This window comes from Malus domestica, chromosome 03 (assembly GCF_042453785.1).
Source record: "Malus domestica chromosome 03, GDT2T_hap1".
NCBI classification, from domain to species: Eukaryota; Viridiplantae; Streptophyta; class Magnoliopsida; order Rosales; family Rosaceae; genus Malus; species Malus domestica.
The window spans coordinates 20132871-20204959 of NC_091663.1; the positions used below are offsets into that span (position 1 = coordinate 20132871).

The window sequence follows — 72089 nt, forward strand, 5'->3', positions numbered from 1 at the left end:
AATTAGGGAAACATGGCAAGGGGGAATTGTTGCACAAAAGGAGACAAGGAGGAAACACAAAGGGGACATGCGTCACCTTTGTAGGAGGTGCTGAAATTGTGTCTTTTATTGTCTTCTAAGCTTCCAAACTGACTTCTCTTGACTTCTAACACCCTTTTCAATTTCGTCCATCTATATTACTCCAAGCATAAGCTATTCAATTCATGCCCAAAACTGCTCCAAAATGCACCTTTTTGCATACTTTGTCCTTAGAACCTGAAATTGCACAAAAATGACTTTAAACACTAAACTAACCAAGGAAAAACAACACAAATACACGAAAACAAGCTAGCTAAGTCGCATAAATATGCTCCTATCAGTAGTACTAATTTTAGTATTTAAGAACGATTCGAAACATGTTGACCAAACTCAACTTTCGATCAACGGTAGGGTCCACAACCCACGTAATTCGATCCGGAATATCCGCTTATCAAATTTCTGATCCATAACTTCCCAAAGGTCTCATTACTCTTTTGGAACAAAATCCTAAAATATTGGAACGATCCAACGGTCGGATCTCCACCAATCCCTAAAATTAAGTGGGGGACAACAATTAGTTTTACAAACTTAGAAATTCAATTCGGGAAGATCCACATGTCAAATTCCCGATCTACTAGTTTCTAATGTCCTCAAATATTACGTACTATAATGTACTAAAGTTTGGTGATGATCCCACGGTCAGATCGTCGATTGTTATAATGATCAAGTAGGACAACTTGGCGGTCAACTATGAAACTACATTAAAACATTAGAATTTCACTAAACAGATGCCAAATATGGAATCAAAGTATCAAATTTAGCCAAAAAAAAGGCAAAGTCGGCCCACTGGCCACGAGTCGCCGCTTGCGACGGTTCTGGTGAACCAAAACCAAAATCTTTGACCAACTTCACAAAATTGTATAACGCACCACAAGGAAGAGTTTTCATACCTGAGCCGAGGTCCAATTCGGTTGGAAAACACTTGAAATCCGATGTGGCTCACCCTAAAATGGGTGATTGTCGATTTGCCTCCACCGACGCCCTGACGCCTCAACCAATGTTTGGGCCTTGTTCCTGGGTTCAAGGAAGTCTTTTGGTGATGGTGATCAATAGTGAAGGTTGCAAGAACTGCGGATCGCCGCTGTGGCACTCTTTTTTTTTTTTTTTTAAATGGAAGAGGGAAGGTTGCTGAGATGTTTACAGGTGGTGGATGGATAGATTTCGTCAGAAAAAATTGACGATTTCACGTTGGAAATTCACGCAGGAACTGGGTCGAGGGGGTTCAGTTCTGTTGGCTCTCTCTTCCCTCATTTTTTTTCATTTTCTCCTCCCTTATTGGGCAGCTCCCTCTCTCATTTTCTCTTCTTCTTTTACTCCCCAGTCACAGCCACACATGTGGCTTTCTACACCAAATCACTACTCCAGCAAGCTGGAACCTTCTAGAAATTAATGGTCGAATAACCATTTTGCCCTTGTCTTTGCTCGTTTATAACTCTTTCATTAAAATTCCATTTCGCGAATGGTTTTCGCTTACGCGTTCGTGGCATCGAGTTTATTCAAAAACACTAATTGTGACCTCGAAAGGTTTACGGTTTTTAAATGACCAATTACGAAAATTCGAACTTTGTAACTAAGTAACTAAAATTCTAAAATTAATGAAATTAAAATAAATAAATAAATCGCGTAAGTACAAAATGCGAACTTTGTTCTTTATTTATTTTAAGATCCAACTATCCTGCATATCCTAATTAACTTCCCCACTTGAGGACATGAGTATAAAATCTCATTATTATCACATCAATCTAGAGCTAATCGTAGTTCATACAATAGTTAACACAAAAGTAATGGAATGCCATGTATAATCAAATGTACGAATATACAAATTATTATAAACTAGATAAAATACAGAAAAGGTAATCACCCAAGTCTGTAGGTGAATAGCCTCACTGCCCACCCACTCGCATGTCCTGAATGTTTCCTTGTTCTCAATATGCCTTGAGGGGTCAAAAAACAAAGTGTGAGTGGATCATATTTATCTAGTCAAAATTATTTCGAACATACTAACCCCTGTTTTGGAAAAACATATATAGTTGAAAACTACATATAGTCTCACATAAATATGAATTCCAAGATATATCAAATCATCACAATCAGAACTTCAGTCATATTGAAGAAAGTAAATCATACCAAATATCAACCAATTATATAAGTATTCACCTATAAGTATAGTAAGCAGGTGAAACATTATCTAACTGATCATTAGCTAGCATCTACTAACGCGTCTAGCCTCTACTAGAAATATTGGTACCTATATTAATCCTATGACTATAGATAGCTATCCGATGTTTATGATGACCATGTGGTGAAAATAAACACCATAGTCATAAAAATCTATAATATCATTTTTAACAATTCTAGTTAAGTCTCGTCTAAGACTAGTTAATTCAATCATGTGTCAAAAACAGTTTACTCGAAAACATTTGTTTTTGAAGGGATCCACTCATATGTATGTATACTGTAACTTCTCGTTAGGCTTATTGCATGATTCCAACTTAACCTCGCTCATACATGTGAATGTAACATTTAGCTTAAATAAGCATTTCTTGACATTTTGTAATCTCATATCGAAAACTAATATTTAGACATCGAATTTGCATAAATGATGAGGGGCCATATGATTCAACACATCGAAAAATCTAGGGATAGGTCTCTGGTTCTGTAAGCATCACCACGAGCTGCCGTGTGTCGATCATGCGTTGGCGTGGAGACGTTATGTGCTGTCATGTGTGGTCGACATCGCCACCGCCGTACTCATCATCGCAGATCGGTGAGTAAACATCGTAGTCACCGTCTTAGAGCCACACGTCGGTTGTCAGTAAACTCAAAGGAGAAAGACGGAATATACCTTTTTCAGTGGAATATGCCATTAACTAATGGTTCTGTCGTTATGGCCATTAAGTCCAACCACTACCGTCATTAACCACCGTCGAAGACGTCGCAGGAATCTGTAAAATTCTAGAACTTGGCCAACTTAGTTTTTAAGCCTAAAACCAACAAATTTTAACCCTAAACTCAACCAAAACCATTCCAAAGCTTTAAGAAACTGAACCAAACTCGGTTTAGGATGAATAAAGGTTGAATTCGTCTTGAATTCAACAAAAAATGGCCGGTGAGCCTCGTCGAAAATTGGAACCAAGAACACAACAACATGCAGGGGTTAAATCCTATGATTTCAAACCACAACTTCACAAGGTTGATTAAACAACTCACCAAAGTTCAATCCATGAAGGATTAGATCAATCCTAGACTCGGACTCAAAGGAACTTGGCCGAAGTCCATTGCCGGTTCCTGGAAAACAACATAGTTGAAGAACAAAGGTTAGACATTAAATTTTCTAGCTTAAATTCAACACAAGAAGCTAGAGAATATACCTAGCAACACATAACCATTAATTTAAGCTAACTTACATCGAATTCACCGAGTTTCACTTCGGACTTGAGTTTTCCCTTTTTCCACCACCAAACACACACATGTAAATACATATTCGAGTTTGTAACTTAACTCTTGTAACTTGGATTCAATTCCACTTTCACCCATGTTGTGTTCCTTTCAAGTGCAAAAATAAGGATAATATAGTAGCACAAGTAAGAGTGTCGAACCACAGGGAATGATTAGACCTCTACAAATTACTAGCTTTATGTGAACCCTAACTAAACAATGAAAATGCAAACTGAATTTAGATTTTTGTTTTGAAAGTTAAAGTAACTTAAAATGCAAGACAAGATAAAGATGAATGATAGATTGAGTAAGAAACAATGGGAACGGAACTAGGGATACCGATTTCACCATTACAAGTCAATTCCATGAAAATTAAGTCAAAACGCAATCAACACTCCAATATGCATTTAGGCTTCGTTTTACTTATTTATGATCATCCATTTGATGTGTAATTGTGATCAAGTACTCCTAATCTACAATGTTCAACTTAGATTACCAAATAAGAATCCATTAAGAACAAGAAAACTTCAAAGAACCAAAGAAATCACATGGCAGGATGTATGCATAGCAGTTTCTTCATTCATTCACAAGTCTACCAAAATTAAGCATAATGTGTACTATAACCTTGATCAAATAATTCATAAGCAGCCACAATGGTGATCAAACATTAAGATTAACAAACAAATTATATTATAAAATCAATGAACGAAACAAGAACACAAATTGGTAATTTGAATACTTTAACTTTAATAACATCGAATTCCCCAGCTATGAACTTAATTACACATCATGATTACAAAATATATAAATATCAAGAACAACATAAGTGAAATTAAAGTTCATAGAAGAAACCCCATTGAAGCAATTCTGATGTAGAACTTCTCCAAGAACAGTGCGGATGCGTGGTTTCTTCGATGGCAGGGGGATGATGAAGGGAAATAGGGTTTTGTTTCTAGAAGAAAGGCCAAAGAAAGAGAAGAGAGAGAGCTCTGGGCGACCCCAAGGGGGGCTTGTGTAAAAGTGATCTAAAACTTAGTATTTATATGCTAAATGGGGCTGCAGCTGATTGCAAGGTGATCCCAACCATTAAGCCAAAGTTTTGAACATTTTTCCTTATTTGGCACCTCCAAATCAGGCTAGATATCCCAATTTCTTTCCCATTTTGTTCCTGGTCTTCTAACAAGCCAGATTCGTCTTGGATTCTTTATTTGGGCTTCAAAACAGGCCATTAAACTTCTTTCCACGTTTGAATAATGGTCAACCCCAAAAATGGCATGTGTTTCACTTCTTTTGCCTTCAAATTAATCCTAAAGTACATATAATTGCGATTGACACAAAATAGGGTGAAACACAACTGGTTTTACTCCAAAACGTCACAAATAGACTTAGAATTGATGGTATAAATGCATGAAATATATGAGTTATCAACCCATGCACTCGTGAGTACAAAACTAATTTACAAAATTTATGAGAAATTGAAATTCAACCCAAGACTCAATATTTATTCAAGACACCCAACTAGGGGCATTTTGGTCATTTTACATTATTCAAGAATAAAATATATTATTTTAAGGTACGAGGTTGTATTAATTTATGAATTGTTTTCTAAATGTGATTGATTGACTTTTATTTACATATGTCGTACTATTGTCACTCACACGAGTTTCACAGCTTTTTTGAATTTTTACTTTTTTAGATGCACCATTCCAATCGTGTAGGGTTATTTCTTAAAGAGTAAATGTAGTAGTTAGAGAAGAGGATATAAAGGGTATAGTGGTGTGTGCAGTGCATTCGAGAGTACGATTTGTTCCTTTTTATTGTAATTTTGTTTCCGCTGAATATCTGATGTATATAATGTATGAGTCACAAATGACTATATTGTACCGCTACTTTCTACTGCCACGTGTTGATCCTAGGTGTATCTCGGGAACTTTTGCTGGTGTTAAAGCATTGGTCTTCGAACCTTTGCATTTCAGCGGACGCTGATACAAGAAATTTTTCATAGTGACCAGAACACGGGTGGTACACCACGTGTTTTTATATAAGTGGTGAGAAATTGTACTTTTTAAGTTATCAACTTTTTAACACACATATCTCACCATTTGTATAGTGACACGTGGTGTACTACCACATGTTCCGGTTACATTGAAAAATCTCTCCACTGATACATGTTGTGGATCCTAAAATAATCTCAAAAATTCTAGAGGCGACACGTAGACTTTTGTTCAAGAAAGACAAGATTGCCCTCAATAAATGGGCAGCCTTTTCAGATACTCCCACGCGCAGCTCACACCCTTGAAGGTCCCAGCAGCTGAATACGACTGCCCATAGCTCACGTGCCATTGGCAAGGAAAAGTCAAAGCATTAAAGATAAAGATTAATTACCTAAATCCTATCTTTAATGCATTCCCAATTGAAGATTGACTTCAATCAAGTAAGTAATCCCAATTTAAATAAATTAGGGATAATTACTTCATTATCTCAAGATATTATTTCCTATTTAATATCTTGAGAATATTTAGAGAATATTTCTCCACAAAACACTTGGCCAATAGGATGCCGCCATGTGATGGGTAAAACCCTAACACTATGGCTGGCCTTATCCCTATAAATACCCCATATTCTACCAAATTTCAGAAGCTTTGACTACCCTAAAAAAGCCCTAAAAACTTTATTCTCCTGAGAGTGACTTAGGCATTGAAGATCCATTGGCCTAACACCCCCCCCCCCACCACACCTCGTGGGTGCATGAGGCTTAGGTCTTTGATCAAATGTGTTAATTATTTTGTAGCTGCATTTTCATCAAGACTGAAGACGGTGAAAATTTGCATCGACACATGCCTTGTTGTATTAGATATGTCACGACCTAAAATTTGGACTCACGTGGCCTAGAGTGAGAGACAAGCTAATCTAGTCTATAAGAAATTACGTGTGTAGTTAAGACTTTACGCAAGCAGTTATCTTAAATTGTTTGCATTAAGTGATGAATACTACTTTTGTCATCTTCTGGTTTCTTGTGTTTTCACTAGCAAGTTGTGTGCCTTTGAAGTCGAGGCCCCTTGTGTTTTTCTCATAACCCTAATGAAAAGTTTCTTCAGTTTTGTTCCTCAGAGCAAGGAGAGAAAAACTTGTGAGAACCCGAATTTTTATTAATTATTCAGTAATGCAACTTATATGATTTAACTTGCTAAATTTATATGGTTAAATAAGTATGTAAATTGGTTTTATATGTTTGGGACTCATTAAGTATATATTATTATTCAAAATCCTTGTTGGTAAAGGTACTTGATTAGTTTGGCAGTGACATGAAGTTACGTTATATAGCTTTGGGACCAAACTAATTATAATAATAGGGAGTTTATTACTTAATAGAGTTGTAGTAAAAAAAAATAGTAATTTGACTTGGTTATCTTTAATGAATGTTTTATGGATACAAAGAACCAAATTAGTAGTGGAACATGCCAATTTCTAAGATGTAACACTAGAAAAAGAGAAACACCTGTCTCTAAAATATTTTGATTCATCATAAATTTTTATTTGTCACAACATTGCTTATTTTTTTGGACATATTGACAATCATTACTACGTGGAGGCAAGTTTCTTAAGACAAGAATCTTTTTTTACTACATGGAGGTTATTTTTATATAAAGTATCACTACAAAGAGGTTTGACTGTATTAGGTCATGGAGTTTATGTCAAGCCCCTAATGAGATTTCCAAAGTTCATATGATTCGTATTAAATATAATTTAAGACTCTATAATGTTAATTATATCCAATACCCTGCACAGAAATTCTTGAATCATCAGGTATTCTCCTTCTTACCAGAGGTAATAATAAGTATGCTTTAGGGTAGAATAATTCTCGTTGGTTTACTCTTCCCTCAAAGGTGGTTTATATACTGCTTACTGATACAAAGTCAACTTTTGGTAATAATTACGATTCCTGAATCCTATCTAATACGTTTAACATTCAACTACAAGGAATTACAATAATTACACAAATCTCTTTTAATGACACCATTATTCAAGCCAATTGAGATTTCTTGTTGTACACTCACATGCATCTATAAATAAGTCTAAGACCCTAATAATGCGTGGAACAAACCCTAGGGTTACGACACATTGTTAAATGATCAAAGACATCTTCATAAGACAAATGTGGTGCCTCAAGTCTAATGACTAATTGCATTGTTGCGACATTAGAGTTTCTTATTTGACATGTCAGTAGAAATTTCCAAATAAGAACTCTCATTAGATCACATTCAATAAACTCATTTTCTATTAAGCACATACGTACTCGTCTTGGTGTCTTTTTTCACACTAATGACTCAAGATGTCATTCTCTCAAAGAGAGAAGGCATAGTATGTATTGATCTTAACGGATCGTCAATGCCCAATTAGTAATCCTATAACCATGAACATCTAGGATATATGTATGAGAGAGAAAAGTCTCATATATCTAACTTCTTTAGATTACAATCTCTCTATTAGACATTCCTTAGACTTTATTGTGCAAACGTATAATTATTTATGAGACATTTGCATACAATATTTATTGCCATTTGACTAAACTAAATAGTTTAATATAGACAATGTGTGTAACATATCAGTCTTGTGATTGAATTTTAGGGCACTTCCAACGATATTTACCCAAAAATCATTCTTACTCCCAAAAAAATAACCTCAAAAAGCTATGGACTGTCAAATGCTCTTTTGATTCTTGGACCTAGAATTTACAATTGGACTCCCTAGAAAAGTTGAACAGTTTCAGTTTTCTTTTTATTTGAAAACTGAAATCAGTACCAGAAGAAAAACCTTCACATACCGAAGAAAAAAGATGGAAATGAAAAACAAGCATATGCATGTTGTAAACAACAATTTGGTTCCCTTAAGAGGGAAGGAAAACTGGAAGCTTTACATACACACAGATTATTAATTCTTGTGATACGTTGTACAATCTCACTATCTCTTTAAGGCAAGTATTAAAAACAAAGCGTCTCTTCTTCTGTTTTTACGACTAATCAACCTAGAAGGCACAATTGTGGTAGCTACATATATATGTCTATATATGGAGTATGAAAGTTCCTTCTACGTATGAGGAAAACAAATTTATTCCAATTTTGTATTTGAAATTGTTACGTGTGAGGATGATGGTTCAAGTGCTTGACCCCATGATCGTCTAACTTGTGTTGTTGTGTTCGTAACGTGTCCTTTGGGTGGATTCGTTCCATTGTGGCTAGAACATCAATCATGAGTGGCCTATATTTTGGGTCTGTATGGAAGCACTGTAAAGCAAGTTCAGCTGCAGCTTGGGCTGCTTTCTTCGAGTATTGACCCCCCAACCTTGTGTCCATGATTCTTAAAACTCGTCTACTATCACTTATGAATGGCTTTGCCCAATCCACCAATGTTTCCTCGACACTCCCAGCTCTCTCATCGTCCATTGCTCGTCTCCCTGATAGAAGCTCTAACAAAACAACCCCGAAGCTGTACACATCACTCTTTGGCGACAAGTGACCTGCTCATTTTTAACCATATAATGAACAAAATGTCCTTTAGTAGATGCACTAGTTTCCACACAATACATGATGTTTGAATAGTTATAAGTTAGAGGATCACTTATTTATAATGTCTTTCAGTTCCACCCGCATCCCAGACACTTATTCTCTAGTTTCCTTTTGTTTGTTCTATTTTTTGTTGTCAAAGAACCTTCTAACTATATATAAACGTTTTACTTTGCATGTAATCCGTTAGTAATTAGTGAAATAAGTCAGCGTATGATCGAGTCAATCATCAATTTTATTTACTTTTTAAAATGATGCTAAGATTACATTTTCTTTCTTCCTTCTTTTCTTTCTGTAGCTGAATTTTTGTTTGCGGGTGTTCCTTTTTCCAGGATTACCAGTAAAAATATCACAGATGCTATGCAATTGAAAGACAAGACTGACCTGTAGCAACATATTCTGGTGCAGCGTAGCCTCGAGTTCCGACCACTCTGGTTGAAACATGAGTATTATCTCCAGTAGGACCATCTCTTGCTAACCCAAAATCTGAAAGCCGAGCACTGAAATCCTGCATAAATTAGATTAAATTTCTGTTAGGCTTGTGATTACAAGTGGCGCAATCGTTCTCAAACTGGAGCTTTTGATGTGCAAGCATACCGAATCAAGTAGAATGTTGGAAGCTTTCAAGTCACGGTAGATGACATTAGCATCTAAACTATGTAAGAAAGATAACCCCCGTGCAACATCAATTGCAATATTCATCCGAACAGCCCAAGTGATGGGTTGAACACCTTCTGCAGAAGAACAAAGAACAACAAGGAAATGATTCAGGAACTTTAAAAAAATGTATATTTGATAAATGTTTCATTTTTGGCAAGTGTTGAAATATACGTTTTCATGAACAGATCAAGGAATAGACAAATTAAAGGGATCAAACCACAGTAAACATAAAGCAGAAACCACAGAGGAACGCTAATATGCGGATTATCTAACCATCCTAGATGCTAAAAGCACAGCAGTCCAATTGCCACACAAGTCCCATGACTAAGAAACCAAAAAATAGATCAAAATATCTGCATTTTCTATCACTAAGAAACCAAAAAAATGTCTCTTTACTGTGGCTACCAATCAATATGTTCAGCAAACAAGTTCCCGAGCTCTAGCCCATTACATGGTCATGGTTAAACAATGGACAGCAGGACACCTAATCAGCCTAAGAACTTCTATAAATATGTCATCAAGGTAAATAAATATGTTCCAGATGTACTATTTTCTTTACAAAGGATGCTACCCCGCTAACAAATCCAGTGAAAACTTCCACTATTTTTGTTATTAAAACTCAAGAGTTAACTGGATGGATGTTAAATCGAGATTCAGTATACATTCGTAAAAAAAAAACATTTGAAACAACATAATACCAGAGAAAGCTCAAAGTTATAAATGGAAGACCGATTCTCAAAATGCTGAGTTAGTCGACTGCAGGTTAAATTAAGATTTCAGTATTTCACAAGCATAAGCAGTGGGGCATCTAATTTAAAATAGTATAAGCTCCCTAGCAGTAGTAGCAGCCATCATCGATTGATATCGATCCAAATTCAACATCTTACAACACTAAAATTTTAGTCCTTTTCCTGGTTAATTATTGCGATCATTTGTTTGAAACAATAATTAAATTTTAAGCAGGTAACAAATTAATAAATATATCTATCTATATGTACGATTACCAAGTAACACACTTACTTGCAAATTGGTAAGAAGAAACAACATGAATAATTGAAAATTTGAAATACATAGGGAAAAGGATACTCGTACTCACTTCTAAACAAATGATTCTCCAAACTTCCCCTTGGCATGAATTCATAAACCAGAAGTCTGTTGTCAGATTCTGAGCAATACCCTATGAGTTTCACAAGATTTTCATGGCGAAGCTGACCAAGATAGTTCACTTCTGCCTAAATGGTTGAAAAAAAAAAGATTTGAGCTTCAGATGAGGAATAGCAAGATCAAAATGAAAATAATTACCAGAAAAAAGGGTCAAAATGAAAACAAGACAAAAAAAAAAAAAAAAGGTCCTGATTGTACATACAAGCCATTCCTTGTGGCCTTGAAAGCTTTCTCGCTTGAGCCTCTTGATGGCCACCACTAACCCAGTTCCAGGTTTAGTGGGAGCTAATGTGTTTGCATCAATCCATCCTTTATATACCCACCCAAACCCTCCCTCTCCGAGCAGACTCTCTGGGCGGAAGTTCCTAGTAGCATTTTTGAGATCACTGAAACTGAAGGACTTGAGGTTGGTAGGGACGGATATATCAGCTTTGGATGCTACTAAAGCTTGATTCAAATTCCCAGACGTTGACTGCTGCGAGCAAGAGCTACTATCCATCTGTTGCTTGCCATTAGACTTTGTACTTCCTAAAAGGTGAAAGAGGTAAGAAAGCTACAAAAAATATCACCTTCAAATTTCTCTGCATGAGAAATAGCGATAAACTTAAACAAATAAATAGACAAATGACCACAGTGAAGTGCACCCATATGAATATTAATAAGCTCTTCAGACTGCAGTCCAAACAAAAACAGACAATATGCAGAACAGTTAAAGATTACTGAAACTACATTTATCAAGAAAACAAATAAGTATAAGAGCTTAGACTACACATCAACACATGTCAAGGCCTTTTCAGTACTGCCATCAGAAACAGTCAGTGCTGATTAGTTGGTAATTAAGACTATGAGACCATGATTTGTAGGATCAGATGATCAGATCATATGTTCAAGATACCCAGGAAAAGTACAAAATAATCTCACATGGACATCTCATAAAGAGGAATGATTATTGGTCAGACCTGATAGGCCCAAATGGCTCGATAATAGACCCCTCCTCTCGGCCTTAGAAGAATAAAAGAATCCCAGACTCGCCTTAACTAATAGGAGATGGGACTATAACAGAAAAGAAGGAAATAAGAATAGAGAAATGTATAAAAAGATAAGGATAATATGATCAATTGAAGTCATGGCTCCCTTGAAACATTTCTTGATAGGGTGGTTAAAGCATTTATTAGTCATATGGTAATATAACAAAGAGAAATGTAGTGTCGATTACGTTTGTCATGGGTATAAATGTTTGGGGAAGGGAAGTGACTTCCACACTCCTTTTTTCTCCACCTGCACGACCTATAAACATATTAAACAAAAAAAAACAGGGGTGTGTAGAAGGAGAAAGGGTGTGCCGAAATCAGTTCTCTTTGGGGAATGCTAGCAACTTTCTCTCTAACCTCCCCATGCCATGTGTCCTTTCTTTTACAAACATGAGAAGAGGGAGAAGGGAGAAGGGAGAATGTCCAAATGACAAGGTCAGAGAATGTTTCACATTCCCCTAAATGTTTAGCAGATATAAAATAATACAAACACGGCTGTATCACATTATCTTAAATACTTCAAAAAGAAAAACACACAAAACAGTATAGGTGCTGCCTTGCTGTGCTGGTACAACCGTTAGATTCATAAGCATGGTAAAAAGATCATCTTTATACAAGAAAAGGAGGAAAGAAAATCTTTAAAAACCCATTTTATGTTATATACAAATGGTATTGAGGAGGGGTAAACTGAATACACAACGTCGAGTGTGGGGTGGGAATTATCGTAACCATTTGAGCTAAAAGTGCATTCCAACACTTGATGCGCATAGGTTTCTTGAAATTTATAGAGATGATACCTAGGATCTCTTGAAAATTGTAAACAGCAGATAATCACGCAGCATCAAATTCAGATTGGAAGGAAGAAGAGGGAAGCAAGCAAACAGAAAAACACCCAAGAAAATATGAGAGAAGTTAGCGGCATGGCATATAGATACTGTTATAGTTTGTAGCTGTAGAGTAGTAGGATACCAGAGAAGTTGATGGAAGAAGCATGAGCACACTTGGTAGATTTTCTGCAGCAGTTTCCCATCATCGATTAAGCTAGAACGATACATCAATCAATCATGTACGTCTACTTGTAGCAGCAGCAGGCATCCATCAGGTAAGGAGGAGGAGGAGGAGGGCTGGCAAATAAGGGAAAGAAAGAAACGTGCAGGCAAGAGAGAGAGAGAGAGAGAGAGAAGAAAGGTCTTCCATTGACATTTGACATTTGACATTTGACATTTGACATTTATGACACTTTGAAACTAAGCAGAAGAACAAGTATCTGCTTAGTCAATGGAAGAATTCAGAAAATATTGGCCGGATGAATCACTTGTGTGGAAAAGTATTTTTAAAGATAATAATAATAATATTGGTCCCACATCCATCTCCATATGAATCTGGTTTTGAAGATACAGAGCATGTGTTTCATGTTAAACTGCTACATCACCACAGCACACACTCACGGCACACTGGATTTAAAACTTCAAACTTAAAACTTGAACTACAAAACACATTTTAATAAACATTCTATAAACGAAACTCGACCATCACCCGTGCATTTCATTCATACGCATTGAATTGAGCAAGAAAAATGCATACTTGCACAAGAAAAATAAAAAGAACCAACTCCTCCCCCAGATTTGAAAGATGTCAATTGCCAAGCCCTCCTCCAACTCCAAGCTGCAGATTATCTGATATCAAATCAAAACCCTAATTTCTTGGACCCCTAAATCCCTAAAATTCATTAATATCAGAAATTCATAGTGTAATTGACTAGGTAAAAGAAGAGGCTCCAGAGGAATGAAGACGAGGATTGATTAACTGTGTATTTGACAAAATATGATAGTTGTATGATATTAAAAAATTACTTATTGAAATATTTTAGAGATGTTGGAGGAAGTTGTATTTGCATCCAAATCTGAGGGTGCAAATTGTAATTTACCCTTTATTAAATAGTTAAAAATTTAGGTATATTCAATTATAATTTTTTTTAAACGAAAATTATTATCTACAACAAGGGGTGGGGGAGTGGGCTATGTCTTACATTGGGTTAGCACTAATGTGATTGAAATTCGTTTTTGGCGAGAATTGAACCTAAGTTCTTTCACTTATAAGTGAAGAAGAATATCACTAGACCACAGTTCTAAATTGTTTTAATATTATGCGAGTGTGTTTGGGTTTTCATGGGTTGGGATTTTATAAACCAACGTTGGTTACACAACGTTAAGGACAATCAAAATCACATGGGTTGTTAAGGACAATGCCCACATCATGAGACCAATATTAGCAGATTAATGTTGCTTGACTTCTTTATTTTTTTTGTTTGTTGACTGACCAATGCATATTTCTTTTAATTGTCTCTTTTTGTTGACATGGTGCCACTAACCAAAGACATTTGCATTAAAAAGGATATGTGTCGTATGCAAGTTTATATAATCAGTTTTAAAAGATGTATTTGAATGCATGATGATTTGGTGTTCAAATAATTTAGTATTCGAAACCGTAAAACAGCAAGAACCAAATCGGAATCGGTGTAGACCGAACCGTACAGTTCTAGTAATAAATTTAAGCGGAACCTCACCGAACCGAATTGTTAATATTTTCCGGTTCCGGTTTCGATTTAGGGGTGGAACTGCACCGTGACCACCCTTAACAATGCTTGCTCCTCCTTTCTCTGTTCACCTTTTATCCAACTCTCTCTTTGCTCAACCATTTTTTAGGCTTTTAGAAAAATCTGCGTCTGTTATGTTGTGAGAATAAACTGTTGTAAAATAAAATTGTTAAATGTTTGGTAAACTTCTTTTGTAAAAAGGCTTTTAACAAAAAATAAAAATAAAAATTACCCTCAAGGAATACCAGAACTCCTACGCGCGAGCAGTGGACAATCATCCATCAATCAAGTTAAAGGTACCCAAAATAGGTATTTATTCACAACCTATTTCATTCATCCTCATCAAATCTTCTCCACAAGGTAACCCCCAAAACATTCTTTTCAAATTATATTAATTATCTAATTAATTGATTTATTACCTAATTAATCTATTAATTGGCTAATTAACTACAAATTACACCCAAAAATGCCACAAAGAGCCGGTCACCATCTCTCCAAAGGGGGCTGGCCATGCCTTATATACTACCCCATTTTCTTTAAAAACCGAAGCTCTACACTCTTGCAAAATTCTCAAAATTCTCTAAACATTTTTCTCTCGAAATTCTAACTTTGGCATCGGAGGTTCTTCGGCCAAAGCCCCCCCCATTCATCGTGGGCACATGAGGCTCTTGGCCTTAACCTAAGGTGTTATTTGTTTTGTATGTACAATTTTGTCCGAGAACAAGGAGGGAGAAATTTGCATCCACAAATTGGTGCTTTCAATTGCACGATTTCCAGCACAACGAAGCTACTGACAAGGCGCTCAGATGAGACATGACCAACATAAGCGGGTCATCTTTCACTGACAAGATTGAGCAGACAAGACTATCCCACATAGATTTTCGAATACAAAGATTACTTCTGTTCCAACAAATGTAGTAGCTCAGCATAATGGCGCTCTTTTGGGGCAAATGAGTACCAGAATGACACACTAGCCCAACTACCAAGAATCGGGGGCAGACTTTGTTCTCAACACTCCAGATGATTTAATACTGAAGCAGCACATCACCAGTAGCCGAGTATCACGGACCTAGTGCTCTAATTCCTCCTGCTGCGCACAACCTGGCCCAAGCCAGCCCCAACTATGCTTTTACAACCGTACCTACCTGCTCCCGACAGCCATTGATCTATCAACATGGCTCATAATTGTGCCAATCTTGCATCACGGCTCCCAGTTGTGCCGATCTTGCCATGTGGCTCCCCAACACCCATCTGGGTAAGCTCTTCAGTGCGAGATGGTAAACTAATTGCTCTCCAGTGCAAGAGGGTAAACTAATTCCCTGACACATATATGGGTCCGCTCTCCAATGCAAGAGGATAACTTAATCGCTCTTCAGTGCGAGAGGGTAAACCAATCCCCCGACACCTATATGGGTAAGCTCTTCACTACGAGAGGATAAACTAATTGCTCTCCAGTGCGAGAGGGTAAACCAATTCCCCGACACCTATGTGGGTAATCTCTTCAGTGCGAAAGGGGTAAACTAATTGCTCTCCAATGCGATAAGGTAAACCAATTATCCCACACCCATATGGCTAAGCTCTCTGGCGTGATAGGGTAAACTAATTGCTCTCCAGTGCAAGAAGGTAAACTAATTGCTCTCCAGTGTAAGAGGGTAAACTAATTGTTTTTCAGTACGAGAGGGTAAACCAATTGCTCTCCAGTGCGAGAGGGTAAACTAATTACTCTCCAGTACGAGAGGGTAAACTAATTCCTCGACACCCATCTGGATAAGCTCTTCAGTGCGAGAAGGCCATATAGCTCAAAAGATCGATGCTTGAAGACTAACTAGGCAGTGAATGGTCAGAGGGCAGCAACCACTTTGCACTCAATAGTTCACTCATCCACACTTCATCTTCAGCAGCTCCATCATTGGTTGCTCCATTTACGGCAATTGAGAAATCCAACTCAAGTAGTTTCCTCATTTTTGGGAAGCATCCCAAACATTGGCCCATGCCATGCCACTTCCTCGACCCATGCCGAGCCAGTCCTTAGCTTCAGTCAAGTCGAGCAACATAAGTAATGGCCCATGCCACACCACCTCCTTGGCTCATGCCAAGCCAACTCCTGGCCTATACCAGTTGATGTGCCGCACCACCCCGATAGCTGCCCCATGGCAGCACCACCCAAGAAGAAGACAAGGAGAATTAAGTTTTTCTTATATCGGTGCGGTGCGGAAAAGACAAAGAAATCAACTGAAGACGGTTCTTTGAAAGCAAACAAATAAGAGTGTTAGGGAAGGGGGAACAAATATCCTCTAGTTTTCTCTCTTTCTTGTAAGGATAAATAATTGCCCTCCAAAGTTGATGCTAGGGAAGGGGGAACAAATATCCTCTAGTTTTCTCTCTTTCTTGTAGGGATAAATAATTACCCTCCGAAGTTGATTTAATCCCCTACTTAAGGTAGGTTTAAATAGGTTTTGGAGGCAATTTATTTCCCTTTCCTAGAAGAATCTAAATCCAAGTCCAAGTGAGAATTTGCATCAAAGTTGGAGATGTCTACACCTGTTGCCCTTTCTTGTGAGCAGTCCAACAGGTGTGGGGGGCATTTGTGGAGCCAAAAATAATCAAGAAAAATATGGAGGCGATAAGTGGATTCTAGGGTAAAATGACAAAATTACCCTCAAGGAACATCGGAACTCCTACGCGCGAGTAATGGACAATCATTCATCAATCAAGTCAAAAGTGCCCAAAATATATATTTATTCAAAACCTATTTCATCCATCCTCATCAAATCTTCTCCACAAGGTAACCCCAAAACATTCCTTTCAAGTTATATTAATTAGCTAATTAATTGATTTATTACCTAATTAATCAATTAATTGGCTAATTAACTACAAATTACACCAAAAAATGCCATAAAGGGTCGGTCACCATCTATCCAAAGGGGGCCGGCCATGCTTTATATACACTACCCCATTTTCTCTAAAAACCGAAGTTCTACACTCTTGCAAAATTCTCCAAATACTTTTCTCTCGAAATTCTAACTTTGTCATCGAAAGTTCTTCGACCAAAGCCCCCCCTCAAAAATCATCGTGGGCGCGTTGAGGCTTTTAGCCTCTGACCTAAGGTGTTATTTGTTTTGTAAGTGCAATTTTGTCCAAGAACAAGGAGGAAGAAGTTTGCATCCACAATAGTTTTTTTGAAAGTATGGTAGACCCTATTCCTACTTTTCTATTGATATTGGGATCAGTTTTTTAAAAACTTTTTTTTTTTTGGTTTTACCAAACACATTTGGTGTTCTAGGTTTTTTAATAAGCTTCTTTTTTTATATAGAAGCACCACAACCCCAAACCAGCCTTAAGAGTTCAAAACCAAAAAACTTACAGGTTTGTCAATGCTGCTCTCAACTCCATTACTGTCGGCGATACCAGCCTAGCATAAAGAATGTTTGGAGACAGGATTAGCAATACCATACTTTTCAGGAGGTCTCGTTAAGACCACTTATCGAAGCACATAGTCCATACGAGTCTGATTTAGTTTCATTAAAGTTAGTCCTTGCTCGCACCAAACACGGACTAGTAATTCTAATTAAACCAGTTCAGTCTAGTGAAGGGCAAATAAACGAGCCCTAAAAAGAGGGTTAAGCTTCCAACCAACCAACGTTTTTTGGATTAACAAATTTTTTCTAAAGATATTATGAATGCCCAAACATTTTCGTATAAACAGTTTTTTGTTGGATTTGCAAAATGCTAATAGTATCTAGCTTATGAGCAGGGCCGTCTCTGATATTTTGGGGGCCTTGTGCGAATTTAATAAAAAGGCCCTCCTTATTTAATAAAAAAAAAAAAGTTGTTGGACAATATCCATACAAAGCTCAACAATCAATATCCAAACTTAATTAAAATCAACATCCCTCTTACTAATTGAATAATCTCCAAAATAAAGTCATGATTTTGGGTTCATCTATAAAAAAAATGGAGCACAGCTGAAATAGAGATATGAAAATACGTTTGTATTTGTGGAAGAAAGTAATACACAAATTATTTTTATTGCTTAATAGAAAAGTGGAAGAAAATAGTACACAAGTATTTTATTGTTAAAAAAAAAAAGTTAATATATTAAATTCAAGCTCCGCTTAACCAATTGTAATAATGATGATTTTTCTTTTCAGCTTAAAACTTTTTTTATTAGAAATTTATACTCATGTATAATATAAGAGATGATCAAAAAATTTGGGACTCGTAAAAATCCGGAGCCTGCACTTTTTGCACACCCCAACACCCCTCTGTCTATGAGCATTGCTACGATTATGAGCCGAATAAAAAAGAGTTAACGAAAATTCATCATTTTGGCTAGTTGCCTCTTCAAAATTTCTTTCTAAATACATTTTCAAAATCAAAAGGTACTAATTTGTCGGCATCAGAATGTTCTGACCATTGAATGGATTTCTCAATTCAACATAGAGCGATGTCCTCTTCCCCGATAATTTAGGAGTCATTTTCTATTTCGATAGGGTTTTTTTTTAATTTCAACTTTGATAGTTAACCTAACAACAAAAAAATAAAAAAAAATTAAAATCACCCATTGAAAAATCCTCTTTCTCCTCTATAATTTAGGAGTCATTTTCTATTTATTTATTTATTTAGTTTCGAAAAATCACCCATTGAATGCCCTAATGCGGAAGAACGAACCCTCTTTCTCCTCGATCTCTCTCTACTCTGCTCTGATTTCAGTCGCTCCTGAATCCTGAGCGCTTTGAAAACCCAAAATTCCATCTTGGTTCTGATCAGTCATGGCCTCCGGTATCTCTCTCTCTTTCATCGCAAAAGTCGTTCTTGTGATTAGGGATTTTAAAGAGTATTGACGGAAGTGAGTGAATGCCGCATTCTCTATGTATAATGGCATTGCGTCTTGTTTATGTGTTTGTATGCAGATGCTGATATGGAGGATTACGGATTCGAGTATTCGGATGAGGAGCCTGAGGAACAAGATGTCGACATTGAGAACCAATATTACAACTCTAAAGGTACGACTAGGTTTTCAGTTTTTACTCAGCCTTTTATATGGTTTTATTTTCCTAACTTCAACAAAAAAAATTCAGGTTTGGTTGAGACAGACCCAGAAGGAGCACTTTCGGGATTCGATGAAGTAGTTCGCATGGAGCCTGAGAAGGCCGAGTGGTGAGTAACGTGATAATTTTGTGCTCTAAAATGTCAATGAGTTTTAGCAACCCCTAGAAATTTAAATTGTCCCTTTGCTATTTGTGCTTTCCGTTTGCTGTATGTTTAGAGTGAAGGAGAAGGAGACGTTAATATGAGTTAGGATTCAGTGAGAAATCAGCATAATCTTGAGTGTCTGGGCGAGAAGGAGAAGTGAGCTCCTTATTGATTGTATCAATCCGCTGAGTGTCTTAATGATTTGTGTTTCTTGTGTTCTCTTCTGGTATTTTTTCACAATACCCTCACCATTCAATTTGTGTTTCTTGTGTCTTAATGAGTGTCTTGGCTTTCCTACTAAATTCAGTGGTTGGATTTTTGTTTTATTTGTTTAAGTTGGTGGAAGTTTGTGGGGGGTAATAGGCAGAGGGTCCGATTTCAGAGGTTACTTGGCTGGGGGTAGCTCCCTGCAGATGCTGATTCCTAGTTTACATTACTTTCTAGAAATCACCAAGAATGTTTTTGGTTTTATTGCTCCCACATCCTCATATCTACACTTGTCAGGCCAACTCTGTTTTTTGGCTGTATTGCAAGGTGTGTGGATTCTGTGTATTTTCCTTATAATTTGAAGGTTGGTGGTAATCTACAGTTTGAAGGTGAAGAGTTTTTTTTTTTTTCACTGTTAGGAGGGTTGGAGAGGGCTTGCCGGTTCCTTTCAGAACATATATAGTGAGTTGAAATTTTGATGGGTCAGGTGGTTTACATTCAAATCTTATGGTAGCTTCTTTTGCAAAAGATTGGCTTCCTTTAGTTTTGCGCTTAGTTTAGTATTAGCAATTTGTTGGTTAACTTTTTATGGTAAACAATCTGGTGGTTATTTTTTTGGAGCATAAATGGAGAATTTTTTAGGATTTCAAAAGGGTTTGTTTGGAAGATCTTTGGGATTGAGTTAGATTTGGTCAGCGTTGTTGCATCCGTTTGTATGTTCAGTTAGATTTCCTAGCTGTTATGGCATAATGTTTTTAAGTAGTTATTTATTTATTTATTTATTTATTTTAGAGGTCGCACTTGGTGCGATGGCAAGTGCCTTCGCCCATGAGCGGTAGGTCTCGGGTTCGAGACTTGGGAGCAGCCTCTCCATAAATGGAGGTAAGGCTAGCCGACATTCACCTCTCCCAGACCCTGCGTAAAGCGGGAGCCTTGTGCACTGGGTACGACCTTTTATTTATTTATTTATTTTATTTTATTTTGTGCTATCAGGCCTTTAGGGTGTTTTGGTTTTATTGTTTCTTATTGTAATTTTTATGTGAATGCGTGTTTAACGTTTATTTTACATAGCTTTTGTTATTAATGTCGTTTCTTCTTGTTGTTCTTGTTATAATTAATAATAATTGTTGTAATAATAATAATTAATATGTTACAGGGGATTTAAAGCTTTGAAGCAAACCGTGAAGCTCTATTATCGTCTGGGGAGGTATAAAGAAATGATGGATGCATACAGGGTGATGTTGACTTACATCAAATCAGCAGTAACAAGAAATTACAGTGAAAAGTGTATAAACAATATTATGGATTTTGTTTCTGGTTCAGCTAGTCAGAACTTTAGTCTACTGCAAGAGTTCTATCAGACCACTCTAAAGGCCCTTGAAGAGGCAAAGAATGAGGTCAGAATATAACCTTAGTTTTATCATAAGTTTTTTCTTTCTAATATGATACTATATTCTGTTGTCTTGGTGCAGAGACTCTGGTTTAAGACTAATCTTAAGCTTTGCAAAATTTGGTTTGATATGGGCGAATATGGGCGAATGAGCAAGGTAATATGTCTGTTTGGATGATACCTTTTAGTATCATATTATGCTGATTGTGATCCTGAGAGTAACCTGTGTTGAAATATTAGATTTTGAAGGAACTCCATAAATCTTGTCAAAAAGAAGATGGTACCGATGACCAAAAGAAGGGAAGTCAACTTCTAGAGGTTTATGCTATTGAAATTCAAATGTACACCGAGACTAAAAATAACAAAAAGCTCAAGGTAAGAATCTTCAATTAATGACATGCATGTTAAAACTCTGTAGTTTGCTCTTTACTCTCTGTCATATGCATTTTTTTGCCAATCTGTGATGTAGGACTCAGATTAATTAAAGAACAAAGATAGAAATAGTAAATAAATTATTAATTCCAACATTGGTGATACTTATCACTGATGGAGGACAAATAATAACAAACTTCAAAAGAAATTTCATTATTTACTTAAGTTTGAGTTGGTCAACTTTGGTTTTCAGGTGTTATTTCATGTACATTCAGGTGTTATTTGATATACCCTTTTTTTCCAATTTCGCAACTGTTCAAAAGTGTAATGTCGGGCCAAGCACCGCTTGCATATATAAAACAAAATTTATATAGTCAAACATTTGCATGCACAATTTTGAAAGATCGTGTTTGTATGCGTCATGATCATTAGTCAATATTATCAACAATTATGATTATAAAAGTTTATCATGATGGTGTAACAACATATACGTATTGCTTAAGGGGGATGTATCCCATTTAAAGTATAAGGGAAGAAAGCCTCACCATAAATGAATTCTAACGAGAGAATATAGTTTACCTTGTGTGCCAGATTTTGTAAAAGGCTAACAATGCCACCTTACCATTGTCCTTGTAGTGAATAATTCATCAAGAAATGTATTTTTCATTATTATCTGTGTTTCTTTGTTCCGTTATGATTTGGCAACATCTGACTCTAGATTGAATGCAGCAATTATACCAAAAAGCTCTTGCAATCAAGTCAGCCATACCTCATCCTAGGATCATGGGAATAATTCGAGAGTGTGGGGGTAAGATGCATATGGCAGAGCGTCAGTGGGCAGATGCAGCCACAGATTTTTTTGAAGCCTTTAAGAACTATGATGAAGCTGGGAACCAGAGGCGTATACAATGCTTAAAGTATGCTCTCTAGTGGACACTCTCTCTGTCTCTCTCTCATGTGTATGTGTGTATAGAGTGTTGATAGTTTTAAAGTAGAGGTCAAGCTATTAATTCTTTGCACTATAATCTACGAGGTGTGTGAAACTTAGATTGTAAGGTTTAATAATGATGAAATATATGCCAGCTCAACCATGAATCAGACTTGATGTCTTAATATGTACGAAATTTATGGAGACATGGTCCAATGTATTACTATTTGGATAATAAATACCATAATTGGGATGTAAGATGATGAATCTTTATGCCAAGGGTATGTTTGACATTGTCGACAAATAAGTGTTTTTAAGGCATAAAAATGTACTATCCAATTCGAAGCATGTTTTGATGTGTCTCAGACAGGTGCCTGGGTATGGATGTGCATATAATTTTTTAGTGTTATATGATAAGAACCTTGAATCACAAAATGATGAAAACTCCTTCGGTTAAAATCATCCTCTGTGTTTGTGTTTCTTAATTGCATGACTAAAAATCCTTAGGTTGGTATAGTGCAGCCATCCATGAGTTGATTTGAACTGGGTTATACAACAGATTTAGTTTATGGAAGTATTACGAAGGGTTTACTAAATTGTCCATATTCAATGTGCATTGCTTGACAGGTACTTGGTTCTGGCAAATATGCTGATGGAGTCGGAAGTTAATCCATTTGATGGTCAAGAAGCAAAGCCGTAAGTATGCAATATTGTTCTATTTATTTCAAGTTTTTGCATCTCCCTTTGTTCTTATAATTTCTCTTCCACGGGTATAAAAATGATCCCGAGATCTTGGCAATGACAAATCTGATTGCAGCATATCAACGGAATGAGATATTGGAGTTTGAGAAGATTCTTAAGGTATTATTCTCCAATAAACTGATGTTACGTTTATTTATCCTAGGTGTTTCTGTGTTTCTTTCAAGTTTCCGTTGTCTATTTCTTCCCTGAGTTGAGTTGGTATCTGTACACCCTCAGAGTAATAGGAGGACAATTATGGATGATCCATTCATTCGAAACTATATTGAAGATCTGCTGAAGAATGTTAGGACACAAGTGCTCCCAAACTTATGAAGCCGTACACGAGAATTCGGATTCCCTTCATATCAAAGGTGATCCATAGGTTCTGTCCTGTTGTATTTGTTTTCCATTGCATTTTTGTGCTTGTCTAATTTTTAACTCTTTGCAAATACTTGATGGGTTTTATTTTATATTTTAATTTAAATGTGCATTTCCAATATGGCCTGTAAACTTACCATTATGAATTTGTGAGCTTCCTCATATCACCTGTTGATGTTCAGGAACTTAATGTGCCGGAGAAAGATGTGGAGCAACTCTTGGTTTCACTTATATTGGATAACAGAATTGATGGACATATTGATCAGGTGAATCGGCTCTTAGAGCGTGGCGACAAGTATGTTTGCTTGACTTACACTTTTTTAGTACTTAATCCATGCATACTTGTTCACGGTAGATGTCAATGCTTTCTCTTATCGATTACCACTGATTAATCCACACACATTGTGTAGGTCAAAGGGAATGAAGAAGTATGCTGCTGTAGATAAATGGAACACTCAGCTAAGGTCTCTTTACCAGACTATCAGTAACCGAGTATATTGAGAGTCGCATATATCGCTTATGATCTCTGGACTGTGCCTTATGTAATGGCTGAGTTGAGGTCCAACTTTTACCCCTTTTGGAGGACAAAATGCTGGATGAGCTGTGAATAGACGTGATTTTTGAGCTTGATAGTTTCATGTATAAGCTGATTTATTGAGTAGTATATTCTCAAGTATTTTGGAGTAAGTAGAACCATTTTTTGACATTCAATTGTGTCACATTGTTGGTAGGCAGTGCTTAGGAGGGTTGTTTAATGGTGCTGCTGCGTCGTCACTTTGAAATCAGCTATGGGTTCTCTTTGGAGAAAATTATTCCACACTACGAAGCATTGGATGGTCTAGATTGGTTTGGATTATGGGTCCAATTGTGGTCCTCTGAATCCAGCCATCTAATGCTCGTAGCATTTAATGTTACGGGGTGGAACCACACTTTTTGGTACATGTTTGCAGCTGGTTTTTCGGTTCCAATTCTTGAAATTCATCGACAAGTTCAAAATTACTTGGAATTTGAATTAAAAATATGTAAAATTGTAGCAACGGTCTCCTATTAATTGGAAATTTTGACAAATAGTCAATTTCGGAGGCACTAATTGAATTTTAGCCAAACTTTCCAATATCTTATAATTCTAACAAAAAACTAGAGTAAAAAGTCTTAATGGCCCTTATTGCTAATCCTCTCCATTGGCTTTTTGGCAGTGCGGAAAAACCAACCAACGCGTAGAACATCCATATCTTATGTAACCCTGTAGTTCGAAACTGAGAGGTGTATGTTGAATTGCCACCGCCACCATCAACCATCCATTGAAGCCAATCCTTAGCCATCATAGCACTCACCTCCACCACATCATCATTGCTACAGCAGTTTGGTCTCACCTCTGTGCCGCTAGCATCATCTACTAGTAGTAGTATTCATGCTACTAGGTATCTTCGTTTCCTTGTTAAATATATATTCTGGTTATATCACGCCATCCACCAGCTTTACCAATTTTGTTCAGTATATTGGCCGAATACTTAACCTTGCCTCTCGGCTATTTCTTGATATGAAACGTAAACCAGCACCTCCCTTAGATTTCTAGCACTGCGGAATGGTCCAATAAAGGATGAGAAAAGGGTCGTTGCCGACCTAGGACCAATGCTTGCTGTCCTACTATCTTAACAATCGTAGCGGCTCAAGCTTGTGAGAAAGGAGAGAGCAAGAGAAAGACGGAGAGGATTCGTATTATTAAGGATAATTATAACTTTTTATCTGAGTTTTTTGTTAGAATTATAAGAAGTTAGAAAGCTTGGCTAAAATTCAATTCATGCCTCTAAAATTGGCTCATTTTCCAAATTTTCCCTATTAAATATTAATAACATGAGTTTATTTTTCGTCCTTGTACTCTAATAATAGTTTCTCACGTTCTCTAATTTTGTCATTTTTTGCACTAGTAGTCATTTTCGTTAACTCCGTCAACTTTTCTATTAAGGGATAAAATAGAAATTTCATCTACAAAATGAATTTTTAGAGATAAAACATGTCTACTCAAGGATTATGTAGAAACTCCTCTGTAAAATACGTGACCTATTTGTTTCGTGCTTATGGTAGGAACTCCTTAAGGATTGAATAAACGATCGTGGTGATTTATAATATGAACGGTGCTAATCCTAAGCACAAAATTCTATGAATTAGCCATGAAGTATTTTGAGGAGGAACTCCTTAACCTTAAGGAGCCAAGCTCTTCTCTTTTTAAAATAAATTAGATTTCTTTTATGTAAAAAGACCACTATATCCTTAAATTTGATAGAAGAAGACAGATTTGGCGGAAGGACCACTCATGCAACGCAAAGGTAAGTTGGAAGACATGAGAAACTAATATGAGAGTTTAGGAACAGAAACAAAACATGGGCTAAAGTTCAAGGACTTTAGCTACTAAACACCCTAAAAATAAAACACTTTTTCTTATTGGAATAATACACAAACTTATTATTATTTGCCACTCAGTACTATGGTCTGGTGGTATTCCTCTTCACTTGAAAGTGAGAGGTCTTAGGTTGGAATCTCGTAAACGGCGAATTCGATACCAAATTAGATTGCCCATTGTGTGGCTTAGCCAAACTCCCCTTCCCCGTAGTGTAAAAAATATCAATGCACTAAAAAAAAAAAATACACAAACTTATAAAATGAGGCAAAGATTCATACACCTATTTTTCAGTAAATGTAAGGAATTTTAAAATGATTCCATTTTTTTTTTGTTCATAAGAAAATATGTTCATATTTACTTAACTCAACAATGGGGATTATTCTCATAAAATTAAAAAAAAATTGGCTTAATATGATGCAAAATTTTGACATCTAAGCACCTAAGACCATTTTCAAAGGGTAAGATATGCCAAATAGGACTAAAATACATTCATTTGTTCTTCAATGGAGATGTCCATATACTGAGTTATTTGACTCTTTACTTTCCTAGTTGTCTTTTTATTTTCTTCTTTTATAGCAACAAAGGAGTCAAATATATTTAATTTATTTTTAATGCATGGATCCCAGTGTTAACCAATAGAATAAAAACAACAACAAACTTTAATTTTTTTAGTAGTTAATGTAGCTATGGAGCCCAATATAATAATAAAATAAAAATTTGAACCATCCATTAGACAAGAAAAAGATTTAACATTTGTATCCAATGTCACACAGTCATCAAATAAATTTTAACATATTATATTTGATATCTCATTTGGAGATACTCTAACAATTAAAGTTTATATTCCAACATTCAAACTTGCGGTTAAATAAATAAATAGAATTAATATTACAACTCCAAACCACCAAACAATGATGGCAATCTATTTTAAACTAAGGCTTTGTTGACCCTAACAACTACCAAACCTACGTGGCGCGCAGGCCGAGTAATCTATAAGCTAACTACGTCCTTCGGTGAATGCGGGGCGTGCCAACTCATCGGCCGAGCTCGGCCGAGGAGTAAATTTGTTGATGTTGCGTTGGGTGCGCGACTGACTTCTGCGTCTTGCGATTGCGACCGAGGAAGGAACACGTCTAGGCCTCTTGGGTTCTCGAACCTGAAGACAAGGCTACTATTCTTACGAAGTTCACAAATCGCCGTCGTCGGATTCTGTCACAGTGATGTTATTTGTCAGAGTAAACTCACGCCGAATCGACACCAAAGTGTAAGGGCACAAATACTCAAAGCTAATATAAGTCTTGATAGTAAACGTGGTTCGGCCGTCTGAATGCCGAACTCTAAATCCCACTTGAGAGTATCCAATCATAAAATCACTTGGCGTGCAATGCACCGAGTTCAGTAAACTGTAACACCTCACTTCGCCGAAAAGGCTAATGAGATGACTTCAGTCAATAAGGATTCGGAAATCCTTCTCGACCGAGACTTGGATAGGTAACCAACCGTCCTCGCCGCAATGCTGTTGATGCCAACGGAAGATGTTGCGAGACCGACTGATTCTACGGCAACAGAGCTATCTATGCCGACTTAAGATGTCACCGGTTGCTTTCATAGTGCTGTTGATGCCAACGGAAGATGTGTCAGCGAAAAGAGAAAATAAAAATCTCAAAGTTGTTGAGAGAGTTTGCGCAGGGCAGCTATGTGTTGAATTGGAGAGGCTTGAATGATGCACAACCTCCTCTATTTATAGCACCGGATACCTTCAAGGTTGAGTTAAAACCCTACCCGGATTAGGACTCATTCTCCTGATCAAACACCAACCCGACCAGTCCTACTTTCACCATAATTGTGAACCTATTCCTTTATTGAGCCGGATTCACTTTCGGGTTATTGATATTGCCGAGACTCCTCATTGCACCAAGATTCAACTCGTCTTGCGGCATGGCATAACCGACCTGGATTTGGAAGCCCACGACCTAACTGGTCCAGAACTAACCGATCCCTGAGAACTGAACCCTATCGTAAGGCCTTCTGGGTCGAAAATAATTCTATACTCGGCCCAAACTAATATTTTGGGCCCAAACATTGCCCCCTCGCTTCTGAGGTCCTCGGCCTGAACCCTCTAGTAGAGCTCCGGCTTTGAAGAAGCGAAACTAAAACTCAAAATTCAAATGCTCTTATTCCCGAGGCGCATTTATTGAGCACGATTGCACGATCTTGATCCTGTTAACCACCACACTACGGGGCATCCTTTTATATGTCTAATCCCTAATAATGACGTTTGAAGCGTGCGGCTCCCTGAACCGTCATATCATCATAGCCTTGTTGCTGAACACCACCATGCTGCCTCGATCTGTGAACCATTCAGCATCGTGCAGACGCCAAACCGTCTTTCACCATAAATCTCGCTGCCACACGCAGTCGTGCGTCTCCCGAAACACGAAACCCTCGGTCTTCTCAACTGGATTTTCTAAATGTTCGTAATGATTAGCGAATTTCTCGGTCGATTTTACCATTCATCTTGAATTTTGAACGATTGCCCTTCCCTCCACCGTTTTATAAATACCGAAATTCTCTCATTTGTACTTTACGCCTTCAAATTTTCTGAATTTTCTTGCCATTGCTTTCCAGTGCATCTCTTCCTTCCAGGTCTTCGTCTTTAATCTTTAACCTAGAAAGTTCTTTTCTTGTCATCCCTTCAAATCATTCACCATGGCATCCTTTATCTCCAAGCTTTCTAAGGAGTGTGACCAATGCCAGAAAATCATCGATCGGAGTTCAATCAAGACCATCCGATTTGAGAGTGACATGAGTACCCCTCATCAAATCTTGGGTCCTCTCTTTAAGGCGGCAGTACCATCAACCATCACCGGACTTTTCCAGGAGCACTACCTGTCACCTTTGCTACAAGGGTTTGAATGGCCGAAGTGGGATGTGGCGAGGCCTTAAGGTTCTTGGCCCTCGACCACTACCACCTGGGCAGCCTGGGTTGTACGAATGGAAAAGTTCATCGGCGAGCAGTGGAAAGTCTTCGGTATTTACGATGCCATTCACCTCTCGTCTATGGAGGTCATCCTGGACAAGGAGCTCATCTTTGCGGCCATATACTTCTGGTGTTTGGCCATCAACACCATGGTCATCCCTTTTAGCCCCATTGGCCCCACCATCCTTGATCTCACTGCCATCTTGGGGACTTCCCCGACTCGAATCCCAGTCAACGCTGCCCTCTCTGGGTACCCGTCGAACCTTAACTTGAGGACGCTCTTCGACAAACGGGCCCTTGAGACGCTAAGCGGTGAAGGCCAAATACCCTCGAAAGAAGAGGTTCACAAGCTTCTCAAGAACTTCTTCAACTATAACACCCTCTATCTCTATTTTACCGGCCGGGGAGAAGAGGCTCTGCGAGAAGGAGAACACGAGGCTTTCCTCTTCTATTGGTACAACAAATTTATCTGTTGTACCAAATCTAACAAGTGTCTGGTCGAGAATATGCCAGTGGCCGAGACCCTAGCTAGCGGTCACACTTTAGCCCTCAGCCTTGCCATTCTTGCCCACCTCCTACGCTGCTTGGCTGAAACAACCCTCGAAAAGGTCGATCCGCAGCAAAATGGTCCCCTTTGGATCTTCCAACTCTGGCTGCAGGTCTACTTTGCTCCTCTTCGGCCAACGATTGCTGATTTCTCGCCCAAGAAAGCGCTCGGCCCTCAGCTGGCTTTTCGGCCAATCCCCCTCACCAAGCCGAAGAAGTGTTCAGATACTTTTTTGCTCTTGACGACCTTTCTGATGACGAGTTCTTGATTTGCCGTCGTCGAGAATACCCTTCATCGATCAGACTCCCTACATCAGCGTGGGGCGCGAATGAAGATGCCGACCTTCGTCAATCCTGGGGGTCTTTCGTGCTTGTTCGCGACCTGCCTCTCGGCTGTGAGGGTCGTCGAGCGGGTTGGGAAGTTTATCATCCCAACTTCCTCGCTCAGCAACTTGGCTACTTCCAAGGTTGCCCAGTCCCCCTTCTCTCTTCCCGGTCCGTCCTAAGCCGTGGACGCGAACCTGGCTCATTCGAGAAGGAATGCAACGACGCTAAAAGAGAGTTCCAGGAGCGGTGCCAAAAATTCCGTCTTCATCCGGTCACTTCGGAACCTCTTTGCACTGACACCTTCGGAGATTGGTGGGAATAGTACACCCGACAGTTTTTTGGTGTTCCGGTCGAAACCGTTTTGAACAAAGTCTTCGGTGATCGACCTAAGAAGGATCCTGCCCCCAACCTCAAAGTAACAGTTTATTTCTACCTTTTTCTTTCAATCTTGAACTACCGATCTGCTTTGCTGATCTGCTCTTACCTTCTCAGGTAGTCGGTCGTTGAAAAAGGTGGAGGTGGTTGCTGCGGCTGCGGCCGAGAGAAAATCGGTCGTCTCAAAGAAAGCCAAGACCGATGCGCAGGCCTTGCTGAGCAAACGACCTCGTCGAGAAGCCAAGCCGATTATCGAACCTCCTCAGCCCACCAAGCGGGTCAAAAAGCTGGCGAAGAAAGGAGAACAAGAGATTCACGTTATCTCTAGTCAAACTACAGGGGTAACGACTCCCAGCGTTTCCCCTTCTCCCCCATCGCCCAAGCCTTGGTTGAGAAACGGCCAACTCCGGTCGAAGAAACAGTCCAAGCACGGCATGTTTCTGAAGTTGGTAAACCAATTGCGGTCGAGGCTACACCTGCTCTGGAAGCGACAATCTCCGTGACCGAGAAAACTCCTCTTGAAAATCCAAAACCCTCAGCCTTCGTTCTGGAAGAGAGCGATGGGAGCGACGAGTCGCCTTCAGCCACGCCGGCAATCTCCTCCTGCGTCCTAGGCGGCTGTCCAAGTTGGCCCTTTTACGGTCGATCATGGAAAACAACCTGCCGGAGAGCCAGAGGCGACAGCGGAAACGCCTGTTCGTCTGCAGGACCAGAACCTCAATATTCCTCCGCATGAAGCTACTTCGGCCTTCGTAAGTACCTTATACCGTCATTCCTTAGTTATTTTCCTGTCGTAGAACTTTAAATCGGGAAAATACTAAATGTCAGGTGCCTCCTCCTGTGTCCAATGCGGCTGTCCAAGTCGGCCCTTCTACGGCCGACCGTGGCAAACGACCTGTAGGAGAGCCAGAAGTGACGGTGGAAACGCCCATTCATCCGCAGGATCAGGACCTCAATATTCCTCGCAGGAAGCCACTTCGGCCTTTGTAAGTACCCCCTACTGCCTTTCCTTGGTTATTTCCTTGCCATAGAACTCTAAACCAGGAAAATACTAAATGTCAGGTGCCTGTACACTCTTTTCATCAAAAATTTTATGTACCGAAGGGTGTTATCTATATTTCTTGGCCGCCTCAATGTCCGTCGAACGTAGATAACCTCCATCGGCTGCGTGAATTGAGAAGCGGTCTAAGATACTAGGCTCGGCCATTAAGTTCTTTAGGTTCGCGCAACGATCCTGAAGACATGGCCGAAGTTTCCTCTCGACAGGTTTAAAAACAAAACCTTCATTCTACCTTTTTTCGTGATTTCTTTAAGCTTAAATTGATTTTTGTGTGTAGGCTTCCTGGGAAGTTGAGTTCAAGGCCCTCCTGTCAAGTACTACCGGAGCGACTGGCCCTTCAGTCCCTACAATTGACCCTGCCGATTCAACTGCTCTGGTTCGAGTGTAAGAAATTTTATCTCTCTCTGTGTCGCAAGTCCTTGAAAGCAAAGGCCTTGATTTATTGGGTGCCTGCTTAAACGACCTCGGCGTAGATGGTCATATGAGCGCCGAAGCCATCGTTCGGGCGTCGTCTGCCTTAGAGCGAGTTTGGGAGACTTTTAGTGTCCTTGAGAACGCTCTTCGGGCTGAACAGGATCTAAAAGCTGCCATGGCCGTCCAAGATGCTCTTCGTCCGAAGATTGATGCTTTAAAGGCGAAAAGGGAGGCCTTGGTCGACCTCGACCGTCAAATAGTCGAATTGGCAAAACGAAGGTTGACTATTGCTTCTGAGCTTGTGAAAGACTTCGAGTCGGGTGACAAAGATTGTCTGACCGAGTATGCGGCGGGCGCAAAACGAATCGAGCAGTTGAAGATGAACAAGAAGAACCGGCAGGCCGATGTCATAATGGGCGAGGTACGGTGGCTGGAGTTGAAGGCTCTTCTCGGCACTCTTCTTCCTTCTTCACCCTAAATGTAAACTGATCGATTAACTCAATGTGTATTTTTCCATCGACCTTAATGAAATGAATTTCTATTCCTGATCTCCCATGTGACTGGATAGTACTTCTTTAAAAACTTCCCATTGATTGGCAATTTATGAACTAAACCAGTCCGGTCTCTAAGATGATACGCGCTTTTGCCGAGAACCTTATGTATGACGAAAGGCCCTTCCCAAGTTGGCGACCATTTGCCGAACCTAGGGTTTTTAATTCTTACGGGCAACACCGTTTGCCAAACTAATTATCCTTCGCCAAATGTTTTCTGTCGGACCTTTTGATTGTATGCTTGCTCGGCAATCTGTTTTTGTGCCACCAGCAAGTTATAAGCATTGAGTCGCGCTTCTTCCAAGTCTTCTAACTCCTGTCTCATGGACTGATTATATTCGGCGCTGAACAAACTACTCTGTTCAATTATTCGTGACGAATTTATGCTTAGCTCGACTGGTAACACTGCGTCGTGTCCGTAGGTTAGTGCATACGGGGTTGTCCTAGTCGCCGATTGGAACGATGCTCGATATGCCCATAAAGCCTCGTTTAACTTTAAATGCCACATGCTAGGCCTCTCTTTTATTATTTTCTCGAGAATGCCGATCAATACTTTGTTACTTGCCTCGGCCTGCCCATTTACTTGTGGATAATACTGTGTAGACTGTTCAAGCCGAATTTTCAAACTTGCCGTATATTCTCTAAACCTCTCGGCTGTAAAGATTGTGCCATTATCAGTTATAATCGTTTTTGGTACACCGAATCTAGTCACAATGTGTTCTTCCATAAAGTCGCAAACTTCTTTAGACGTTAGCTCGGCATACGATTTAGCTTCGACCCACTTAGTGAAGTAATCGGTTGCTACCAGTATCCATGCGTGCTTGGCAGCCCCGGAAGATGGTGTGATTTTGCGGATTACGTCCATGGCCCATCCTCTAAATGGCCATGGTTTAGTGACTGAATGTAATGACTCGGCCGGGACCCGTTGTATAGGACCATGAATCTGACACTGTATGCACCTTCATGCGAACTCGATACAATCCTTCAATATTCTTGGCAAAAAATAACTATGTCGTTGAAGCAACCACCGCATTTTACGTCCGGACTGATGAGCTCCGCACACCCCTTCATGGACTTCTGTGATTGCTTGAGCACTCTCTTGGGGGCCGAGGCATAGTAGTAATAGACCATCCTCACCCTTTCGGTATAACTCGTTTTGGTACCTGACATAGTTTGTGGTGTGAACTCGTGTCTTGCGACTATGTTTGCCATTGGGATTGTCAAGGTACTGCATAATGGGCTTTCTCCAATCATCTAGCATTGCCTCGACGACACAAACCTCTATAGGGTCTTGTCGGTTTAGCAACGAAGGTAAGGACATGACTCTGGTGTGTATCACGTTGTCGTATCGGATGACTTGCTGGTTAACCAAGGCTGGGTATAGCTGTCGTAACATCGGTATTTCTCAGCCTAGCTTTGCCCCTCAGGAGTTGTGCACCGGAGGTGATTTGAGCCAACTCATCTGCGTCGGTATTATGGATACAGGAAATATGCTCGAATGTAATACCGTTGAAGGATTCGGCCAAATAGCTGGCAACCATGTGGTAGGGTGCCAGGGTACAACTCATGCAACAGAAAGACCCATTAAGTTGGTTAATCACAAGTTCGGAGTCGTCGAGGATGAGGGCACGGGTGGCCTGCAAGTCATGAAGGATGCCAAGGCCGATGATAAGGGCTTTGTATTCGGCCTGATTATTGGTGCAGTCAAAATCCAGCTTGAGCAAAAAATACCAACGATCATGGTTAGGAGATTGAATGACAATGCCAACGCTGGCCGATGATGAAGTACTTGAACCGTCAAAGTACATAGTCCAGTAGTTATCGCGCGTTTCAACCATGCCGATTTCGACGTCGGTGTCCCTAAAACCGTAGAGGGAAGGGTGTTGAGCGAGGAAGTCCGCCAATGCCTGGCCTTTGACAGCTTTCTGGGGCACGTATTGCAAGCTAAACTCGAACAAGGCCATTGTCCATTTCCTAATTCGGCCTTTTACGATTGGTTGGGTGAGCATGTATCGGATAACGTCGGTCTGGGCAATGACTTGTGTGACCGACGGAAGCATGTAATGCCGAAGCTTGGAGACGGCGAAGAACACGGCGAGACAGAGCTTTTCAACGGTGGAATAATTGATTTCCGGTTGATTAAGATTTCGATTGAGGTAAAAAATAGCTTGCTCCAGCCCGGCATCGTTATCTTGGGCGAGGAGGCAGCCGATGGACTCTTCAGCCGCCGAGATATATAGTTTGAGAGGCTTACCGCGTCGGGGTGGAACAAGGACATGCGGTGTCGTGAGGGAGACTTTGATTTGTGTAAACGCCGCCTGATGCTCGTCTGTCCACTCAAATTTATTTGAGTCCTTAAGTTTCAAAAGCGTAGATAACGCTTTCATTTTACCCGCCGAGTTAGCTATAAATCGGCGAAGAAAATTTATCTTACCGAGTAAGGACTGTAGTTGTTTCTTCGTCGTCAGGGGTGGAGCACTGATGATTGTGCGTGCTTTAATTTTCATCTACCTCAATCCCACGGTGATGCATGAGGAAGCCGAGAAAATTACCAGCCGACACACCAAAGGCACATTTGGCAGGATTCATTTTGAGGTTGTGTTGACGCATACGGATGAAAGCCTGTCGGAGATCATCCAGATGTGTCTGCCGACGTTTAGATTTAATTACAACATCGTCGATGTAGACTTCGACGATGGTTCCAATTAAATCATGAAATATGGTGTTCATTGCCCGTTGGTAAGTGGCGCCGACGTTTTTAAGGCCGAATGGCATGACAACCCATTTGTAAGCGCCGAGTGCCCCCGGGCAGCGAAAAACATGTGCATATCGACTTCGGTAATGAAAATTTGGTTGTACCCAGCATGTCCATCCATAAAGGATAAGATCGCATGATTCGCCGCGGCATCGATTAACAAATCCGAAATTGGCATTGTATACTCATCTTTGGGAGTTGCCAGGTTCAGATTTCTGAAGTCGATACAAATGCGCAATGCACCACTTTTCTTTAAAACAGGAACGATATTGGCCAACCATTCAACGTGTCGATTTGTCCTAATGAACCCTGCTTTCAAAAGCCGAACTAGTTCATCCTTGATACCGAGTTGCACTTCGTTCGAGAAGCGTCGAAGTGGTTAACGGAAAGGTTGACACCCAGGTTTAATACGCAATTCATGCTCGACGAGAGTGCGATCTAAGCCAGGCATTTCATGGTAGCTCCAAGCAAAACAATCTTTGAATTCCTCAAGCAGGGCACGAAGTTCGGCTTTCATAGGTTGAGGAAGTAAAGCACTAACAAATAAAGGCCGTGGGTCATCGGCCGTCCCAATATTAATTTCCTCCAAGGGATCTTTGACTTGGGGCCGATTGTCTTCAAGCTCGGCCGGGGCGGCTTGAATTTTGTCAAGAGATAAGACAGGACCATTTTCTCATTCGGCGAGGAACTCGACGAGGTTAACACCCGAATTTGGTTGTTTAGATATAGTATACCAATGAGCCAGCAATCGTTCCATAGTAGATGAAACCGCGGCCCGATGTTTTTTTCGATCGATGTCAAACATCGGGGTCGGGGATGAAGTTAGCTAAACCGAGTCTCGCCGAATCCTGGTGGACAGTTTCGGCGCCAACCTCGATAGCTTTTTGAACAAAAATCCGAGTCGGCCGTCCTTCATCATTGAAACCCTGTAGGGTGATATAGCCGACATGGTCATCATAATACCGTACTTGGATCATGTTAGCCTCGAAGGGTTGATTATCGGCTGGGTGAACAATGACCAATTTACCGTCCCAAAAAACAAGAACTTGATACAATGATGAAGGAATACAGCTGGTTTGATGGATCCAGTCTTGATCGAGCAGTGCATTATACTCGGTTTTGGAGTCGACGATAAAAAAAGCGGTTATGTGATTACGGCCGGCGATAGTTACCGCTAAGGGAAACACCCTTTTTGTTTGGGATTTATCTCCGACGAAGCTGCTCATTGTGATCCCAGAGGGTATAAGTTCGTCATTGGAGTGCCTTCATGACGGTTACAAGCATGATATTAACAGTGGCTCCACAGTCGACAAAGATTTTGGAGACTGGATACCCTTCGATATGGGCCGTTACATACAATGGCTTCAAATGATGAAGTTTGGCCGATGATGAGCGAGGAAACAATTCGGCTAAAGCTGCTTTGAGGTTGTCAGCTTTTGTTGTCGACTTCTCGTTAGCAGCAGTTACAAAATCAATGTGACCGGCTTCCTCAGCGATTACGTCACCATCGAGGAAATTCGGTTGAGATGTGCTTGACTGAAAATCAGCAGGTAAAACATGAACCATGCTTATTTCCATGTTATCTAGGACCGATGATAGGAGCATATTTATGCGCCTTAGTTAGCTAGTTCTTATGCATTTTTTACTATGTTTTCTAAGTTAAAGTAGTCTTTTAAGCTAGTTTCATGTGTTTTCAGGTTTTAAGGGCATATTACACAAAAAGATGCATTTTGGAGCTTTTTGGAGCAAAATGAAGCTTGGATTGAATGGCGCATGTTTGGAACAAAAGAAATGGACGAAATTGAAGATCAAAGGAGGCTAGGAATGAATAATGAATGAAGAAATGAAAATGAAGAACAAAGAGTTCAGAATTGGAAACCAAAGTTTCTAAAGTTGGAAGTTGCTATTCTTGGAGGTTTCCATTCTTGAAAGTTTCTATTCTTGGATTGGAAGTTTCCTAATCCTCTCTCACCTATGTTCTAAGCCCAAGCCGTGCCTTTCCTAAGCCAATTACATGTGGATTCTAATTTGGCTAGCCTTATTCCTTGTGGATTTGGGTTATACAAATCCTTTTCATAAACAAAGTGGGCCAAAACCCTTTCCTTGGTGGATTAAACCCTTTTACCGCAAACCCTAGGGCTTAAGCCTTTTATTTCTGCTAAGTTAAACCCTAATTTATCTCCCCTAGGGTTTGTGCCGCACCTAATGTTCTAGAAGCCTAAAAATCTGCATAAAACCCTAGTTATTTTCTCCTTTGGATGGGCCAAGCCTTTTATCTCCAAAACCCTAACCCTTTCCCATCAGATTTTGTGAAAACCCTAGCCTATAAATACAAGTTTTCAGCCATAAATTCGTCACCACCCTTCACACCATTCAAAAACACCTTGCCGCAACCCTAATCACCGTTCTACATCACAAAACACCATCCTACATCCATATACATCTCTGCCGCACCTTTTGGAGAAGAAGGAGAGCCTTGTCGTGCATTCCATTGATGAAGGAGGGCCTTGTGCGCATGCCATCTGCATCCTTGGGAGTTTTAAGAGTGCTTTCTTCCCTCGTTTCAGTTTCGATGTTTATTTTAATTTGCTTTTCAATTGCTATGAAGATGTGGAACTAAACTCTTATTAGTTAGTGGTGAATTTGAAGCCATGGACATATGTTAATATGAATTGATTCCTTTCAGTTATTGTTTCGTAAAATATGAATGCGATTTACTTATCTATTTGATTGATAACTTATTCTTGTGTGTTGATTAAGGAGGCCTACTTAGTTTGCATGCTTGAATCTGATGCTAAATTATAAGGGACTTTCACCTAATCGTTAGAAACTTATAATTACAAGTAGTGGAGATTGTTAGTCACAATCGTGTTAAGTAGATTCTTGGCAAAAGTATCATGCAGTTCATAGTTATAATTGCCTTGTCAATGCTTATGATTTCCATGGAATTTAATGATCTTTGAATGTATCTCTATCATGCTGTTCATATAGAGAACTTGAGAAGAATAATTTGGGTTGTTGCATGCATTCATCCAATTCAATGAATTTAGGGAAATCTGAGAGTTAATTTGTGCATTCACGATTAATTTGGGGCATTGTCGTTCATGGTTTAAAGAAACAATACTGGAAATCGATTTATGTTGCATATGTTCATGTGTGGAGAAGGATCCTCTAACTAGCTTTTCACCCTTGAATTCATCTTAATTTCGTTTTAGTTTACTTTGATTTGCAATTTGTTTAGTTTTAATTCAATTTCGTCATAAATCAAACCCCCTTTTCTGTTTTATGTTATTAGGTCAGAATCTGTCCTAATTAGGTTCTTTAGAGTGTTTTGAGTCAATATAGGTTAGGATTAGTCCATAAACATTGTTTGGGTCTTAGTTTAGTCTTAAATTCATCCAATTTCATCTCTAGAATCTGTTTTGAGTATAATTGTTAGTATTGTGTTGTTTTGAGTCTTTTAAGTGTTTTCTGAGTTAGTTAAGTTACAATCTGTTTTCTTTTAATCTTTTGAGTCAAAGTAAGTTTTAATTTCGTCCAAATTACTTGTTAGGTTTAGAATTGAGTCAATTTCACTTAGTTTTGCAGATTTGAGTGTCTTAGGTCAGTTTAGAGTCTATTCTTGTGTTTTTAAGTCTAGTTTAGTGTTTTAGAGTTTAATTTGAGTAGATTAGCAGCCCTAGTTAATCCCCGGTTTAGAACGATCCCTACTTACATCTTTGCTACAATTGTCATCAATAGGGTTTAATTTGTGTGTCAAGTAATTTTCACATCAAATTTTGGCGTCGTTGCCGGGGATTAGCAAACTTGCTAATCCCTTGTTTGTGTCGTGTCTTTTGTATTTTCTTTTAAAGTTTATCCGTGAGTTTGTGTGTGTGTTTTTTGTGTTTCTACCGTGCCTTAATACTTGGTTGCTGATTGTGTTTGTTTCCTTGTTTTAGGTATTAGTTTATGACTCGTAGTTCTCAACACATTGGTGCAAACATCTTGGAGTTCGACGACGATTTTGAAAGAACTTTGAGACGAAAGAGGAAGCAACCAGAACCTAATCCACCTAGTTTAAGTTCAGAGGTCGAATCTGAATTTGAAGAAGAAGAAGAAGTCATGGCAGCGGACAATCGTACAATAAAAGAACTCTCGGCCTCGGGGTTGGCCAATGCCGCACCCCTTTGCATTCAATACCCCTTGGCTGCTCAAGGCAAGACCAACGAGTTCGAATTGAAGTCAAGCTTGTTGCATCACATTCCCAAATACCATGGGCTGTCCATGGAAGATCCAAACAAGCATCTCAAGGAGTTCGAAGTTGTTTGTTCGAGCATGACACCCATCAATGTCGATGGGAACATTTTGATGATGAAGGCCTTTCCATTCTCTCTTGTGGAAAAGGCTAAAGATTGGCTTTATGAATTAGCACCTGGGACGGTCACTTCTTGGGAAAGCATGAAGAGGGCGTTTTTAGAGAAGTTCTTCCCCACTTCGAGAGTCATTCTCTTAAGGAAGAAGATTAGTGGCATTCAACAAAGCCAAGGAGAGTCCTTTCCAGCATACTATGAGCGTTTTAAGGCTCTTGTCGCCTCATGTCCTCAACACCAAATGAAAGAAGAACTTCTACTTCAATACTTTTATGAAGGACTTCTTCCAATTGAGCGACAAATGCTAGATACTTCAGCGGAAGGTGCATTGGTTGACAAAACACCAATGGCTGCAAAAACCTTAATTGCCAACCGAGCGCTAAATGCACAACAATACGAAGGGCTTGGACAAAGAGACCCCCCACGGCAGCAAGTTAATGAGGTAAGTTCTATGTCCGACATTCAATCACAATTAACTAACCTCACTTCTATTATATCTCAGATGGCCGAAGGGATGAAGATACAAGGACCAAGTGTTTGTGGCGTGTGTTCTATGCAAGGACATCTTAATGACCAATGCCCTCAATTGATTGAGAATGGAGGGTGGGAATCTGCCAATGCCGTGGGTTTTGGGAGCCAAAGTCAGCCACGAAACGATCCATACTCCAACACTTACAATCCGGGGTGGAGAGATCATCCCAATTTCAAGTGGAGAGAGCCACAACAACCTGCCCAACTAGGGGGATTTCGGCAAACACCACCTGGAGTGTTTCAAAGGCCATATGCACCACCACAAGTTCCACCACAATCTGCCCAAAAAAATTCAGGTTCAAAATTAGATAATGATACACTTCTTCAATTACTAAGTTCACTTACGCAGGGCCAACAAAATCAAGCTAAGGAAATGAGTGAAGTGAAGAAACAAATAGGGCAGATTTCTGAGTTTATGGGGCAGTTTCGTGAAGAAGGAAAACTCCCGAGTTCAACCATTGTGAATCCGAAAGGAGGTTTCGAATCCACTAAAACTATTACGTTGAGAAGCGGAAAAGAGGTGGGAATCAAGCCAAATACATCCAAACAAAGTCAAAATGAGGCTGAAAAGTTGCTGATTGAAGAGGAGGAGTTGGACAAAGCCACGGCAAGGAAAGAAGTTCCAATGCCGCAGCCATCTAGTGCACCTAAACCGTCCAATTCAGGTAAGGGTGATGTAATTGTGAACCATTCTAACCCTATTCCACCCAATGCACCTTTCCTTCGCAGATATATGCAATCAAAGAAGGAGGAGAATGAGAAGGACATTCTTGAGACGTTTAGAAAGGTGCAAGTGAATATCCCACTCCTTGATGCAATTAAACAAGTTCCAAGGTATGCAAAATTTTTGAAGGAACTGTGTACAACAAGAAAGAGGATTTCAAAAAAAGAAGTTGTAAAGGTAAGTGAGAATGTGTCTGCCGTTTTGCAAAGAAAACTACCACCAAAATGCAAAGATCTAGGTAGTTTTACAATTCCTTGTGTTATTGGAAATACCAAGTTTGAGCATGCGATGTTAGATCTAGGTGCATCCATTAACGTCATGCCCTACTTTATTTATGCATCTATGAACCTAGGAGAGCTTAAAAACGATGGTGTTATAATTCAATTAGCCGATCGTTCTAATGCATACCCGAAAGGGGTTTTGGAAGATGTTTTGGTGCAGGTTAATGACTTAGTATTTCCAGCGGACTTCTATGTGCTTGAGATGGAAGATTCGGGCCATTCCATATCATTGCCGATCCTCCTTGGAAGACCCTTCATGAAAACAGCTCGCACCAAGATAGATGTGTTTAAAGGAATACTTACAATGGAATTTGATGGGGATGTTATTGCTTTCAATATTTCTGAATCTATTAAATATCCTAAGGATGATCATTCTTGTTTCTCTATTGATGTATTTGATGCTTTGGCGCAGGACTACCTTGACTCATTGGAGAGGGATCCTCTTGAAACCACCATAGTACACGGAATGGGACTTAACAAACCAAAGGCAGCAAGTGAGCAAACTCACGGCAAGAATAATGATGCCTATGCCGTGCCTCCTAGTGCAGAAATAGAAGAGATGGTTGCTGCCCTTGAGTCATTGCCACAACATCTTGGTAAGCCTCCTAACCCAATTCCCATTCCCGTTTCTACTAACAAGTTGTTACCTTCTGTGATTCAGGCACCCGTCCTTGAGCTTAAACCGTTGCCGGACCATTTAAAGTATGTATTTTTGGGAGATGACGAGACATTGCCCGTCATTGTTTCCTCATCACTCACGACATTGGAGGAGGAGAAGTTGATTCGGGTGTTAAAAGAGCATAAAACGACAATTGGATGGACATTGGCCGACATTAAGGGAATTAGCCCTACAACTTGCATGCATCGCATACTTCTAGAGGAGGGGGCTAAACCAACTCGAGATGCTCAACGTCGACTTAACCCTCCAATGATGGAAGTTGTGAAGAAGGAGATTATCAAGCTTCTTGATTGTGGAGTCATTTACCCCATCTCAGATAGTCATTGGGTTTCACCAGTTCAAGTTGTACCAAAGAAATCAGGAGTCACCGTGGTGAAGAATGCAGAGAATGAGCTTGTGCCTACACGTATCCAAACCGGTTGGTGAGTGTGCATTGACTATAGGAAGCTAAACGCCACCACAAGGAAGGACCATTTCCCTTTACCGTTCATTGATCAAATGCTTGAAAGGTTAGCCGGTCATTCTTTTTATTGCTTTCTAGATGGTTATTCGGGATATAATCAAATTGTTATAGCTCCAGATGATCAAGAAAAGACTACTTTTACTTGTTCGTTTGGCACTTTTGCTTATCGTCGAATGCTATTCGGTTTGTGTAATGCACCAGCCACATTCCAACGATGCATGGTAAGTATATTCTCAGATTTTGTGGAAAAGATTATTGAGGTTTTCATGGATGATTTTAGTGTCTTTGGTGATTCGTTTGATGGCTGTTTAGATAATCTCACTTTAATCTTAAACCGGTGCATTGAAACTAACCTTGTTTTGAATTGGGAAAAATGTCACTTTATGGTTAAACAAGGCATAGTTTTAGGTCACATAGTTTCTGCAAAGGGAATAGAGGTTGATAAATCAAAAATAGATCTTGTACGCTACTTACCCTCTCCCACTTCAGTGAGAGAGGTTTGTTCTTTTCTTGGACATGCAGGATTCTATAGGCGATTCATCAAAGATTTTTCCAAGATTTCCCAACCCCTTTGCCGACTTCTTCAAAAGGATGTGACATTCAAGTTCGATGATGAGTGTGAGAAGGCATTCAATCGCCTAAAGGAGAAGCTAACTTCGGCCCCCATCATAGTCCCACCAGATTGGAGCCTTCCCTTTGAGCTTATGTGTGATGCTTCAGATTATGCATTAGGGGCTGTTTTAGGACAAAGGAGGGACAAGAAGCCACATGTCATCTACTATGCATCCCGGACGTTGAATGATGCACAATTGAATTATTCCACCACTGAAAAAGAACTTCTTGCTGTTGTATTTGCTTTAGATAAGTTTCGTTCATATCTTCTTGGAACTAAAGTTATTATTTACATTGATCACGCAGCTTTGAAGTATTTGCTCACAAAGAAAGAGGCCAAGCCAAGGCTTATTCGTTGGATGTTACTTCTCCAAGAGTTTGACGTGGAAATCCGGGACAAGAAAGGAAGTGAAAATGTGGTGGCTGACCATTTGAGCCGAATGGTGCATGAAGAAGATGCCAATGCCGTGCCCATCCCAGAGACATTCCCAGATGAGCAGTTGCTGTCCATTAAGGTAAGTGAGCCATGGTATGCCGATCTAGTTAATTATTTGGTCACTAAGCATGTCCCAAGCACCCTAACTAAGCACCAACGTGATAAACTCAAGAAGGATGCACAGTTTTATGTTTGGGATGACCCTTATTTGTGGAAACATTGCCCTGACCAGATTCTACGTAGGTGTGTGCATGATTCTGAATTTCATTCGATTTTAACTTTCTGTCACACTTATGCATGTGGGGGTCATTTCGGCACACAACGCACAACACATAAGGTTTTAGAATGTGGATTTTATTGGCCTACGATCTTTAGAGATGCTAGAACCTTTTGTCTAACCTGTGATCGTTGTCAAAGAATGGGTAATATAACATCAAAAGACCAAATGCCGCAACATCCTATATATTCTGTTGAGATTTTTGATGTTTGGGGTATAGATTTCATGGGTCCATTTCCGTCATCCCATGGTTTTCTTTATATATTACTTGCGGTGGATTATGCTTCGAAATGGGTGGAAGCAAAAGCCACCCGTACTAATGATTCTAAAGTGGTTGCAGATTTTATTAGAACTAACATATTTGCAAGGTTTGGAATGCCAAGAGTGCTCATTAGTGATGGAGGATCCCATTTTTGTAATCGAACCATTGAGGCGTTGCTCAAGAAGTACAATGTCACGCATAAGGTTTCCACACCTTATCATCCTCAGACAAGTGGGCAAGCCGAGGTTTCGAATAGGGAAATCAAGCAAATTTTGGAGAAAACAGTGGGACCAACTCGAAAAGATTGGAGCTTGCGTTTAAATGATGCATTGTGGGCATATAGAACGGCCTACAAAACACCAATTGGGATGTCCCCATTTCAGCTCATCTATGGGAAACCATGTCATCTTCCGGTTGAATTGGAGCATCGTGCACATTGGGCCGTCAAAACATTCAATATGGACATTGATGCCGCTGGGATCAATAGGAAATTGCAATTGAATGAGCTTGAGGAGATTAGGAATGAAGCTTATGAGAATACTCTCATCTATAAAGAGAAAGCAAAGGCCACCCATGACAAGATGATTCGTGGCAAGACATTCTCTATAGGGCAGAAAGTGTTACTCTTCAATTCCCATCTTCGGTTGTTTCCGGGTAAGTTGCGTTCTAAATGGATTGGACCTTTTGTTATTACTAATGTTTTTCCTCATGGTGCAGTCCAAATTCAAAGTTTGAAGACGGGACATGAATTCAAGGTCAATTGACACCGTTTGAAGCCCTACTATGAGACATTTGAGGTGCATGCCGTGGAGGACATACCCCTCCATGCCGTGGGCCCTATTCAAGCTTAAATGGAGGTATCGTCCGGCTGGAAGACGTTAAAGCAAGCGCTTCCTGGGAGGCAACCCATGAGTTCTAACGAGGGATTGAAGGAATTCGAGCTCCATAACCAGATTTGCGTTCTTAAACTCTGCCCTTTCTTGTTTTTACTTTGCCATGTTTGTCGTGTTTGTTAGTTGTGTTGTTTGCTTGCATATGTGTGAGTCTATGTTTGAAACATTGAGGACAATGTTTGGTCTAAGTGTGGGGGGTAAACAAGTGTTTTTATTGCAAATTCGTGGGATTTTATCACCCATAACTTCCAAAGTTGTTCCTTGCTGTTTTTAAGTGTTTTTAAGCTGTTTTGGTGCATTTTACTGTGTTTTGACATAAAAATCCGAAAACTCATAAAAATTTGAAAAATTGTTTTGAAAAACCCAAAAAGAGTTATTTTTGTGTGTTTGTTTGTGTCTTAGGGTACCTTCCAACACAATGATGAGGATTTGATTTTTAATTGCATGACTGTTAAAGAAGATTACGTCACCATCGAGGAAATTCGGTTGAGATGTGCTTGACTGAAAATCAGCAGGTAAAACATGAACCATGCTTATTTCCATGTTATCTAGGACCGACGGGCCCATTGGGTTACCATCACCCTCTTCCGTCTCTTCTCGTTCCTGGTCACCGATTGCGGCGTCTACTTACGGCAGAGTAGTACTAAGAGACTCTTCTGCTCTTTCTTCAATGGTTTGTTCCCGCAGTGTCTCTTCGGAAGCCTGGTTGTTCTGTGCAGGTGCCGCAGGTGCGTCTGAAATCGGAATTGTGTCTGGGATTGATGCCAGGATACGAGCTTGCTCTTGGTACATTATACGGGCATCCCTGGTGTCGAGATAGGCATCCAACCGTGTAACTCGTGTTATTTCATCGGCCGTGAGGTCGAAGAGAGAAACGGCCGAAAAAACTTCGAAGTGGTATCGTAAATATTGAATGTCCTCCATGGAAAAAGGAAGGTCGGCTGTATCGATATCAGTATATGGGTTGACTTCAAAGCCAAGAACACGAGCTTCTCGTATGTGCTGGAACCTAGCTTTCAATCCTAGGTCTGAGGTATTCTGAATAATTTGCTTGGCATCCGGGCAAGTGAGGACGAGATCGATTGTATCTTGACACGCTTTCGGCAAACCATATAAATTGTTGGCCGAATGTTTTTTATGAAATTCTCGCATATATTCCAAGGCCTTCATGAGAAATGGCGGATGTAAATTTCGTCGAATTTTGATCAAAGGTTTTTGTGTGGTTGGCGGGGACAGTTTGCTTTCAGCTTCTTTCTTGAAATGCTCGAAGCGTGCCTTCATTTCTCCGGGCCGAAGAAGAAGTTTGATTCGTTTATCAGCCTCTTCAAATATGGTTTCAACATCTCGATTGACTAGCCGTTTCCCTTGAACCAGCTCTGTCATAATAGTTGGAGATGGTTGTTCATCATCGTTGGCAACTGTTTCCTTTGGCCACCATTTAGGGATCGAAGCTTCTTGGGCTGCCCGTCGGCGCGCCATGCAGTCTATTCTTTGGTGCCGACGTTTCTGGGATTTGGACAATGCGGTGTATACACATTTCGAAGAGTGATACGTATACCAATACTGGTCCCGAGGTTCGGGAGGTTTGAAAGTTTTTTAGCTCTTTGATGATTCCGAATTGCTAGAATTGCGGACGTAATAATCTTTGTCATAAAACGGGGCATCAAAATCAAGGCGCCGTCTGACCAGAGATGTTTCTTCCACCTGCACTTTAGGGCGAGCCTATCAAAAACTCCTTGGTGTTGGCCTACATTGACCACCTTTTGCTGTGTTGAGGCCGTAGGTTGTTCCACTATAGTCGGAGATAACTTTTCTTTTGGCTTGGTATTGACATTTGCTTTACACTTTCTGCATAACAGCGCCGACCCACATTCTTCGTCAGTGCTGTATTTTGTCATAGGCTTAACAGTAGCAGGTCCCGTTAGAACTGTATGTGGTTTGTTTGAACAGAAATCGGCAGTGAAACGGGGCCGAGGATTCTGATTCAAAAAGTGTTGCGTTGTAACGGCTTCGGCCTTCCCTTTTCCTTTGTCCTTAGGTAAGTGTGCATCTACCATATTTACTGTTGCCATGGGAAATGGGTCAGTATCAACACTCATCTTCTTCTCCGGAAATCTAAGTTTGCCATTATCAATCCAGCTTTGGATCTTATCTCGAAACACGACGCAATTATTTGTCGTGTGTTTGCTTGAATTATGGTATTTGCAATATATCTTTCCTTTAAGCTCTTCGGCCTTGGGAATGTTATGCCCAGGCCGAAGTTTGATGATCCTCGCTGATAACAATTGATCAAAAATTGCATCGGCCTTTGTAATATCAAAAGTATAGACTTTTGACGTTTTCAGTGTTTCTTCAGTGGTCGAGCGGGTTTTGACTTCCTTAGAGTCAACTTGAGTCAGCGCTTTGCAAATGTATGGCTTATCTATCACTATCTCAGCCGCATCCACGCTAACGCATTCATCTTCGGTCGATGCATAATTGACAGTGGGATTCTTGTAAATCGTCCCTCGAGATGGAGCTTTCGAAAATTTTTCCTCGCGGAGCAAATAATCATACTGCTCAACATGTTGGGCTAGTTCATACATATCTCGAAAGTTTGCCCTTAAGAATTTCTTTTTGTATTCGACGTTAAGACCGTTTAGAGCAAGTCTGACGAATTCGACTTCAGGGAGAGGTACTCAGCACCAATTCCTGGCTGATTTAAATCTGGTAAGATTATCCATTGGTGACTCGTCGGATGCCTGAGCCATCATTGCTAGCGAGGATACTGACATTTCCATCCCCAGCCGATAAAACTGCTCATGAAATTTCTCGACCAACTCCTCCCAGCTCTGGACGGAATTCGGTGGGAGGTTGATATACCAAGCAAACGTTGAACCGGTCAGCGAAAAATTGAAAAGGCGCAGCTTGTGAAAGCCGCTATTGATGTCTCCGCATTGCGCTGTGAAACGAGCTATATGTTTTAACGAGGATAAAGATGATTCTCCGGCAAAAAGGCTAAAATCTGGGATTTTGAAACCTCTAGGGTATTCGAACTGTTCCACATAAGCTGGATACAAATGTATAAACTTAGGGAACTTCGGCCCTTTCTTCATGGCCGAATCGATTATCCGTTGGACCTCGGTCATATCGACGGGTGTTGCTTCCACTCTCTGGTCGGATCCGTCTGACCTACTATTCGATCCTCCTCCTTTCTTCAAGTTAATTGGTTTGAGCCGAGCAGGGATTGACTTGGCCAGTGCACTTGGTAGTAGATTATTTCTCGGTGGCAAATGCTGGGCAAGATCGAAAGTCCTACCGTCGCTGACCTTACTAACCAGTATTTTGAGTAATCTGGTTTGTGCCTCACTGGTATTACGTATCACGTCATGAAGTTTATCGATTCCTCGACTAAACGTCTGTTCAATCGTTCGAGATTGCTCGTCAAGCCGTTTTTGAAGAAATGACCTTGTTGGTGGATCATATCCTTCGCCTCCATCCTCGTCACAATCCTCTATTATCCCTTCATTGAGAACGCAGGTGTTCTTGTCAGGGATTTCAAGATTGCGAAACTGACCGCCGAGATTAACTTCCCTTTGTCGGCGAGTCGCGCTCGTGGACTCAGGTGTTACGGCGCTGATGGGATTCTGCGCCTGTGGCACACTGTGTCCTATATTCTGAATTGGTAAATCGGCTGTTGATTTTCCCATAGCTGTTTTCTTTTTTACCGATCGTGTTTCAATTGGCATGAACTTCGTAGTTTAGCACTGGGTCCCACCGGGCGTGCCAAAATATTGACCCTAACAACTACCAAACCTACGTGGCGTGCAGGCCGAGTAATCTATAAACTAACTACGTCCATCGGTGAATGCGGAGCATGCCAACTTGTCGGTCGAGCTCGGCCGAGGAGTAAATTTGTTGATGTTGCGTCGGGCGTGCGACTGACTTCTGCGTCTTGCGATTGCGACCGAGGAAGGAACACGTCTCGGCCTCTTGGGTTCTCGAACCTGAAGACAAGGCTACTATTCTTACGAAGTTCACGAATCGCCGTCGTCGGATTCTGTCACAGTGATGTTATTCGTCAGAGTAAACTCACGCCGAATCGACACCAAAGTGTAAGGGCACAAATACTCAAAGCGAATATAAGTCTTAATAGTAAATGTGGTTCGGCCGTCTGAATACTGAACTCTAAATCCCACTTGAGAGTATTTAATCATAAAATCACTCGGCGTGCAATGCGCCGAGTTCAGTAAATTGTAACACCTCACTTCGTCGAGAAGGCTAATGAGATGACCTCAGTCAATAACGATTCGGAAATCCTTCTCAACCGAGACTTGGATAAGTAACCAACCATCTTCGCCGCAGTGCTGTTGATGCCAACGAAAGATGCTGGGAGATCGACTGATTCTACGGCGACAGAGCTATCTATGCCGGTTTAAGATGTCACCGGTTGCTTTCACAGTGCTGTTGATGCCAACGGAAGATGTGTCAGCGAAAAGAGAAAATAAAAATCTCAAAGTTGTTGAGAGAGTTTGCGCAGGGCAGTTATGTGTTGAATTGGAGAGGCTTGAATGATGCACAACCTCCTCTATTTATAGCACCGGATACCTTCAAGGTTGAGTTAAAACCCTACTCGGATTAGGACTCCTTCTCCTGATCAAACACCAACTCGACCAGTCCTACTTTCACCATAATTGTGAACCTATTCCTTTATTGAGCCGGATTCACTTCCGGGTTATTGATCTTACCGAGACTCCTCATTGCACCAGGATTCGACTCGTCTTGCGGCTTGGCATAACCGACCCAGATTTGGAAGCCCACGACCTAACCGGTCCAGAACTAACCGATCCCTGAGAACTGAACCCTGTCGTAAGGCCTTTTGGGCCGAGAATAATTCTATACTCGGCCCAAACTAATATTTTGAGCCCAAACATGCTTATTTTTAACTACACCCTTTAGAATTTGATTTTAATCTCACTTTACCCCTATAAATCAAAAGTTGTCACTTTATTTCTTGAAACTCAAAATTCGCTTCATTTTACCATGTTTACGTTTCTTTTTTATATAGTCACTAAAGTTGCTATTTTGATTTTATTTTGCCATCTGGAACTCGATTTTGATCACACTTTGCCATTTGAAACTAAAAAATCGTCATTTTACTCCATAAACCTCAAAATTTGCTTCACATTACTTTAATTATGTTAATTTCGTTAAAAAGCCATCAATTATGCTGACGTGGATTAAGAAATGCATATGTGAAAAAAAGAGGTAACGTGGCGAACCAAAACCCACAGGATGAGAACGGCTTCCTGGCGTCTACCAACCCCATCTCGCCGGGGAGAACTCCCTCCTTTCTTCCTTACTTTCAACCCAACCTGTCCCTCTCTCTTATTCTCTAAGATTGATTTGCTATCTGGGGAATTTTAGCAAATTCCTTTATGTGGGTTTAATTTTGGCGCACCTGGCTAATCAGTTTCTTTTTATTTTTTTTTCATCTCTGCAACTCAAGCACAACAAAAAAAAAAACTCCAATTTTTCTTTTAAATTAATTTTTTTTATTATTGAATGTTAACACATAATGGAGGTTTATAATGACTCCAATTTTTCTTTTAAATTAATTTTTTTTTATTATTGAATGTTAACGCATAATTGAGATTTATAATGAAATTCATTGATACATGTGTCATAATCTTTTTGGTGGTGGGTCCCACATATGTTCAAGAGGACGACTTTTGAGTTTCAGGGAGAATAGAGAGAGAGAGAGTGCACAAGTAAAAGTGTAGCGAATATTGAATTTCAAGAAGTAACGCTTATAAACCGGAGAGTCTTTACCAATTTGAAAGATCACTTGATGTAGTTGAAATAATTGAATTTTGGGTTGTTCGATCATGTAAAGGAAATTAAATAATGTAAGTCATAACTGTCTCAATTTTTTTTTTTATTGGTTAATGACTATTTAAGAGCTAAGACTATTATGATGGTCCTTTTCGCCATGCATAAATTGAACCAACTATTAGGATAAGCACGAAAAGTAAATCTTTTATGAATACGGATACTCCCAATACATCGAAACTCATTGCCCATGGATAAAGAAAAACCGTTACAACATAAAAAACAACAAAAACTAGAGCAAACATATAATAACGGATTCTAAATGAGTTTCAAGGATAAAGTGGGATCAAAATCGAGTTTCAAGGGACAATTGTGATCAAAACATTAACTAACTGTTATTTGATTGAAGAAACAAAAACATAATAAAGTGAAACGAATTTTAAGTTTCAAGAAATAAAGTAATAATTTTTGAATTACAGAGCACAAAATAAAATTGAAATTAACTTTCAAAGAGTATTTAAAAATAAAGCCCTAAACTAATTTATACTGTTGTTGCAGATAAGAGTGGAAAAATGATTTTTTGATCATGTAGTTTTGATGAATGAAGAGTAAAGCGGTATGGAAAAAAAAAAATATCTAAAGAGAGGAAAGAAGAAACGGAACACAAGTGCATAAAAAAAAAAAAAGAAAAAAAAATGTAGCCGATGTGATGACGTAGACGTCAACTTCAACTTCAACGAAGAGAGAGAAGGGTATTTAATAGGTTTGGGTCCTGTACAAGTCTATCCTCTATTAAGAGAGAGAGCTCCACAACAAACGAAGCTTCGACCGGAAAAACAAACAAAAGCAGATTTACATCTCATCCGGATTCTAACAATGAGAATTTTTATTAAGAATCAAATTATAAATTATTTTTAGTGGGGATGCTTCCGAACTTTAACAAAAAGCATTTAGTACTGTTTACTTTAAGGAAAAATCACATTTTTACATTAAAAAGTCAATCTTGGTACTATTCAATTTACCCTTTATTTTGTCATTATCATTAAAACTTAAAATTTTCAAACCCTTTCCATTAGTTTTCCTTTCTGAAAAATAACTTAGAAAATTTTATTATAGTATGACTTATATTTAATATGATAATGAGAATGATTTTAAATGATAATGTTTTACAAAAGTTTCAATGTAATAATGAAAAGTGACAAATTGATGAGAAAATATTAAAGCATGAAAAGCAGGAGAAAAGTTTTTTAGTTTGAATGACACAACAAAAGTGCTTTTGGGGGCATATGTTTTTAGTGGGTCTTTATTGACTCTGTCCATAATTCTTATGATTCTTATATCCGTTCATTGTATATTATACGGTTATATACCATTTTGATTTTTTTTTTTACAATTAAACACGAAAAACCACATTATATATTATATACAATAGTCGATAGTCGGATAGAATGCGAAAGCAAGCTGTACTGTGGTGTACAACACCGCACAAAGCACAACGCACAACGCATGGACCTCGACCTGGTCTGGGTCCCATCCAGGACGCAATTATTCATTTTCCTCATTAAATATAATATATAATTTATTTTATAATATATACACAAAAATACAAAGATAAGTGAAAAGGAAAAAAAAAGAAGAAAAAAGAAAAGTGATAGAAGAGAGAAGGAATCGAGTCTAGTCTGGTGAGCCTACTAGTAATTGAGTTGTCTGGTAGTGAAGTGAAAAGTGAAGTGATTGCATTTCCAGGCAGCCGAGGAGGAAGGAAGGAAGGACGGACGGAAATCCAGGCGGCGGGGGCGGCGGCGGATTGATTGTGGTCATAACCTGTTCAAGTATGTATTGAATCATTGTCTCCCTCTGTCTTTCTTTTCGACTTTTTATCGCTTTTGTTTACAATAATAATATGACCATCCACGTGAACGGGAACGTGATGATTATTGTATTATATTCTTTAATAATAAAGAGAATTATTATTATTTATTTCTTCGTCTAATTCCTTTTCCTTGTATTATTAATTTATTAAATTAAATATATATTTGATGAATTGTGGTTGTTGGTTCACGTCATAGATGCATAAATAATATCATCGCTCAGTCTGTGAGCTGCTCCCGAAGAATTTGAAGATTTTATTGTCTCTGTTTGCAAGGGTTTTTGCAATTTGGGTGCCTTGTTTGTGTTTCCGGTACTGGGCTTGTGTTTCTGCTGCTGCAACTCCATGTTTGAATTGATAAATACAATTAATTTAATTAATTTTGGGTTAGTAGTGGAATTGGATGCTTCGATTGATTGTTTTCTTTGTGATTTTTGTGGACGGTATTGTTCTTGTCTGAATTCTTGTTTGCATGGTTTGGTTTTTCAATCTAAATTTACCAGAGTTCGGATCAGGATTCGGATCTCAACTGTGATGATATAATTGCAATTCCCTTGATGATATGGTTCTAGTGTTTCTGCTCCTCGCTTTGTTCATTTCATTACAGTGTCACAAAAAAAATTCACTCATCTATCTTTCACGCAAGTTCTCTCAGGAACCCGCACGTTGAATCACTAAGTCGAGAATGAATCAACCGAAAATCAAGCGTCGGGTTGGTAAATACGAGATTGGAAGGACAATCGGTGAGGGTACATTTGCAAAAGTCAAGTTTGCTAGAAATTCTGAGACTGGGGAGCCTGTGGCTCTCAAAATTCTTGACAAAGAGAAGGTTCTGAAGCACAAGATGGCAGAACAGGTCTGTTTGCTTTGCGCTTTCTCTTCGTTCTCCGTCTTGTACTTGTTTTTGTTTTTCATGTTATTTATTGGTTTATATGGATTCTTGCTTCCTATCCTCAAAACCACTCTAGACAACTCCCCAACGAAACTTTTATGTAGCTTCATCCAGGAAACGGAGTGAGTTTAAACAAGGTCCTTTTAAGTGTGTTATTTTTCATATTTGCGCAGATCAAGCGGGAAATAGAAACAATGAAGCTGATTAAGCATCCAAATGTTGTTCAGTTGTATGAGGTCTCTCTCAATCTCTATCTGTATATATGCATTTCTGCTTCTACTTGCATGAGCATGTGGTCTGTTTGCTTTCTATATTCACCTTGCAGGTTCTCTGAAGTAGGTCTTCTTGGTATATGGATGTTCACAATTTAATGTGGGAATATGGCCAACTTATTTCTGTTTTTCCCCTAAAGTTGCTACACGATCCCTTCAAGACGTGCCTTAAAGGATGCTTGCACGTTGTTAAAAATCTAATCCAATCAGATTTTATTTTGAACTGTGACATTTCAATTTCAGTGTCTTCTTTAAGTTTTTAATTCCTCTTCTGGTTCGTTGTATTTTTTGGTAGTTGATAATTTGGATTTCAATTGTTAGCCATAGGTTCTGAAGTTTATTAGGGAAGCCAATTCTTTCTTATTTATGGTTCATGATCCATAATGTTTAAAACTATATCCTCTTACATCACGTTGCGGGTACCTTTATAAGAAGTTGTTAATAATTTACAGCTGAGATTATTAACAAGACTTTAGTCACCAATTTCCGTTGCATGTATTAATCTTTAATGGGTAGAGTGTTAAATACTCTCATTTCTGTGGATTCTACCCTCCTCATGTCAATATGGAGCAAATACAAGTGTCCTGTAAGGGAAAGATGAATCCATTTACTACCAGTAAAAGTGGCGCTACATTTTGATGCAACTGTATTAATAATTTTGTGTATTTTCAGGTAATGGGGAGTAAGACAAAGATATTTATAGTTATGGAGTTCGTAACTGGAGGCGAGCTCTTTGACAAAATTGTTAGTGTCTTCATTTTCTTCCAGTTGTATTCTATAAATGGTTTATTATCAATTTACTAAAATAAATCACATACTGTAATTAATACTGCAGTCTAACATTCCCATTTAGCCTAAATTCTCTTCAATTACCAAGTTGCCTTGCTCACTAATTTGTGTACATGGATCTGTTGACCCAATCAAATTCAAGCTCCGCTGATTATTTGGGAGATAGTTCATATTTTCTCACGAGTACTTCTTTTGATATGAAGGTAAACAATGGACGAATGAAAGAAGATGAAGCACGGAGATATTTTCAACAGCTTATTAATGCAGTTGATTACTGCCATAGCAGAGGCGTCTATCATAGAGATCTCAAGGTACTTATGCTTAGTAAACGTGCATATCACAGATAAATACAGTAAAATGTTAATAAATTTTCATTTTCATTGCTTTTCTTGCAGCCAGAAAATTTGCTATTGGATGCATATGGGAACCTTAAAGTTTCTGATTTCGGATTGAGCGCACTATCCCAACAAGTCAGGGTATAAATGATATTAGGCCATCTGCAATTAACTTTCTTTCATCATTCATATATAACTATCGTTTTATCTTATTGATGTTAGTTTTGTTGTCTGGATGGTCGGCATAAATATCTTTAAGTAACTATTTGCAGAAGCAGGTGTCAAATCTCTAGAAATTATTAAAATTGTTAGAACATTTATATGATAGGAGTTATATGGAATTTAGTCTCTCCCTCATTTATCATTTACATCAACACTGTAATCTGTGATGCACATTCACATCTTGTTCTAGTAATTGGTGCATTTGGGATTGAGATGATGCATCTTAAATATTCAGAATTTATTTCTTACTGTGACGCATTGGCAGGATGATGGGTTACTTCACACCACCTGTGGAACTCCAAATTATGTTGCTCCTGAGGTATGGATAAGTATTCATTCCAATCTTCTTCCACATTATATATATTTATCTTTATACACCGTTGGTCCTTAATCATGCAAAAATGTACTCCTGTGAGCTTAGGTCCTTAACGATAGAGGCTATGATGGGGCAACTGCGGACTTGTGGTCATGTGGAGTGATACTCTTTGTATTGCTTGCAGGTTACTTGCCTTTTGATGATTCAAATCTTATGAACCTGTATAAAAAAGTGAGCATTTTACTGATTCTGTATAGCAACTACATATCGTCGTTGTTCATATTCAGTTTATTATCTTCTTTTGCTATGTATGCAGATCTCGGCAGCTGAGTTTACTTGTCCCCCGTGGCTCTCTTTTGGTGCCATGAAATTAATAGCTCGAATTTTGGATCCTAACCCTATGACTGTAAGTAGTTTATGCACATTCTGTTGATAAGATTGTGGCCTTTCTGCTAATTGATATATTTGATAATATAGCTTCACTTTTCGTAACTTACACATGGTGGTGATTCATATTCATTTTAAAACATAATGTTAGATGTGTTGTACTTTTATGCGCAAACGGAAGCGAATTCTAACAAAGTACCAATATCAACGTCGTAGGTGAAAGCTAAAACAAACAATCTCAAACTAACACGAGATTTACGTGGTTCGGCGTAAAACCTACGTCCACGAGCGAAGCACGGCGAGGAATTTCACAAAACAAATGGAGATTACAAAAGAGTGTTTAAACTCTCACAACCCAAATCCCACAAATTACAAACCCTAAACCAAACGAGTAGAGAACTCAAACAAACAGAGAAGATTCTCCCAAATTGCTCTCTAACTCACAAACTCACAAATTGACTCTCACCAAATTGCCACACGAATGAGCCACACTAAATACACTAACCCTAAGTCCTATTTATAGTGCATAGGACTTAGGTTACAATAAGAATTTAGAAGTTCCTCATCCAAACATAGCATTAAAGAATTCCAGATAATTTTATCTTTTATGTATTTGATGTTTATACTGGTGAGGCATGATAAAAAGCAAAACGAAGATTGCTGAGGTAGTGCTCAAAGCAGGGCAAGGTTTTCATCATAATTCATATGCATCAATCTGATTGTTTGAGTATATTGAGCATGTATATGACCAGATGCTGTTAATTCTTTCCCGAGCCTTCTTTTTTCTTGACAAGAAAAGTGTCTGCTTCGTGGCACTCTTCAAGTGGTTTCCAGAACACTGAATTCATCACAGACCAATTCTTTGTATCGAATTACCCTGAATGTGCTCTTACCACCAAATATTTAGTTGGTGACTATGATTTCATTTGTTATATGGCAGCGTGTCACTATTGCTGAAATTTTGGAAGATGAATGGTTCAAGAAGGATTACAAGGCACCCGTGTTTGAGGAGAAAGAAAATACAAACTTGGATGATGTAGAAGCTGTTTTTAAGGATTCAGAAGTATGTGCAAGTGCTTTTTTCATAATCAGTATTAAGGTTTTTATTTACGTCTTTGGTTGCTAAGCATTGTTAAAAGTTAAGAATTAGAAGGAAGTGCTGCTGTTCTAAAAGTTGTCTGATACGTGTTCTTGGCTTCATGACAGGAGCACCATGTGACGGAAAAAAAGGAAGAACAACCAGTAGCTATGAATGCTTTTGAGTTAATTTCAATGTCGAAGGGGCTCAACCTTGGGAATTTGTTTGATGTAGAACAGGTTTGCTTCATTAGAGGGCTTGCTGGCTTTCATTAGCAACATGTGCTGTGCATAGTTTTATGCCTGTAACACTTTATGGGGACTGCATGCATTGTGAAATGTTGAAATAATTTTTTTTTTAAATGTCATTTGTGTATGAAAGGCATTTGTTTTCTTCTGATATTATTTACTATTGTTTTGTCCTATGGGGAAATAAAACTTCAGTTTTGTTCAAAATTTGCAGGGATTTAAGAGAGAAACAAGGTTCACATCCAAATGCCCTGCCAATGAGATAATTCATAAAATTGAAGAAGCTGCTAAGCCTCTTGGTTTTGACGTGCATAAAAAAAACTACAAGGTGAGAAGATGCAGAAGTTGGAATTTAAGGATTTGAGCTATTTGGTGTGCGTGCGTGGTGTGTTAAGAAGATAACAAATTTTATATTCGTTCTCTCAGCTGAGGCTTGAAAATATGAAAGCTGGAAGAAAGGGAAACCTTAATGTTGCCACAGAGGTACATGGAAAGTTCTATTGAGCTTAAAAAGTTGGATCAGTGTCGTTTATATTTTGTTTTTAACACATCGCTTGCTGTGTTGATCAGATATTTCAAGTTGCACCTTCTCTTCACATGGTCGAAGTGCGAAAAGCTAAAGGGGACACCTTGGAGTTCCACAAGGTAACGCTCTTCGCTTAATTTGCTTGATATCTCATAATATGTTTAACCGGCATGGTGGGCAACGCCAACACCAACGCCGTATGTAAAATTAGTGATTAGAGCATATGTCTTTAGTCTTGACAAAGGAATAGGCTTAAGTAGGTAAGTTTGATAGTGAAACTCGTAGTTTTTGAATTTTGCAGTTCTATAAGAACCTCGCAACAGGCCTGGAGGATGTTGTTTGGAAGACGGAGGAGGATATGCAACAAGTCAAGTAAAATCAGTGTTATAATTGTAATCAATTTCGCCAACCAATTGTTCCTTCTACTGTTTGTGTGAGAACGTTCCTTCTTTAATTCTACTAACGCGGGTTGGGTTGCTTCTACATCAAATGTATTTAAGTTTTATTTGTACTTTAAATTGTTTCGATGCCAATCAAAACTATGATCCAACCATCGTATCTTAGATAAAAAATAAAATAATAATAATACAATAATTTGGTATGTGTTAAGACTTGGAGCCTACACGACGCTCATGCCGAGTAACTTATGAGTTAATTACGTCTTTGTGAATGGGGGTGTGCTAACTCGCAATCGAGCTTGGTCAGGCGAGTAGAATATATGTGGTGGCATGTTCTGTTGACTTCGACATTTAAGTGACTACTCTGTGTTGGGTTCTAGAACTTGAAGACAAGGTTGTCTAGTTCATTGCAAAGTTCAGGATCTTCTGTATTAGGTTTGGCTGACTCAATTATATTTTTGAGAATATAGGTGCATTTAATTAGTATCAGGCTGTAAGTGCATATGTACTTTGTTTGTATCATACTTGACCAATCTCGAAACTACTGAGCATCGGTCAACATTATACCATCAAGGACCCACCCAGAAGAGTTTCCTTCCAACCAGGAGGCCAATCACAATGCGACACGTGTCGACATCAGAAGCCAATCATAGCGCGACACGTGTTAACATCATAAGCCAATCACAACACGACACGTGTCAATGTCAGAATAAAACTAGAAACTCTCTTCTATAAATAGAGATAATTCTCTCACAATATTTCATAATGTCATTTGTACTTAATCATTCACTAGTACTCACAAAATGAGAGCTTGAACCTATGTACTTGTGTAAACCCTTCACAATTAATGAGAACTTCTCTACTCCGTGGACGTAGCCAATCTAGGTGAACCATGTACATCTTGTGTTTGCTTCCTTGTCTCTATCCATTTACATACTTATCCACACTAGTGACCGGAGCAATCTAGCGAATGTCACAAACCTAACACTTTCTATTGTACCAAAGTCCTCACTGATTTTGTGCATCAACATTTGGCGCCATCTGTGGGAACGACATTTATTCCCATTCTCTTCAACTTTGTTAAGCTGGTTTCCACCATTCGTACACTCTCTTTTGACCAGACATCCCTTTCCAACATGGGGAGAGAAGGAAGCCACAACACACAGAATGACACCCATCTTGCACCTGGTGCGAAGCAACGAAAGAAGGAACAAAAGAAGTTTGCTCTTCAGGCTAAAGTCGATGAGCTGGAGGCTCAGAACAACAAGATAACGATGAAGAATGAGATCATCTAAGAGCAGTATAAGAAGGTCTTCGAGATGCTCCATGAGGCTAGATATACTAAAACACACGAGCTCATCACCCCTGTGGAAGTCAACCATCAACTGGGTGCCTCCCAACATGGAGGGTCATTTGCCCTCGACATGGGTATTCCCGTTGAGAAGCGAGCTACTCATCGAAATGGCGACCAACATGAGACTTCTCTCAACCTAGCTGCTTTGACCCGAAGCAGGAGGAGTGGAGGAAGACACCTCCTTACAGAAGGAGTGAAAGGATCGAAAACCGTCTTTCGCGACTGTCAAGACTTCCTAAAGCAACGTCGAGACAATCCCATCCATGTAAGCTCGAAGATCAATGACCCAAGGGTCTCTGAAAGACTCGGTCCCCTCCCATGTCCCAGGCTGGCTACCAATTTGGGGAAGGGGCAACAAGTCTTAGAGAAACACGAAGGTATAGGGGACTCAAAGATGTTCCGATAGACATACCTTGGAAGTCAGTACGGCGAGTCCAGGGAAAAATCACATGCTCTTGATCAAACCTTCCTACTTCCAAGAGGAGATGGAGATTTACGAAAGAAAGATCCAGTGGTACATGACTCCACTCAGGACCCTCTTGTCCTACATCTCCTTAAGGAAGTAAACAAGTTGAAGGCCGAACGACAAGCTGAGATACTTGATTGGAACCAACCTAGGCCTGGCTCTCTTACAAGGAGGATCCTTGACACCCCCATCCAAGCAAAGACAAAGCAGAAGCTTGGCTTGCAACTCTATACTAGAAAGAAGGACCCGATTGAACACCTTAACCTCTTTGAGTCTACCATGGCATACCGGATGCACACCGACGAAGAGCGATGCCTTCTCTTCCCTTCCACCCTCTCTGACGGAGCTCTAAACTGGTATTGTCGTCTTCCAGCTAAGACAGTAGACTCATTTGAGGAATTGAGGAAACTGTTTGTTTCTCAACACATTTTCTAGACCGATCGCTTGCACTCTGTGGATGACTTGTACACTATTCGCTAGAAGCCAGACGAGTCATTACGTATGTATGCTGGTCGCTTCAGCTATGAGTATTCCCGTTGTGCCGAGACAGACGACAAGACTGCCCTCAAAGCCTTCACGGCAAGCCTACGTGATTGTTTCTTCAAGTACATGATCAATGACAACACTTGGAAGACTTACTCTGAGGTGATGGCATATGCTTACAACCATGCCTCCGCTAAGGCAAGGACATTTCAAAGGAAACCCCCACAGCCACCCCTTATCAGCAAGTAGGGAGTGGAAGCTAGATCCAACCAAATGAGAAGACCTTGACCTTCCAAACGGCAGCAGTGCCTCCTTTTGCCTTACTTAATACTTCACCAAGTCAACATACATATCAATCTCAGGGCAAAAGGAAAGATTTCCATTCTCACCAGTCCCATTTTAGTAAAAGGAGTAAAGGACACTATCGCGATAATCAAGGGTATCGCCACGATAATGCTCGCCCTTAGGCAGTCAACACAGTGGGCCAAACACGTGTCAGGATAGGCCCTACCTCGAGGTATGAGACATACACACCTTTCAACGCCACATGCGTGGCCATTTACCCCAGCATAGCACACTTGATACTGAAGCCAATGCCGAGGCAGTTGGGTTACAAACCCACGAAGAACACGGGCACGTTTTACTGCTACCATGAGCATAACGGCCATGGCAGCGAGAAGTGTATCACTCTTCGGGATCATATTGAAGCTTTGGCGCGTGAAGGAAAAATTGATCGATTCCTTCTTCACCCTTTAAGGGATAACTTAACCAACACCAAGTGAATGTGAATCTTCTAATAGGGCCATGAAAAACAGCGAACGAGCTTTAAGGCCTGGCCACCAAGTGTTTCACGTGGAAGATATTAGGGGAGGCAAATATCAAAAGCCTAACTAGGATCCAATATGTTTCTACCCTGAGGAAGAAAGAGGTATCATCTACCCTCACAACGACCTACTGATCGTGGAGGCTCACATAACCAACTTTGAAGTAAGACGAATCTTGGTAGACATGAGGGTTTCGGTCAATATCATGTTTGCTGAAGCTTTCAGGGCACTTAATGTAGTTGAAAACTTGCTTGATCGCTTGATTTCTCCTCTGATAAGCTTCTACGGTGATATCGTGCAACCTATAGGGAGCATACACTTACCTTTCACCATTGGTACATGCCCTTACACAGCTACCATTACCACTAACTTCCTGGTAGTTGATTGCCTAACGACATACAATGTCATCTTTGGACGCACAGGCATCAATGATCTCAAGGCCATGGTATCTACACATATGTTGTTGATGAAATTTCCAACCCCTTATGGCAATGGTTACATCAGAGGAGATCAACTTAGTGCACGATCATGTTACAACATTTCGGTCAAGCAACAACACCTGCCTGTGCCCAAGGAAACCTTTTCTATACATGACCAAGTCATAAAGACAAGCCCGGACTAAGCCAACTTGGATCTTCACGGTGGCAACAGTTAACCCGACGATCCTCGAAATGACTCTTTCACCTATCAAGCACAACTCGCTAAAGAGCTGGAGAAGGTTTCTATATCAAAAGATTATCCAGATCGCATGGTGAAGATTGGCACCACCTTGTCACCACCTATTCAGTTGACATTGATCTTTTTTTTGCAAGAGAACACTGAGGTCTTCGCCTGGTCATACGAGGACATGCCAGGCATCTCTCCCGATATCATATGTCATCGCTTGAGTATTGACCCCAAGACCAAGCCGGTGAGACAGAAGCGAAGATCTTATGACGCTGAACGATATGAAGCAATGAAGGCAGAAGTTGAAAAACTCAAAGGCATAGGCTTCGTCCGGGAAGTCAATTACCCAACATGGGTAGCAAATGTGGTCCTTGTTAAGAAAAATCTAACCAAAGAAAGTCTCTTGCTCCAAAAGGTCTTGTAGAGAATGTGTGTCGACTACATCGACCTAAACAAAGGATGCCCGAAGGATAGCTTTCCTCTTCTTCTCATTGTCAGACTTATAGACTATACGGCAGGGTGTGAACTCCTGAGCTTCATGAATGCTTCCTCAGGATACAACCAAATCCTCATGAACCCTCCGGACCAAGAACACACAGCCTTCACTACTGATAGGGGACTATATTGCTATAAAGTCATGCTCTTCGGCCTAAAGAATGCAGGATCGACTTATCAGAGACTAGTCAATTCAATGTTCGTCGAACAGATTGGGAAAAGCATGGAAGTTTACGTTGATGATATGCTAGTCAAGAGAAAACATGCTGACCAACACATCGCTAGCCTATCTGAAATTTTCACCATTCTGAAGAGGTATCGAATGAGGTTGAACCCCAACAAATGTGCCTTTAGCGTAGGCTCTGGCAAATTCTTAGGCTTCATGATAAGCCAACGAGGCATTGAGGCTAATCTCGAGAAGATTAAAGCAATCCTCGACATGAAGGAACCGGTAACTTCAAAAGACATCCAGAGCCTTACTGGCAAGGTGGCAGCCTTAACTAGGTTCATCTCTAAGGCCACAGACAGATGTGCTCCTTTATTCAAAGCACTTAAGGGAAGTGAGAAGTACCTTACATGGACTGATGAATGTGCCGAGGCATTCAAAAACCTCAAAGACTACATGAGTAAAGCCCCTATGCTCTCCAAACCTGAGGTTGGTGACACTTTTATTATCTATCTGTAGGTATCGGCTTCGGCAGTAAGTTCTGTTCTTATTCGAGGAGATGGTAATGTCGAACGGCCTGTCTACTATGCTAGCAAGGCCTTACAAGATGCAGAGACATGATATTCCAACATTGAGAAATTGGCTTTAGCATTGGTCATGTCTGCTCGAAAACTTCGCCCTTAAGCACACTCCATCATCGTGCTTACCAATCATCCTCTTTGACAGATACTTCAAAGTCTTGACACTTCGAGGTGAATGATAAAATGGACGATAACATTGGGTGAGTTTGACATCTCCTACCAACCAAAGCCAGCTGAGAAGGGCCAAAGTAGTGGCAAACTTCATCGCCGACTTCACATATCCTGTTGATATTGTTTCTACGCCTAAAGAAGTGGTTTCATTACCTTCGGAAGCTCAGAAAATAGAACCACAACCCTAGCATAGAGTCTATATGTTGATGGCTGGTTTCATTACCTTCGGAAGCTCAGAAAATAGAACCAACAGCCCTAGCATAGAGTCTATATGTTGATGGCTCGTCCAACCAACAGGGTTGTGAAGCAAGACTAGTCCTTACGACCCCTGACAAAGTGGCGATGGAGTATGCTCTTCATTTCAAATTCAATGTGTCGAACAATGAGGCCGAATATGAAGCCCTCCTAGCAGGCTTACGTTTGGCCAAACACCTTGGGGTTAAACGAATTGATATATTCAGTGACTCCCAATTGGTGGTTAACTAGGTCACCAACAACTTTGACGCTAAGGATAGCTCCATGGCAGCATATCTGGCACAAACACAATTGTTGCTCAAGCATTTCCACTACCAGATCACCCAAATTCCTCGAGCGGCAAACAGTCATGCAGATGCTTTGGCTCGCTTCGCCTCAGCGGTGGAAGACAAGATTGGGAGAAAAATTCAAGTCGAATTGTTGGCAGTACCAAGCACCATGGTTGCGGAAGTGTGCAACTTACAACAGGGGGATAGTTGGATTACCCCGATTTATAGATTCCTTGCTCATGGCACCCTTCCAAATGCAAAGTCCAAGCTAAGCAGATTCGATACAAGGTTACCCGTTACTTGATCATTAATGACCAACTCTACAAGCGGGGTTTTAGCCTACCATACCTAAGATGTCTTACGCCCGCAGAGGTGGAAACTGTCATTCGGGAAATACATGAAGGAGTCTCCGAAGATCATGCTGGATCTCGATCCCTAGCATACAAGGCTTTTCGCCAAGGATATTACTGGCCAACATTCCACCAAGATGCCATCAGAATATCCTGCTCATGTGATAAGTGAAGGAAATTTTGAGCAACATCTATGGCATGCAATTAACAATTAAAGGCGGAATCATGCTTGTATGCACTCAAAAACAAAACATTGCCCATGAAATTCAAAGCCTAGTAGAAGGGTGAACCAAGACTCAACTCAAGAACAAAGTGAGTTGAGAAATCTTATACCTTTGTTGATTCCTCTTTGCATAAGCAAAGGCTAATCACCCAAGGAGAGGGCCTTCATTCCTTGCTTCTTAGCTCCATGGATTTCTTGGATGAGGATGGTTGAAAGGATTCTCTAAGTTCCCAAAGTTAAGAACCTCTAATTTTTCCACACCAGAGAGAGACTCGAAGAAGAGATGAGTGACCTTGGAGGAGGGAAGATTGCTAGCTAATCTCCTCTAAGGGGGCCAGCCTCCTAGAGAGAAAGGGAGAGACATTGTGTTCTCATCTTTTCTCCTAAAGAAACCCTAATGAAGAAAATGCTATAAAGTCATATTTATACGTACCTTCATTGGAGTGGCAAACTTGTAATAAGTCCAAAACCCACTCCTTTATCAATATGGCAGGCCATAGGGTTTTATTGGGCTGTTTGGCTCTTTGAGAATTATTAGTCATTAAGTTGTCATGCAACTTAAGTTAATGGGCTTGACGTTCGAAGCCCATTGGGCCTTGAGGCCCAAAACTAACCCGAGGTCTTTAACAAACTTTATTCGTTTGATTAATTAACATATTAATTAATCATTGCCATAAATAATTAAACCATTTAATTATCCTTACTCATCTCCGTTGTTTCTTCAATCTCTACCTTACACGGTGTACGATCCATTAGGTTCGTTTTAGCGAGGTAGTGGGCGATTAGAACTTTTTCAAATTGATTGTGAATTGAAACTTACTTTCAATTCTCCCTTTAGTGATTATACACGTTTAGGGCTTCCACAAACCATGAGTGACACCTAGCAGTATGTCATGGTTACCCAAGCTAATCAGAAGAGGTGGAGAACCTATTCAGTTTAGGATTACAATGCAATACGGTCTTTCTCTAATACAATACTCTTGACCGCATTGTTTGGTTTGATAGTTTATTCATGTCTACTATCCAATGTGATTCTCTTACTTATATGATTACCTTGAATGTGATTGGGAACGATTTCCTAAATCTCATTCATACTCTGGCTAGAGATTCTTAATCATATCATAGAGTATTCTTCCTCAAACGGTTTAAAGGTTAAAGATCCCTTGTTGCACATTCACTTGCCTCCATGGCTAAATGGCTTAACCCCAACTATGCCGTGGACACCCTCTGACGGAGTGACTTTGACATAGTCAAAGATCAATGACCTAACCATAAGACAACTATGATGCCTCAGGTTAATTGACTACTTTGCATTATCCCAACCATGAGTTCTCATGTGACATGAGTATGAGAACTCCTTGTTGATCGTGTTCAGTGGACTCATTCTTTATTGAGCACCTACATGCTTATCTTGGTGTCAGTCACACCAATGACTCGAGACCAGTCACTCTCCCTAAGAAAAGACATAGCACGTACTGATCTTAACGGACTGTCAATGCCCAATTGGTAATCCTATGATCAAGAACGTTTAGGATATGTATACGAAAGAGAATGGTCTCATGAATCTAACTTCTTTAGATCGCATTCTCCCAATTACATATTCCTTGGACTTATTGTTGAAGCGTATAACACTTATATGAGACGGCTTTAAACAATAATCTTTGCCCTTTATATTAAACTATATTAGTTTAACATCTGAAATGTCCGTAAAGTATCATCATATGATTGGTTTAAGGGCACATTTCCAACAATAAGTGTCAACGCTGCGCAACTATTCCTCACTCCTCTCTCGAGCCTCTCACTCCTATAATCAGCCCTTGGCCCTTCGCCCAATGGGGACTTGATTTGATCAGCCTAATGCCTGCAGGGAAGGGCAAGGTTCGCTATGCAATCGTTGCAGTTGACTACTTCACAAAGTGGGCCGAAGTAGAACCCTTAGCAACCATTACTGAGGCAAAAATAGAAGACTTCGTATGGAAGAACGTCCTTTGCAGATTCGGCATTCCCAATGCGATAGTCACTGACAATGGGCGACGGTTTGACAACAATAAGTTCATGATGTTCTGCTCTAAGTTCAACATTAACTTATGTTTTGCCTCCCCAGCTCATCCCCAATCTAATGGACAAGTTGAAGCCATCAACAAAATAATCAAGCGAACTTTGAAAACCAGCTTGGACAAGGCTAAAGGTTGTAGGCCAGAATTTGTACCCCAAGTTCTTTGGTCATACCACACTTCGTATCAGACATCAACAGGAGAAACCCCATTCTCACTTGCTTTTGGTACAGAGGCAGTTGTCCCAGTTAAGCTTGAGCAAGCAACGTTCCGAGTCCAGAACTACGTGCAAAGTGAAAATGACAAACAATTTACCCTCAACTTAGATCTAGTCGAGGAACACAGAAACCAGGCTCACTTGAGGAATGTCGCCTACAAGCAGCGCATCTCCAACTACTATGACTCAAGGGTCAAACCTTGTTCTTTCAAAGTGGGGGACTGGGTATTAAAGAAAAGATTACTCTGCGACACAGTCCCGAGTGAAGGAACACTTAGTCCAAACTGGGATGGACCGTTTGAAGTTGTTGGCATTAGTCGCCCTGACTCCTACAAGCTTAGAAGCTCCGATGGCAAGACCCTTGGCCATCCATGGAACGCTGATCACTTGAAGTACTATTACACTCACATCGTACAAGTGTTAAGCTTCAGCCGTTCGGCATCCTATGTAACGAAGACTATTTGGCATGAATTCAATAAAGAGGTGATTTAGACAACTCGGTCCTAATCCTCTTACATTCCTAGCAATGAAACACTCGGGTTTAAAGCTTCAACATGAATGCTTCCAACATGAAATAAAGTCTAAGTATATGTTAACAAGACTATACAAATAAACGAACAACTTCACAGTATATTCGTTCAATCATACATTCCAACACATTCATACATAAGCCAACTGTGCTTCGAAAGGGTTCAACATACTTTGTATCATTCGACACTTACTACAATGTGCCTCGACACCTTGCTCTTATTCTCACCAACCATATGATGAAATGTGAAGAAGGAACTTATCTTCATGCCACCAACCAGGTGATGAAATGTACAACCCGTAATCTCCTTCATGCCACCAACCAGGTGATGAAATGTACAATCCGTACTCTCCTTCATGCCACCAACCAGGTGATAAAATGTACAACCCGTACTCTAATATCATTTGGCAACTTGCCACTCATGCCACCAACTAGGTGAAGAAGGAACTTATCTTCATGCCACCAACCAGGTGATGAAATGTACAACCCGTACTTTCCTTCATGCCACCAACCAGGTGATGAAATGTACAACCCCGTACTCTAATATCATTTGGCAATTTGCCACTCATGCCACTAACCAGGGGATGAAATGTACAACCCGTACTCTCTTTCATGCCACCAACCAGATGATGAAATGTACAACCCGTACTCTAATATCATTTGGCAACTTGCCACTCATGCCACCAACCAGGTGAAGAATGAACTCATCTTCATGCCACCAACCAGGTGATGAAATGTACAACCCGTACTCTCCTTCATGCCACCAACCAGGTGACGAAATGTACAACCCATACTCTAATATCATTTGGCAACTTGCCATTCATGCCACCAACAAGGTGAAGAAGGAACTCATCCTCGTGCCACCAACCAGGTGATGAAATGTGATGAAAGGTGATGAAGGAACTCACATTCGTACCACCAACCAAGTGATGAAAGCAACTCACCATTCATTCCACCTACCAGAAGACGAGTGGTACAACTTGTACATGTGAACTCTCCTAGCATTCACAAATAATAAAAAACCCTCAAACTTGACAACTCAACTAGGGGAGCACTTATGCCCAACAAGAGTTATAGTCACCAACAAAGTCTTATTGCAAGCCAACAACAACTTCAGTGCATGGCATACGAAGATCAAGCTATTCAGCCCTCTTGCATTTGCTTCAGACATTTCTCCTCTTTAACAATGCAAACATTACAACTCGTAGAAAACTTAACACACTCTTGATCAAGACAGTGTAAAGCAAAACCAATTTATGGTGCCAACAAGAGCTTCATCAATGGAAGGCAACCACAATTCTCAAAAGCTTCACACATTCTTGATCAAGATAGTCTGAAGTAAAACCAATTTATGGTGCCAACAGTGTGAAGCAAAACCAATTTATGATGCCAACAAGAGCTTCATCAAAGGAGTTCAACCACAATTCTCAAAAGGTTCACACACTCTTAATCAAGACAATGTGAAGCAAAACCAATTTATGGTGCCAACAAAAGTTTCATCAATAAAGGGCAACTACAACTCGTAGAAAGCTTCACACACTCTTGATCAAGACTGTTCGAAGCAAATTCAATTTATATGGTTCATCCAAACCTTCGACTACTACAAAGTGTGGCTTGCATCACAATCTCTTGCTCAACAGTGTGGAAGCAAAATTTGTATATGTTGTCTTTCCCACATTTTCAAACTTTTAGTTTCCCAACAAAAAAAAGAAAAAAAAAAGAAGAGGGAAATTCAACAAATTTCTAGTTTTCCCAAAAAAAAATTAGGAAATTCAACGAAGCTTCACCAGAAAAGCTTCACCAACAAAGGCTTCACAAACAAAAGCTTCATCAATGAAGGACAACTACAAATTCTCAAAAGCTTCACACTATCTTGATCAAGATAGTGTGAAGCAAAATCAATTCATGGTACCCAACAAAAGCTTCAACTCCAAAGCTTCAACTCCAAAGCTTCACCTACAAAAGCTTCAACACAAAAGCTTCACTTACAAAGCTTCAACTCCAAAGCTTCACCTACAAAGCTTCACCTACAAAAGCTTCACCCATAAAAGCTTCACAAACAAAAGCTTCACCCACCACAAAAGCCTCACCCATAAAAGCTTCACCAACAAAAGCTTCACCCACAAAAGCTTCACCCACCACAAAAGCTTTACCCATAAAAGCTTCACCAACAAAAGCTTTACCCATAAAAGCTTCACCAACAAAAGCTTTATCCACCACAAAAGCTTCACCTACAAAAGCTTCACCTACAAAGCTTCAACACAAAAGCTTCACCTACAAAAGCTTCACACTATCTTGATCAAGATAGTGTGAAGTAAAATCAATTCATGGTACCCAACAAAGCTTCAACCTCAAAGCTTCACCTACAAAGCTTCAACACCAAACCTTCACTTACAAAGCTTAATATATATATATATATATATATATATTTTTTTTTTCGGAAATTCAAAAATTCAAAAATTCGGAAATTCGAAAAAAAAAACAATTTGAAAAAAAAAATTCAAAAAAAATATTGCCTAGGCCTCCTCTTATTTGGGCCTAATGACTTTTATAACAAATATATATGAAGAAGGAGTTTTGGGCTACCACTTAGAAAGAAAATGCCTCATTCGTCAACTCCCTCGACCGGAGACTTGGGGACTTCTACCATATGCTACTGCATCTTGATACTCGGAAGTCTCACGACCACTCAGTGACTTCGATTTTTCAAGTCTCCAACCGAGAAGTTTTCCTTACTCGAGAAATTAAGGGAGCACTACCTCAACATACATGCTTCACTCTCAAAGCTTCAACATACAAGCTTTAACAAAAGAAAAAATTCAAAGAACTTAGTGAAGAAGGCCTTGGTGTATTTAACACAATATGTTGAAATGAAGCAAAGCTTGTTTATTGATATCTCCGATAAGTTACAAATATGTACATATACATGAATCAAAATAAACAAACAAGAGGGAGCCTTCACAAAGGTTGCTCAGGAGAAGTCTCAGCAGTCGGCAGAGCCCCAGAAAGAGGAGGCACCAGAGGGTGATTATTCGGAGCCTTAGTACTAGGTAGAACCCCAAAAGGAGGAGGCACCGAAGGTTGATCATTTGGAGCTTTATTACGCGGTACAGCCCCAGAAGACGAAGGCAATAAATGCCTTTGGAACAAACCCACAAACCTCTGATGATCAAGTAAAATCTGACCATCAGATTCCTGCAACTGGTCGAGCTTCCTGTTCATATTTGTAGCATAATTATGTGCGAGCCTGTGCAACTTTTTATTGTCATGCTTGAGGCATCTGATTTCCTGTTTGAAACTTATCACTTTAGCCGCCAATGATTCAACTTGGTGGGTTCGAACAAATAGGCATTGGGCCATATTAGACACAGAACCTGCACACTGAACACTGAGAGCTAGAGAATCCTTAACAGCCAACTCATCAGACCGTTTGGAAAGTAGTCTGTTATTTTTGGGGGTGAGAAGGTTCCTGGCCACCACCACAGCGGTCATATCATTCTTCATCACAGAATCCCTAACGGTAAGAGGACCAGTAAGGGATAAGAAGGATGGACGCCATATGATGTCTTGAGAAGGCATGGTTGCCTCTTCACCAAAGTTCAAGTCAAAATGATGGTCGGATGGGCCAGGCATTCTTAGAAATGATGAAGGAGAAATGAGGTGCAATAAATCTCTAAAGTACAAAAATAAAGGGAAAATTTCTGCAAGCAATAACTCTCTGAACGTACTTCTTGTACATAATTGGTGCCCCTATAAAAGAAAGGGCAATAGGGCCGTTGGTTCAAAAATCGAAGAAACACCACTCTCCGGATTTCGAGAAGCAGATTTTCCTGAGTAAAATATGTCGACAATCCCCACATGCAACATCAGCTTCTCGGGTACCACAGATAACTTTGCAAAAGATCTCTGACAAAGTTTAGACGCATAAATTTTGAAGGTCTAGCTACTCTACTATTACCCACAAGGGTAAAGGAACATCACCACTGCTTGATAACTGGAAAGTCCCTATATGTGTCAACCTCCGTGCTCAGTGGCAAGGCAGACTGGCAAAAATGCCCAACCTTTACTCGCATTTGAGAAAACACTCCCAACAAGATTGCTTGCTCAAAAATCGAAGAGGCACAGCTCTCCAAATCTCGAGAGCCAGACTCCCAACAGGATTACTTGCTTGATAGGAGCATATTTATGCGCCTTAGTTAGCTAGTTCTTATGCATCTTTGTTATGTTTTCTTCGTTAAAGTAGTCTTTTAAGCTACTTTCATGTGTTTTCAGGTTTAAAGGACATATTACATGAAATGATGCAAGTTGGAGCTTTTGGAGCAAAAAGTGAGCTTGGAATGAAAAGGACATGCTTGGAACACAAGGTTGGGATGAAATTGAAGAGTTCGAGATTTGAGGTTTCCTACTTGAAGTAGGAAAGCTAAGCCTAAAAGTTTCCATTTTGGGTTGATCTTTCCTAAATCGGAATTGGCAACCAAAGTTTCTAAAGTTGGAAGTTTCTATTCTTGGAGGTTTCCATTTTCGTGAGTTTCTATTCTCGGCTTTGGGCTTTTGGATGACCCATCCTCACTTCTTGGACCTATGCCGCACCTTAACCCTAATCCTAGCCCATTTAATCAGCCACACCCTAGGGCCTAATCATTTAAATTCTGCCAAGTTAAACCCTAATCTATCTACCCTAAGCCCAAGCCGCACCCTAGGCCTTTTCCCATGCAAAAATCTGATTGTAAACCCTAATTCCTTGTGGATTTTCTAACCCTAGCCGCACCTAAACCCTAGCCCATTGTCTAACCTGATTTCTTTAGGGTTTTAGGTGCCTATATATATGTGTTTTACATCCTTTGGCCGAATATCACCCTCTCCATAATTCAGAAAATTCGTCCAGCCACTTCCCACTCTTTGCCGCAACCATTCTACAACTCCAGCCACCATTCTACACCTCCATACACCATTCTACACCTCCATACACCACCCATACCTCTTGCCGCACCACCATATCATCCTAATTCCCTTCTAAAACCAAAATCACATCCAAAAACACCCTAAACCCTCTCTGCCGCAGCAAGGAGAAGAAGAAAGAGGAGCTTGAAGTCAGAAATTCAAAGTGGAATTCTTGGGCGTTTTAGGTGTAATCTTTCTTATGTCTTCGATGTTTCAATTCAATAAACTTTGTGTTGTGA

At 39.8% G+C, this 72089-nt stretch overlaps 3 protein-coding genes across 14 annotated transcripts; 2 read left to right on the forward strand and 1 right to left on the reverse strand.

Annotated features, from left to right (window-relative positions):
• Positions 1–8394: 8394 nt before the first annotated feature.
• LOC103426168 (probable serine/threonine-protein kinase PBL3) lies at positions 8395–13751 on the reverse strand. Of its 5 annotated transcripts, none has more exons than XM_008364267.4 (6): positions 13520–13751; positions 11107–11432; positions 10837–10972; positions 9678–9814; positions 9465–9588; positions 8395–9034 (listed from the first exon to the last, which is right to left on the reverse strand). In XM_008364267.4, the coding sequence occupies exons 2-6, from the start codon at positions 11401–11403 to the stop codon at positions 8652–8654; spliced, it is 1077 nt and encodes a 358-aa protein (XP_008362489.1). In that variant the 5' UTR covers positions 11404–11432; positions 13520–13751; the 3' UTR covers positions 8395–8651. The 5 variants fall into 5 exon arrangements, with proteins under 5 accessions (XP_008362489.1, XP_008362480.1, XP_017184205.1 ...); XM_008364258.4 differs by having other exon boundaries at positions 12905–13739; XM_017328716.3 differs by lacking the exon at positions 13520–13751 and adding an exon at positions 12905–13120 and having other exon boundaries at positions 11107–11485.
• Positions 13752–18752: 5001 nt separating this feature from the next.
• Positions 18753–24449, forward strand: LOC103426157 (COP9 signalosome complex subunit 2). The gene is given in 13 exon segments (XM_070819120.1): positions 18753–19313; positions 19445–19537; positions 19613–19691; positions 21091–21331; positions 21407–21481; positions 21565–21699; positions 22426–22613; positions 23252–23320; positions 23395–23485; positions 23603–23684; positions 23687–23736; positions 23926–24038; positions 24154–24449. Coding segments are annotated over 13 exon segments (1317 nt in total). The 5' UTR covers positions 18753–19303; the 3' UTR covers positions 24245–24449.
• A 27524-nt stretch (positions 24450–51973) lies between these two features.
• LOC103426146 (CBL-interacting serine/threonine-protein kinase 3) lies at positions 51974–58009 on the forward strand. Of its 8 annotated transcripts, none has more exons than XM_029099226.2 (15): positions 51974–52305; positions 52990–53199; positions 53409–53471; positions 54180–54251; positions 54500–54607; positions 54692–54772; positions 55119–55172; positions 55275–55400; positions 55486–55575; positions 56497–56619; positions 56763–56873; positions 57097–57210; positions 57309–57365; positions 57453–57527; positions 57710–58009. In XM_029099226.2, the coding sequence occupies exons 2-15, from the start codon at positions 53029–53031 to the stop codon at positions 57782–57784; spliced, it is 1320 nt and encodes a 439-aa protein (XP_028955059.1). In that variant the 5' UTR covers positions 51974–52305; positions 52990–53028; the 3' UTR covers positions 57785–58009. The 8 variants fall into 8 exon arrangements, with proteins under 8 accessions (XP_028955059.1, XP_028955060.1, XP_028955062.1 ...); XM_029099227.2 differs by having other exon boundaries at positions 52048–52305; positions 52999–53199; XM_029099229.2 differs by lacking the exon at positions 51974–52305 and adding an exon at positions 52449–52655 and having other exon boundaries at positions 52999–53199.
• Positions 58010–72089: the final 14080 nt, after the last annotated feature.

Coding starts and splice junctions, on each gene's coding strand:
- LOC103426168 (XM_008364258.4), bottom strand. CDS start 12,968: ATGATGGGAAACTGCTGCAGAAAATCTACCAAGTGTGCTCATGCTTCT. Junction 11,433..12,904: donor TTCTTCCATCAACTTCTCTG/GTATCCTACTAC, acceptor TTCACCTTTTAG/GAAGTACAAAGTCTAATGGC. Junction 9,815..10,836: donor GGAGAATCATTTGTTTAGAA/GTGAGTACGAGT, acceptor GTTCTTCTGCAG/AAGGTGTTCAACCCATCACT.
- LOC103426146 (XM_029099226.2), top strand. CDS start 53,029: ATGAATCAACCGAAAATCAAGCGTCGGGTTGGTAAATACGAGATTGGA. Junction 56,874..57,096: donor ATTTGTTTGATGTAGAACAG/GTTTGCTTCATT, acceptor CAAAATTTGCAG/GGATTTAAGAGAGAAACAAG. Junction 57,528..57,709: donor ACACCTTGGAGTTCCACAAG/GTAACGCTCTTC, acceptor TGAATTTTGCAG/TTCTATAAGAACCTCGCAAC.